Here is a 60,948-nt window from a genome sequence, read left to right as displayed (position 1 = left end):
TTAACAAGACTAAAAGAAATAAAAACACAAATATATTACAGAGCTTGCCAGAAAAAAATAATCTTTCCTTCACTGCATGGTAAACATTTCTGAATGGGTCTAAAGCAGTATTTTAGTTAAGCATTGTGTGTATATTTATTTACTTGAGTGGATTTACTCAAAATCATTACATTGAAAATTCACTATGCGTTTTATAAACTGATAAGCAAAATTGTCATTTTACTATTTATTATTATGAATAATGCCAAAAGATGAAAAAAGTTACCTACAAATGTATCTGAGTCAGAAAATATAATAGTAGGATACTATTTTTTTAATTTAAAAGAAAAAGATCATATCCTTTAATTCAGCTTATATAACTTATTATGATTCAATAGTTGTTGGTTTTTATTATCTTTGTAGAATAATCTTAAGCTTCACAAAAGGAAAGAAGTTGCTTTTTTTTTTCGTGATTCTAAGTTGTTCTGAATATAATTTTCTTATGTTGTTGCCAGGGAGTCATGAATGTCACTGCAAGTGCAATTTTTTGTTCTTATTTTGATTTCCATTGACTAAGCCTTTCCCTTTTCAGCCACTTAGTGTCACCCTATCACAACCCAAATTACAGTCTGAATTACAGAGACAAAGTGCTCCTGTCCTCAGCCACAGTGGAATGCAGACTCCATGGAGCATAAATTTTCCCTAGGGCATTCACTGGTCAATTTTTTATTTTCTTTCACGTTCCTCATTCAAGAGAATTTTTGGCAAAATTTTGTGATAGGAAAATGAATACTTGCCTTCCTTGATATTTTGGTACATTTATAGCCTAAATTGTTTTCATCATTCTGTTAAAAATCTGATCAACTATTAACATGTTTAACACCTGAATAAAAACTAAGTAAAGACATAGTTAATTATTAATAATACACTGAAGTACATGCAACTATTTTGTGAGTTTGATGTTAATAGTAGCAAGCATCACACCTGACATTTCTTCAGCTGGAATGATCTCTAGATGAGATACTAACCATGGTGTCACCTTGCTAAAACATCTAAGCAGTTTCATTTCTTGAAAGGAAAGACTCGTACAGTCTCCTTATTCCAATAATCAAAGCCTCCATGGTTTGTTTGTTCCTGCATTCCTGTTTCTAGCCTCATTGAAATTTTTTGTTGCCATTTCCCAAGTGTGTCTTACACATTCTTGGCTCTGTATCTTTGCTCATCTGTTATCTTCACCTGAGATGCTCATTACTTTCACTTTCCTTTTACGCATACTTAATGATCTATTTCTAATATTGTATCCTCCGTGAAAGTTGCTATGAAGTAGATACAAGGTTTTAAACACAAAGCATTCAGAGTCAGAAAGTTTCATCATCCTCCAGTTAATGTATTACAAGTGTGGAGAAATGTTTCTACAATCCACATTGTCCATAGTATATTTCTTCTTGTGTCTCATTATCTAACACTGGACACATCTAAACAAATACCATGCCTAAACTATTGTTAACAGGGTGAATTAATGTATAGCACAAATGTTTGAGCCTTCTAAGGGGATATAACCTAAGCTACATGGAAGAGTAGTAAATAGTTCAATAAAACCATTACTATAAGAAAAGAGGAATAGATTTTGGTTAGGCAGTCATTATTGTTTTTAGCTCTTTCCAATGCAAAACTAATTGGTGGCTCTTTAAATTCAAATTGCTTTCTCTTTACACGATTAAAGAAAACATATTCCAGTTATCTGAGTGTTTGACATGAGAAACAGACTTGAGACTTCATCTCTGTATCCCCAATGTCAGGCACACAGTGAGTATTAACAAAGGTCTGTGGAAGCAAATGCCATCAAGCGCATTCATAAGTAACAGAATGATGACTCTGTATGTACTCCACGTCTAGATACCAACACACTGCAGTTAAAGGGAGAAGAGGAGCATTTGTGTACACAAGCTGCTGGCAGGCACAGTCATTTCTTTTCCAATTCCTCTTCTCTCACTTCCTAGCTACATGAATGTTGGCAGGTATACATGTTCTATTGTTTTACCATCTCCATCTGTCCATCTGTAAAATAGAATGACTTTACATGAAAATAAGTTATGGTAAGCCTTAAGCTATCACTATTTGTAAATTGCTTAGCCCAGAGTCAGAGACTTGGTAAATAGTAGCTACAGTTAGTATGATCTGCTTAGATCAGAAAGTTGGTAGCTACTTTGGTCAGTGTGATACGTGGAAATAAAAGACGGCTCCAGGAACTTGTATTCTTTCCACAAACCAAACAGAACCTATTTTCATAGTGATGGATATGCCTAACAAGTCACATTTGTCTTTTATTTACTGTCATGGAAACAGCAAAATTGATACCTTCCAAATTCTCTCATCACCTCTTATGGATTTAAAACAACAAAACAAACAGCTCAAAAGTATTCTTGATTATTATTTTTAATATAACACTGACTTTAATATTTATGTACAAAGTGAGAAAACTTGGCAGCCCAAAATGAAAGTAGGGAGGGAGGTATGTCAAATGAGATGTAAAAGAAGAACTAAGAGTATTTATTCTTTCTGCACCCACAAAGGTTTGGGTAATACTTTGTATAGCCAATTTTGAGTTAGAATCTAAACTTTTAATATTTGACAATGAAGAAAATTCCAGTAAAAGGAGTGAAAGGAACTATGGAGCAGAGTTTAATATCTGCTACATTGTATTTAGTAGACCAGTAACTGGCCTATTAAAAGACTGCAATGTTTGTTCAATGATTTTAAAAACAAACCAGAATTTGTAATTTTTCAGGAATTCGATAATGTCAGTTAACAAAACAACTTCTACCTTTACACACATCTAACCTAAGCATACTTTGTCAATTATTACCATAAACAGTGCCACTATGGCAAATGTTTAACTCCAAGTTATGTCAAAGCACTTTTCAGACTGATATAATTTGTGTTAAATTTGCAAAGGACTACACTTAATGGTCCATTTCAGACATGGCCTCTTAGTTGCTGGTACAATCTAGTAATGAATGTAGAACAAACCAATGTCAAGTTTTTCTACTCAAAAAGTTGTAAAGACACAATTTCCCTAAGCTGGCCTTAGATTCATCTAACAACTGTGCCCATGTAGTAACATTGATTCTCTTCTTTCCTCTTCATATTTTTCTGAATAACAGTTTCTCATGTTCACATGACATTAGCTTAATCAGTAAAATTCTAGCAAAAGTGACCTAAGCAGCTTACTTTCTAGTCAGCCAGCTGTTAACGATGATTTTTAACCAGCCTCTAGGCCAGCTCACTTTAACATTATTTAGTTAATCAACTAGTTCATCTATTCATTAAATATTTATTGAGGACTTAGTATGTGAGAGGTTCTATTTGGGGTACTGAAGAACACAGTGAATAAAAGAGGCAAAATCTCCTTTCTTTATAAAGTTTTCCCATCCAAGGGATGTGGAAAAACAATAAATTTTGTGTATGTAGTATTACAAATGAGCATTTTCCAAAATTCTTTGGAAAATACAAATTACAAACACAGGATAGGGAGTGTTGGCTGGGGAGGAGATTGTGTGATATCTATTAGAGCAACTGAGGAAAAGATCACTGAGAATTTGGCATTTCGGCAAAGACCTTACAGAAGTGAGGAAGTAAGCCATATGGAAATAGTGAGAGGAGCATTTCGGACAAAGGGAAGATCAAATGGGAAAACAGGAGAATGCCTGGGAAGTTTGTAGAAAAGCAAGAAGGCCAGAGTGTCTAAAACAGACTGAGATGAGAGGAGATTAGTAGGCCAGAAAGAGAAGAGAGAACAGATCTTGTGAGGCCTTCTAAGCCATAATAAAACCCTATTTGTTCCACTTCGTGGTAAGTAAGAAGCTACTTGGGAGTTTTATGTGGAGAAGTGACAGGATCTGACATAATTAAGAACATCATGGCCAGGCTTGGTGGCTCACACCTGTAACTCCAGCACTTTGGGAGGCCAAGGCAGGTGGATCACCTGAGGTCAGGAGTTCGAGACCAGGCTGGCCAACTTGGTGAAACCCTGTCTCTACTAAAAATACAAAAATTAGCCAAGCATGGTGGTAGGGACTTGTAATTTCAGCTACTTGGGTGGCTGAGGCAGGAGAATTGCTTGAACCGGGAGGCGGTAGTTGCACTGAGCCAAGATTACACCACCGCACTCTCCAGCCTGGGTGACAGAGGGAGACTGTGCCTCAAAACAAAACAAAACAAAAACAAAAACAAAAACAAACATCATTCTGGTTGCTATACTGGGGATATATTGTAGTGGAAAAATAGAAGTCCCTGTTAAGAAACTATTGCAATAATTTTGGTAACATATGATTGTGGTTGGTGAGTCATTTAGGCAAAAAATTCTTAGTCAAGGTAGTAAAATGTGTTACGGGTCTGTATATAGTTTGAAATTTGAGACTACTGGATTTACTGATACGTTGGATATGATATATGAAAGAGAGAACTAAAATATATTTATAAGATTTCTGGACTGAAAAACCAAAAGGAAAGGGTTTTAATTTACTAATATAGGAAATATTTGGAGGGAACACAAAGGATAGAGAAGAGATGAGAAAAATGAGAGGCTAGGTTTGAGTTTATTTGCAGATGTCTAGTATATGTCCAATGATGACATGGATGTGATGTGACATGTGATTTTTTTCTTCTGCTGCTATTACAAAAATCTCCACCCCAGCCAACTGATAGTCTCCTCTCAACTCAGCCTTTTCTAGGCACTCTGGCTTCCTTGCCTTTCCACAAACTTCCCAGACATTCTCCTCTCTCAGGGGGCTTCCCACTTGATCTTCCCTTTGTCTGAAATGCACCTCTCACATTTTCCATATGGCTTACTTCCTCACTTCCTTAAGGTCTTTGCTGAAATGCCACATTCTCTGTGATGTTTTGCTCAGCTGCTATATTAAATATCATAACAATCTTCTCCCCAGCCAACTGATAAGGAGTTGACAGTTAATTATAGGAATTCAGGGGAAATATCTGGATGGAAGATACAAATTTCGGAGTTGTCAGTTTATGGATGATAACCTATGTGGATGTATATAGAAGAGAAAGAGGTCTGAGGACTGAGTCTTAGGGCATCCCCAACATGTCAGGTCTAGAGTGTTGAAAAGAAATGATCAGTAAACTGGGAAGCAAATCAAAAACCGTATTGTTCTGGAAGCCAAATGAAGAAGGTAAAGGAGCAAAAAGTAATTAACTGTTATTAAGTAATGTCATTAATTAACATCAATTAAGTAATGTCAAATGTTGTCCATTAAAGTAAGATGAGTTAATATTGACCATTGATTTAGCAATGTAATCAATATTTCCTTTCACTAAGGAGAAGAAGCAAATGGAGTAACTAAAGACTCAAAGAGCCTGCTGCCTCATTTTAAGTCCTCCTTATATTATCTCAGCTTCTACTGTTTCCATGGACCTCTGCATTAATTTTGAAATTCTTGCCTATTTTATTTTATTTTGTTGTATTTTATGCTCCAATAGTCAGCATCTTACATCTGGGCAATACCTGATTTCATGTTAATATTTTCAATGTGATCTTTAATAAAATTATCTGAGAAAGCTAAGTCAACATTATCATTATTTTAGAAAACACCGTTTGTATAAATAACTGTTTATCGTCATTCTGCTGATTATTGGTGACCAAGGCTTCCAACCTCCTACAAGCTAAACTGGTACCTTTAATTTCAATGAAGAGAGTAGCTTTAATTTCAATAAAGTAGAGGTGCTTCCTTGCTTGTTCTTTGGACCTTCCTTTATGCATGCCCACTTTTATTCATACCTTCTATTTATTCTCACTTAATTCCTTGAATCTTGGTCTTCAATCCTTTCGAACAGCTGCATGCCATGACCTTTAAAGACAAATATTGATATGACTTCAGAGCTTCAGGGAATTTTGACTTATGTCGGCCTCTAAATCCAGAGGATAGTTTTCACATTTCCTGAACTCCAGTCACTTCTGAAGGATATAGTCCTTCTTATAAAGAAAAAAGCCAGGTGAATAACCAGGACTGTGAAGTTGAATATATGTGCACCCATTCTCTTGTAACAAAGATGTAGATAAATTGTCCACCGTCCGAGTACTCGGTGAACCTTATACACGACCACAGTACAAGTTCTCTTTCTTCTCCTACAGATTCTTTTCAAGTTTTGCTTACTTCTACTCTTATAATCAAACATAAAAAGTTCCTAGAACTTTAGTGATCTAATGACCATATTGCTATGCATAGTAGTCATCCATCTGCAGCTTCACTTTCCAGTCATGACAATTCACTGGCACCAGTTCATGCACATAAGAATGCAGTTGGACAAAAAATTAATCACACATTTTAAGTGATAAGATATCATATGTACCCCATAAATATGTACAACTATTATGTACATATAAATTTTTTAAATCATGCACATGGTGGACTGTCTCTGTGCCAATTTTCTGGTTGTGATACTGTACAAAAGTTATGTAAGATGCTACCACTGGGGTAAGCTAAATGAAGAATATATGGAATTTCTGTATTAGTTCTTAAGATGGCATGTGAATTTAAAATTATCACAAAATAAGATATTTTAATATTAAGTATATATTTTTTAAATTATACAGGTAAAATTGCATTCATGGTCAGATTTTTTATTCCATGACCATCACACTGTCATGTTGCTAGGAAGGAAATGTACTAGAGGAAAAAAAATGTCTTAGGCAGAAGCTATTAGGCTGGTCTTTGGAAGTGACATGGGGAAGTCACAGAAGTAAATGATAAATGGCAATCTAGAAAGCGAAAAGTAGTAATGAATATAAATTTTGATTTTAGCACCAAATATAATAGCGGTGTTTGCAGTATTATTGTGACTATAGGCTCCATCTCCACTCAGCCGCCATACTCCTAGTAAGCCAGCTGCTGCAGAATCATGCATTTTTTTGACAAGATTTAATCCATGTATCTAGTTGGTCATTATTGCAGTTTCTGAAGCAAAACCAAATATGCTCCCTGTATTTCCATTCTATCTCTTTTCTAGTCATCTGACTTCCCCTTCCTTTCCCAGAAATTCTTAAGATCGTTGACTCCGCTGACGGAAGTCAGGCTTCTGACTGCCTAATAAATAAGTTCACCAGTGAAAAGCCTATTTTTCATTCTGTTTAATTACAGACTTCAGAGACACTCAAAATGGAGGGTGTCTTGGGGACAAATAATACTGTGGGCTTGGTTTACTTTTCTCTTATTGGCGTTGGCACCAAGCCCTTCCTCTGCTTTGAAATTCATGGCTGTGACTGTGGCTGCATACTAAACAGACCGTGGCCACCACACAGTCTGCTTCATCCATCCAGATGCAGCTCAAGTAATCTGTATACCGTGATGGCCAACTCTGTGGAGTGGTTTAGGTAACTAACATTGCTGGTTTGTTTCTAGCACAATCTATGTGTGTGATCATAAATGGGTTCATATATTACAATTTGAATTGAATTTGATGAGCTACACTGGAGCTCAAATTGAAATATTTTCATTCTGCATTGTAGATCATGACCTTCAAAATTGGCCCTTAGAAGTGACCGTATGTATAAAATAATTAGATGATATATAAATAGTGTAAAAAATATCAAAAAATATAAGAAAGCAACAGTGAAAAGTAAGTTTCCTTTCCACGCTTGTTTTCTTAGTTTCCAATTTCCCTTTTATAGAGCAACCACTGTTAGCAGTTTCACGCAGAGACATCCTATGCATATATAAACATATATGCCTAGGTTTTATGGATGGAGAAAATACTATAGCTCTACCTTCCTATGTTTTGCATGCAAAAGAAACATGATGTGCCCAATATTTTGTGTTTTTGTTCCTTTTATTCAGTAACTATTAGAGACCTCTCTATATCAGCATCTGTGATCTGTCTCCACCTTTTCAGATTCCTGGTATTCTGTTGAACATATATAACAATTTTGCACTTAGTCTTTCAAAGTTTCATGAATTTTTGCTGTTTCTAATATTTTCTTAACACCAAAAATGCTTTGATGAACATCATTGCATATAATAATTTGTGCCATATGTAAGGGTATTTGTAGGTACATTCATGTATATTACAATATTCTATCTAAGGGTATATTTACTTTTTATATTGATGTATATTGTTTTCCAAAGAAGCTGTAAAGTTTTCTCAACCACATATGAGAGTATTTGTTTCCCCGTATTTATCCTTCCTCCCTATATTATCAGTTTTTGAACTTGCCAATCTGCTTATAATTCTAAAGTATGTTTATCTAATTACAAATAAGGTTAAGCATCTTAACAATCACTTGTTACATTCTTTCCACATAACCATTCAGCTCTTCATCATTCCCTGAAAGATACTCATCTTCCCTTCAAGCTAGTTTAAAATGGCAGCTTAAATAAATTTGTTGATTTGAGTCTAACCTCTCCATTTCTGAACTCTCTATTCTTTTACGTGTATCTTACTATTTACATCTATCAGTACTAATTTTTGTACAATGTCATTGCTCAAGACACCTTAATATACAATAGTTTAGTGCTGCTTCTTTTTTTCAGAATTTCCCTAGATATTCTTGCCTTTTTGTCTGTTGTAGTGATGGAATTGTTTTATAAAATATAAACTGAAATATACCTTGTTGGAATACACATTGTATATCATAACAATGAGACAGGGAAAGATTTATGCCTACGGTTGGGTTAGATCGGGAACTGAAAATGGTGTGTAGGAGAGAACAAAGTGTACCAACAAAGGAAAGAGAATTGAATAAATGTTCCAGGTATGAGATACTATTAGAAACCCAAAAGCTCCCTGAATAAAACATGCACTTGAATGTGGAAAGTTATTTAAGTAGCCAGCTAACTCTGTAAGTCAGCATTTATAACCCCTACTTTTAAAGACCTTGACAAACAGTGCTAAAGTTCTGACCTTAAACTTAAATTCCTTGGGCTCTTAGCACCTGCAAGCATGCACCCAACATTCCTTCCCCTAGCATGCACTTCACCAGTCACAAGAAGCCATCATTAATCCATGTCCTGACAGGAAGCATAACTTATAGAGAAGCTAGTATGTTCTGAGAAAGAAGGAAGTAAACACAGGCAGCAAACCACTACCCTAAGCTGACTGTCCTTTAAATATGTCAAGATCCAGACTTTTCAGTGTCACTTCAGTGATCTCAACAATAGGGATCTTGTGTTTGCTGCTATTCCAGGTAACTATCTCTCTTTCTGGAAAAAGGTACTTTGGGTGCTTGAATTGCTAAAGATTTGTATGTGAGCAACTTAACTGTTTCTACATTTAAAAGATTTCCTTCAAGTGTTAGTAGCATCTTATGATTTATTGTATTCATTGGTCAAAGGGACAAGAAAATGTCCATTAGTCTTATTTCTCCCTTAATTAGTTCTATTGTTATTGAAATAATGTGATTGCATATTTAACCTTTGTTTAACTTTGCTATGCTGTATTACTTAAATTCAAAATGCTATTGATACAGAAAAAAATGCTATGGCTGGATTAATTTAAGATGTGTTTACTGTTGCCTGCAACCATACTTGATGCTTGACAGTTTTTCAATGCTGACTGATGTAGACAGAACCATTTTAGGATTTATTTCAGTTCCTCTGCTCCAGCATCTCTTTCTGACTCACCTGTATCTCTGTATCTGTGTTACTTCAATACAAGGTATCTGAAAGATTTAGATCTAAAGTATATTACAGCTTTGCCTACTTCTTCGTAATAACTGGAAGTTTGACAGCTAATGTGTTGGCAGTGAGGTGCTAATAATGTAAAACTGTGTACTGTTTCTAGGGTACAATGCACAGAAAAGACATGGAAGTGACTTGAAAGTGAAATGCTGGCTTTATTTGTTTATCTGTTAAGCTGAATCTCAAATGATTTCATCTACTCATAAATAAACTTTCTTTATGGACAAAATGTGAATGTTCATTTTCTTTTTACTTAGTATGCAAATCTATTTGCAGCATTCTAGCAAAAAAGAATGCAACTCATTTTCTGTGCTTATAAATTGTTCATTACCATGCTCTCTAATGGCCAATTCATGGCTCCATCTGCAACTCCACAAATCTCTTTGCCCAGATAAACTTGGTGGAGTAAATACAAGGTGCTGAAGAAGATGCATTTGGGATTAAGGGAGAGAAGACAAATCTCACACAGAATTCCCAAGTCAATCACTTAAATTGTGTAACTTCTTACTTGTAATTTTATTTGCATGTTACAGTCCAGGAAAATAAATACTTCCACTGACTCAAACTCAGTGTTTAGAGCTACAGATAATTGCCATTTGAAGACATTCTCATTGCACAAGGAAGGAGTCCTGGTTCAAAGGGTCAAGCAAGCAAACAAACAATAAAACCTTTAGAAAGAAGTGCCTTTTTCCTTGTGATTTAGGATATGAGATGCTGTAACCTATGACACTCAGCTCAGAAAACTCAGAGCATTATTTTAGAATGCTTATAGAATAGAGCTTTTCAAACAAAGCAACCATGATGATTACTTTTTTTTTCTCTTCTCTGATAAAGAGAAGACTGTAAATATCAACTGTAATGTCATGTGATCTTAAATGGACCTTAGCCTTAGATCAGGTTAAAGCCACCCTTTCATGCTTGTATTTAATACCTATTACTAATAGGATTGACTTCTGTTTCCACTTATGTACTTGGAACTTGTTTTTTGTTTTTGTTTTTGTTTTTGTTTTTTAGTGAAAATAATACTCACAAATAATGAACCTCTGTCCTCTAGCTAAAACATGAAAACAAAAAATGTATGATGAATAAAAACTCTTTAGAGAAAGCAAAATCTACTTACAGAAAAAACAGAAGTTGTCGTAAAATCCATTTATACTGGTATGTGAAAATGGAATCTGGTTCACAATATATACCTTCTGCCACTGCTGAGCTTAAGAATCCACCCAGAGATTTTTTTCAATTAAAATTCTGTGTACCGACAATAAGCTCTGCCACAAGCTTTTAATTAAAAAAGCAAACGAAATGGTATAAACGCACATTGTCTCTAGATGCTGTTTGTGTTAAAGGATTAGACTGATGAGATGTTTGGATTTTATTGTTCTAAACATGTGTTTCAGTTGGTGCTCTCGGACCTACCATGTGAAGAACATGAAATGTAAGTAAACAGTGAAATACTCCATGTTTTTATTTAGTATTTAAAAAATTCAAAGCATAAAAAAAGGCTTAAGTCATTAGCAAAGGCCCAATTGAATTTCAAATGATCATTATATTTATGTAAGAAGAAAAGTAAATAGTTTGTAAATGCAGATGACTCATTTTTTTTTTGAAAATAGAAAAGGTAATTTTCATTATGATCACTTTTGTTAAATAAATAAGGGGCCTAGCTGATTTGCATGCTGAATTTCTCTCCTGCAAGGTTTCAAGGTTACTTTTAAGTTCACAAAAGAATCACAATGTTATGTATGGTTGCATCCAAACTCAAAAGTCACAGTGACCAAGGGAGGCAGTTTTCTGTACAACTCATTTTAAAATACAAACAAACTAACCAAAATTCTAACCTGAACTGTGTGTATATTTCAAACTGCTTGTGATATGAATTATGTGAATAATTTACTTAATTTTTTTCACTTTTTATGCTATAGACTTAATGTTTCTCAGAATTCTGTTAAGGAGATAAAGAGAAGGTGTCATTAATAATTCTACTGATAATTAATAGCTGTAATTCATTGTGACTTGGTGCAAATATCAGAAAAGTACTTCCATCCAGCACTGTCTTCTCCTGGTTGCAGCACTTACTATTAGCCAGCTGTTTTCAGTTTTCTTTCTTTCCTTCCTTCCTCCCTCAATCCCTCCCCTTCTCTCTCTCTCTCTTTCTTTTTTCTTTTTCTCTCTTTCTTTTCTTTGTTTCTTTCTTTCCTTTCTTTCTTTTCTTTTCTTTCTTTCTTTCTTTCTTTCTTTCTTTCTTTCTTTCTTTCTTTCTTTTTCTTTCTTTCTTCCTTTCTTTCTCTCTTTCTTTCTTCTTTTTTTGACTGAGTTTGCTCTTGTTTCCCAGGCTGGAGTGTGATCTCAGCTCATTGCAACTTCTGCCTCCCAGATTCAAGTGATTCTTTTGCCTCAGCCTCTCGAGTAGCTGGGATTACAGGTGTACACCACCACGCCTGGCTATTTTTTGTATTTTCAGTAGAAATGGGGTTTCACCATGTTTACCAGGCTGGTCTTGAACTCCAGACCTCAGAAGATCTGCCTGCCTTGGCCTCCCAGAGTGCTGGGATTACAGGTGTTAGCCACCACACTTAGCCACTGTTTTCAGTTTTCATTGTCTGTTACCCTCAATGTCATGCTCTCTGTATAGCAGGAGGCTATGACTGTATTGTACAGCAGAGGCCATGCTAGTTGAAATGTTTTCCTACACCCTGGGAGCAGTCACCTGTTTTTGGTGAACCATCTTATGGTTAACAATCTGCTTATTAAATTTGCGCTGCTCTTTCAGCTTTTGCTTGGCTCTCCATTGTTATTTCTTTATGTTAGTTTTGGAACTGCTTTTTCACTCCGTCTTATGCTGTTTGTGATGTAACACAGATTTTGTTTGTATGCTTATCTGACTAGATTTCATGCCTGCCCTCATTTTTATCTCCTCATCTTCTGCCTTGGACCCAGAATAACAAAATAAAGAAGTTCAGAACTGGAAAGGATCTAAAACGTTGAATCCAACTCTAATCAACATAACAGAAAAATATGGTATTAAGAAAGTTTTTATGTTGACTTTAGAGCTACTGAAGCTACTGCTCTCCCTTTTAAATGAAAGAATTGAAACCTAAGACAAACAGTAAATTAGTGGTAGGATTTCAACTGGTACTTAGGTATGACATTCTTTGGCTACATCATTTTGCATCTAAGTGTCTGTAATGTTTCTCATTATTTAATACAACTGCTTTTGGGTAAAAACAAAACAAAAAACCCTCAAATGAAATGCAGACTGGCAGAAAAGGAAAAAGAGAGTGGCTGGGAATGTAGGGTGGTCGTATAAGGTAAGTAAATGTATTGAAGACGGGAGCAATATATCAAATCTTTTGTTATCACAAGACAGTGTCAGAGGGATGAATCTGTAAGGAAAGTCATGCTGTTTTCTGAGAAAGTAAAAAGCCCCCTCTAGCAAAATGCTTTCTCTAACTATATCTATACAAGGTATTTCAGTTTAGAATCACTTCTCTGATCTGAGATATTATCTCCTGTTAAAATACACTACCCAGCCAAGAGATGATATTCATTAATTTACCAGCACTGCTATAAGAGAGTAACACACAACGTATAGAGTCCAGTAAAAAGGATGATAAGGATGTTCTACTTCCAATAGCCTTTAGACATGAGAAACCCAAAAGGATGGTAACTTCTCCAAACTTCACATGCAAAATGGACACAGAAAAGGGAGGCTTGGATTAGAATGCAAGGGAGTATAAAGGCAAAACCATGAAACATGGTTTGCCTAGGTAGACGCCATGTGGAGGAAGCACTGATTAGCTAGAAATAAAAACATTTTTGTTAATAAACTTCTATGTTCCAAAAATTGTGCAAAACCATCTTCATATATTTTCCATTTAAAAAAAGGGTCACTTGGGTAAGGTGGCTCATGCCTGTAATTTCAGCACTTTCAGAAGTCAAGGTGGGTGGATCACTAGGTCAGGAGTTTGAGATCAGCAGAGCCAACTTGGTGATACCCCATCTCTGCTGAAAATACTAAAATTAGCTAGATGCATCTGTAATCCCAGCTACTTAGGAGGCTGAGGCAGGAGAATCATTTGAACCCAAGAGGTGGAGGTTGCAGTAAGCTGAGATCATGTCACTGTACTCCAGCCTGGGCAACAGGGCAAAACTCCATCTCAAAAATAAGTAAATAAAATAAATAAATAAATAAATAAATAAATAAATAAATAAACAAACAAACAAACTGGTCTATTTTTTATTCTCTATTTAAATTTGTTTTCAAAACCAGGGCATGTTTTTCTGATCCAACCCAATTATTTTTCTTTTATAACTGTATTTTTAATATGAACAAAGCATTGCTGTGCTTTGTGTAAAATTTAAATACTATAAGTAATGCATTTTATAAAGTAAAACATGACAGAGCCCCTCTCATCACACCTCTGACTTACTCCGCTTCTGACAAATAGCCAAGGATACTGATGTGCATCAATGAACAGATTAATTTATGAAACATAAATGTGACTATACATATAAAAGATTCTGTAAATTAACTGCATTGATAAATTTTCTAATGATATACCTCATCTTACGTGGCTCGATAAAGTGAAATAGTTTACTCAAGAGTAGGAAAGTAATTTAAAAGGCAGAGTTTGGATTTGGATCTGGGACTGACTCCTGAGTCCTGAATTTCAACCACAAAGCTATATCATATGTCTAACATTTAATCAATTATACATCTGGTAAAATACCTCAGGGATACTTAGTGCATTCATTCTTCGAGATACTAAACAATTTACTATCAGTTTCTGGGTGATATGATTTGAGACTCATCCCTCCCTCAAATTACTATAGCTGAATTACACTTTGGCCTATGTTGAGGCATTATTAAAAAGAAAAAGCATTCATGAAATTTGTTATTGAATTTATTCTGAGAGTACTATGGAAAACATTGTTCTTGATGGTTGACAGTGTTCTCTTTATGAGGCCTTATAGCTTGAATTTTTCTCTGGTTTCTATGCCAGGAATAGTAGTGCATCTGGTGAGTAATGCTGTTCATTTTGTTAATTTTAGAGGATACTGTATAACCAATATTCTCTCTCATTATGTTAGCTACTAGAAAGCTTAAGATCTGCAGTTCAATTTAGATTTTATATATGGTATTTACTATATTCAGTTTACAAACTGATCTCACTATTGGCCTATTCTGTTTGTCTGATACTCATCAGGCTCTCATTTCTATTTTTTTTTTCAATATTTCCTTAAAGCATTTGGAATGGAGGATGTTGGATGCGCTCAGGCAATACTACACATAGTAACATGAGGTTAGAGCTGGCTGTTACTGTTCCCAGTTGCACCATTACATGGTGGTAAGAGACATGGACTCTGCAGCCAGATCATTTCAGTTTAAAACCTACTTCTACCACTTCCAGCTATGTTACCTTGGGCAATTTACTTAATGTCTCTGTGACAGTTTTCTCAGTTGCAAAAGGAGAATTATAATAGTATGACCCTACCATACAGTGGTATAAGTTTGAGAGTCCGTTATTTCACATGAAGTCATGCAACAAGTTTTAGAAGAGTGCCTGGCCTAGATAATGCTAAGTGATGTAACAGAGAAACCAGTGGAGCAACTCTGAGTATTTCTTCCTGAATTTATTAAATTCATAAATGTATAGTTGATATAAGGTCCACAGATTCTCAGCACCTAGAAGAAGAATAAAAATCTACTCATCTAACCATTCGTATAGTACAGAAATCATCTCCATGACATCAAAGTAACAAAAGGAAGCTGTTGTTCTGATAAGAACAGAAATTATCTCCTTCAACAACCAATTCTAGATCATTCTTATTCCAAATGTCTTTCTCACATGTTATAGTCAGCTTTCATTTCTTCCTGATGATTATATATATATTTTCAGCATAATCATTCTAATTTGACCAATCCCTGAGGAATAACTTCATTTTCAAAAATATAACTTTCCTATACTGAATATCTTGGAAGTGATATTTGAGTAATTAGAATACTCTTACTTTATTAAGAACTCAAAAAGTTTCTGCTTAAAAGTTGAATTTCAGTAAGAAATAGAGATAATAATTAGGGGAGGGGAGCATATGGATCCAGAAGACACATGCTTCAGTGGAGTTCCCTAACTAGCCAATGACCTCCCTCTTCCTTTCTCCACCTCAAGTCTCAGTGGTACACTATATAAAATCTTAAGGGTGAAATAAACGATCTCAAAGGTGCCTGCAATTTGGAAATTACATGATTACTGCATTTCTCCAGCTGTTTCCTAGCCATTTTATTGCTTATCAGAAGCTCCACCAGAGGGTGCAGCAGCTCAGAAAGAAAAAGTTAAATAAGTCGGTTCGGAACATTGTTAGCCCAGGAAGAAAAAAATAGAATGCCTTAAAGATTAGATTTAAAAAACAAAACGAGGTGGTTAATATTTAGAATTGACTTCAACTATACGTATATGGGCTATTTTAAAACGGAAAAAAAAAGGGAGAAGCAGGAGTGAGATGAAATAATCCAAACTCTTGATCATCAGCTCAAATGTCACAATTGAAGAAAAAAAAACCTTGTGCTTTTTTAATTGGGCCAGGACACCGAGAGAATTTCACCACATCCGCCTCTTAGAAAACCTGTATTTTTAAGGTTTTGATATTTTTAATATAATATTTTAAAGATTTTTTAACTACAAAGTGATTCATATACACTAAGTCAAACAATATAAAAATATTAAAAGTACAGAGTTCTTCATAATGCCATCTTCAAAGAAGTGAGAACTTTACTAGTCTGGTATATATTTATGTCTAGTAGTAATTTTGGTGAAATCATTGTACTCGTGGAAAATAGTATATGCAAAGTAGGATCTATACTATTTTACTTAACAAGACTTATTTATAAACATGTTTACATTATTTTCGATGGTTGAACAATATTACCTTGCAAGTATGTTACATTAATTATTTTTCACATCTTTTATTGATGGTCATTTGTCTTAGGAGGCTTTTTAAAGTCACACTTCAGTTGCCTTTTTTCTCCCCCAGCCATTTGTACCTGTGAATTTTGCTAAACACTCTGGGTGCTCAAAAGAACAAAGAGAAAACAAACAAAAAAAACAGACAGAAAAAAAGGGAAGGAGGAGATATTTATATGTGGAGGGGGAGGAAATCATCTGTAGGCTGGGTAACTGGTTTTTGTCTTAAATGTTCGTGAAAAAATGTTTAAATTGACACTTCACATATGTTAAAAGTCATTTCTGACTGGTATGATGATGGGCATGACACACTGCTTCCTCATGGAAGCTAGAAGCAATAAATGAATTGACATTTATGAATGTCTTCAAACTGAAATGAACTGAAATATTTTAACAATGGCCGAAGAAGATATGATTAAGTATCCTGTCTTCTCAGAAGCGTATCTGACTGCGAATAACAGATTTCTACTGTTCAAGCTCAGAATACCTTAAAAGTCTATTGAGGTATGAAGAAAGTCCATCAGCAAACTTACATTTAGCGTGCCATGTTAGACATAGTGAGGGACTCTGTACACCTGCGGAGTTATACACCCCCCAAATCCACTTGTGAACTGTGTTTGTCTGTGATCTTTTAAAACTTGTCTCAGGAATGATTGAGTTGTGGCTAGACACACAAAGGACCATTCTGACTGAAGGAATCAACTTCAAACTCCTTGGTAAATGGTTGGTATGGCCACATTCATTCATTTTCCTCCTAGTCTAATTTCTTCCCTCACCAATTGTATAACAAGAGTGCAACAAGTTGTCCAATGCCTGCTATTCTCTACCAAGGTATTCTTCCCTGGAAAATCTGAGTTTCAAGTGACTATAGGTCTCTAGATGAACAGTATAATGGTTACCTGCCTAACATCTAACACCTGTGATTTGTTGTCCCTGAAGAGTTAGTCACTGCCTTTTCAATGCATACAGTATTTGTAACTCTAGAATCAAACCCATTATAGTGTAATTATCTGTTTGTGTATCAGTCGGATAGTTTCACATTTACTTGTATTCCCAGTGCCTTGAATTGAGTGGGCATAAACATTTGCATAATTGTGTTGGGTGTGGGGAGGCATGAGCTGATATGGGAATATGTAGGTGATTTTTTTTTGGAGAAACAAGTGTGATCAATACTAATTTTATTGGGTGAAAGAAATAGGCTTTGGCTATCCAGAGTTCCAGGACTAATGATCTTCCTTTATCACCAGGTGTGTAAATTATAATGATCGACACCCTAATGGCTGGTATATCTGGTAAGAATGTCCTCCGTTTGTTTTATACGACAGTTGGTGGCATATACAAACCCTTTGTTCTAAATAATATGAGATGGTACATGAAATCATACAGCCTAAGGGGTCATGCAAATCAATATAGAAATATCCCTTTCAGATTGTTGGCTAGTGTTTACTTAAACACTTCTTGTGACAAAGGGACTCACTATTTTTAAGAATAAGAGTTTATTCTAGAGTTGAAAATCTTTAACAGCAAAATAATTGTTCTTTGTCTTGAAATCTCCCTAAATGACTCTCCACTGATGTTAGTTCTGGCCTTAAAAGCCATTCCAAATAACCACTATCTCTTCTATGAGATAATCCTTCAGAAATTTTAACCTCTTACATCTTGACATTTGCATATTCTCAACTTAACATTGTCAGTTCTATCATTTAGCTGGCTAGCTCCTCAAAGGCAGAGACCCAGTGTACTTTTGAATTCTTAACCCCAATATCTAAAGTGTGTGCAGTTACTTAAATACTAACTGAATGGATGGATGGATGGATAGATGGATGGATGGAAAAAGGAAGAATGGATGAATAAATTAAGACACTATGTTTTAGAATAACCCTCCAATTCCCAAGGAGAAAATGACTACTACCACCCAGAAAGATCAACCCTCTCTGAGGCCAAAGACTAATTCTGGTTCAGTGAAAATGTATAGGTGGTGGTATGAAATTGCTTAAGGAATCCAGTGTCCCAGATTGCTTGTGGCCAGTATAGCTGAGTCCTCATCCACTTCCGGGTAGTAATGGAAGCTCTTAACTTCCCCACATGCTCTACCTCGTTCTTCCCTGGTAACTTCTGGAGTCAGGATCCTGCTGCTGGTTTTCATGGCAACTCTTCTCTGTGGAGCAGTGGTCCTCTGCCTCCAGTGCTGGCTGAGGAGACCCCGAATTGATTCTCACAGGCGCACCATGGCCGTTTTTGCTGTTGGAGACTTGGACTCCATTTATGGTGAGTTGTCTACACTTTGGACTCCTTTTAGAAACTTAGTGGTTTTGTAATGAATTTAGAAACTATTCTCCCAAAAGCAGATTTGTGAACTTGGAAAAGAATATGGCTTATTGGAGACAGAAAGCCCTGCATTGAGGAGAGTTTAAGGGAGAAAATTTCAAAAGAAAGGCACTCCCAAAAGAAAGAAAACGTGTCTGGGGAACCGACCCACGGTTGAGTATAGGGACAGCAACTAAATATCTTGTGTTCAACAAGTAGAAGAGAAGAGAAGGGCTGGACAGTCCAGGTGAATGGTAGGGTTTACGGTACCAAAAATCATCTCCGAGCTTTTATTATCAACCTATCTTAACTTGTATTTGTAATTTCATTTATTGAGCTTCCTATACTTTACTGAACTCATGTGAAGTAACACTGAACAAAACTTTCCAGATTGTCTACGGTCAATGCAGAATCTGAAATTCTATAGAATGGTCAGGAGAATGTCAATTTTCATGCCCTTTCATCTGAGCATCCTGATCCTATCAGCGCCCAACCCCTCTCCCAAAACCATGCCCTTTCCTTCATTTTCCAGTTTGCATAAGGAAATAAAAAATGGAGAAAATTAAGGGCTTAGAGTTATTTGTAGCTGCCAGCCTCAGCTGTGAGTAGAAGAAAAAAAAAAGAAAGAAAGAAACAGCAACTTACTGATTTCTAGGAGGTCATAATTGATCGGAGTTTCTTCATCTTAACTGTTGTCCCAATCAGGGATTGTTGGGAAACTTTATTCTAAGGGACTGCATTCCACACTATGGTTACTTCAAGAGTACTTAACAGAGATAATAACTAAAGCCATCTTTCAGAAACTTGAGCCACCATGACATTTTCAATAGATGGAGCAAGGTGTGCCTTGAGAAAAACTAACAGCTAGATGAAAAGTGGGGTAAAAATAAATAAAAATGTGTTAACATCAAACTCAGTTTTCTAACATAATGATTATATTCACTTTCACCTTTTTCTCTCCTTTAGAAGTTATTAGTTAAAAGAGGCAACATATTACCAGTTTGGGAAATGGCTATTTTAGAAAGGATAATTAAAGTCTCCAATAACAATAAGTTCTTTCTCCTAAAATCAAAAGCCCTTTCCACGGGGCATAGAGGGAAATAGGGTTATTGATCTTTTAACAAAATACATTAGTCAAAGGAGTCAACATGGTAACATTGGACTATTTTTCTTTATTTACCTAGAGGTATTTAATAAGTAAATGCAATTATGCTTTTTAATCTGAACTTACGTTTCTAAAAAGAAAAATGCAGCCTGGTATTTTCAGCTCTTCTCTTACTTTGAGAAAGACCTTTTATCTTGAATCTTAAAAGAATTTACTTTTAAATTTTAAGTATATTATTAAGCTAGTCAGTTTTCCTGTTATAATTTTTAAAGCAGTTTATGTGCCATGGTTATATACTTCTTTGTCTAATGTTTTTATATTTCTTGCATTGTAGTTTCCATATGAGCTCTTGAACTTGCCTGAACAGTAATGAGTATGAGAGAAGGTGTCACGGCTGATGTACTTACTGCTTTAGCAATCTGCATGTGATAGCACTGAATGATGGACAATAGACTCACATTCTCTATATTACTCTGAAATCATTCAGAACAGGCAAAAAAAAAAATCCTTGGGTATAAATAGCATTTAAAAAAATACGGTCACAATTTGTTTTACATTTGTCAAAAGCTAAGCAGTAATTTGAAAATTTTCAGATATTATCTCTAATTCCTAAATATCAACTTGGAAAGTGGCTATTTATCTTAGAGGGTGTTATTTACTTCCGTCACTCTCGACGATAAACATACATGCGTAGATGTTTACTATAAGTCAACAAATCGAGTTTAATGTCCAGAATTGGTGATAGGGAACCAGTGAAAATGTGGGCTGGTCATTCACAGCACAGCCCATCCCTAGAGGGTAAGAGGTGCTCACTATTTGAACACCTAGACGTTTCTTTAGAGCAGCTCTTCAGTGGTAGGGCTTGTGCTCCAGGATCTTCATGCTGATCCTCACTCTATCCTTTGCTCTCAATTCCGCTGATTTAACTTCCGGATCTAATTTTGCTCAAGAAACATTTAAACACTTCCATCCTTGGTTGTGTTGCAAATCTCTCCACTACTGATTCCATTAGTTGCTCCATCCTATTCATCTTTTCTTGTGCCTACACTGAATTGAGCATTCGGTTGTTCCACCTATTGCTCATCTCCCATCATGTCTTGGGGATGCTTAGGATGGCAGGACAAGCAGGGAACAGCTCTTCAGACAGTCTTTGATGGGATGCGGTGTCCAGAGCTATGCTTTTTGGCAATCCCATTTCCCCTCTCCAAAACAAAACACAAAAGAATAATTTAGGAAGAGGTGATCTTCCATCTCTAGAGACTTCTTATCTAGTAATTTCTGGAAGTAAATTTTAGACAGTCTTTTCTTTTTTTGTGAGGGGGAAGAAGTAATGGTTAACATATTTTATTGCATTTTAGGTTTTGGGGTACATGTGAAGAACATGCAAGATTGTTGCACAGGTACAGACAGTCAATATTTCAAGACAGTCTGAAGCCTGGACCCATACTAAACTTACATTCCCCAGTAGGTCCTCATTATACTTTCACTTCTCCATAGAAATGATTCTTCCTACCTAATATTTCTATAAAAAGAAGCTGCTCTCCTAAAGAAATTAGAAAACTGCTTACTTTTATGGCTACAGAAGGAGGTGAAGGTCAAAAACACAGCATCTACTTCCACAGCTCCCACAGAGTATGTGCTCACAGCTAAGGATTGAGTCCAGCTGTCCCAGGATTCATATGCCCACATCAAGGTTACCGGACTGTGCTTCTGAATTTCTCTCACAGTCCCTGTTCAGAAGAGAAAGAGAAAAATGAGAAACCTCTGGAATGACACTGGCGACATGTTAGAATATAAAATAGTTTCTGGACTCCCTGCCATTTCTTGAGCACAAAGGAGAAGGTAGGATACTCCCCGCTGAATACAGAATGTCGGAAATGGGTCATTTGAAACATTTTAATGGAGAGACTAGGTTTGAGATATTAAACTTGGGTTCCTCCCAGACTTAATTAAAAAATTTTTTTTCCAAAACTTACTTTACTTAATTATCACCATTTATTGAATATATTAATTGAAATAGGTCTGCTCTTCTGACCTGTGGGGCAGAGGTTTGACTCTCAGGATATTCTGGAAGCAGCCCTCAACTGAGAGGAACTAAGAGAAAACTTCTGACTGAAAGCTGAGGTGGACAAATTATACTATTGTTAAAATATATAAAATAGAAAATTTCTTTCAATCAAAACTGCTGACACTATTACATGGTGCAGGTTGCCAGTTATTCTGATTAGAAATACTAAACAGAGGCCAGGCACGGTGGTTTACGCCTGTAATCCCAGCACTTTGGGAGGCCAAGGTAGGTGGATCACGAGGTCAAGAGATCGAAACCGTCCTGGCCAGCATGGTGAAACCCTGTCTCTACTAAAAATACAAAAAAATTAGATGGGCGCAGTGGCACGTGCCTGTAGTCCCAGCTACTCAGGAGGCTGAGGTGGAAGAATCACTTGAACCCAGGAGGCAGAGGTTGCAGTGAGCCGAGATTGCACCACTGCAATCCACAATCCAGCCTGGCGACAGAGCAAGACTCTGTCTCGAAAACCCCCCCAAAAATAAATAAATAAATAAATAAAATAAAAAATAAAACAGAGAGAGAGAAGAAATACTAAACAGAAAATAAAACCAAACACTTGGCTTGGATCCTTATAAAAGGTTTAAGGAAGCTGTTCCCAACACCTTCCCAATGTCTGATGAGATTTCCTATCTGGGAGAGGTCCTTGGGAGCTCAGCCAAATACCACAGACCCCATTAGCATTTCCTGGGCCAATGTTCCTGTCTTTTCACAGTACTCTGCTGATTCAGTCTTCAGATAACTGGTCTTCCTTCCACTTCATAGGATCTGTGCCCCTGAATTGTGGATCCTAGACTCAGGGGCTTCTCAGAAGTTGTTGGATTTAGTAGAAGAGACCCTGGCACTTATGTGCTCAGTGATCACTCTCTATGTGCATATGTTAGGAAGCTCTTTACCCTTCCAAAAGGGAAAAACATTCCCTCTGATGCCGCCTATCGTGGTCTGAGTTGTGTCCCACCCAATTTCATATGTTTGAATTCTACCCCCGGTATCTCAGATTATGACTATATTTGAAGATAGGGTCTACAAAAAGACAGACAATGAAATTAAAATGAAGTAATTGAGATGAACCTTAATTCAATATGATTATCATTCTTATCAGAAGATATTAGCACACAGACAAGCACAAAGTAAAGACCATGTCAAAGCACAAGGAGAAGGTGACCATCTGCAGTCCAAGGAAAGAAGCCTCAGAAGAAACCTACCCTGCTGACACCCTGATCATAGATGTCTAGTCTCCAAAATTTTGAGAAAATATATTTCTGTTATTTAAGTGATCCAGTCTGTGGTACTTTGTTATGACAACTCTGGTAAACTAATACAACTCTCTCGGGATGTGAGGAGGAAGAAGAGGTATTGCCAGAGAGGGATGAAGAGAAGAAGATCAGAAGTCAAAAAGGCAGAAAAGGAGAAGATGTGGAGCAAGAGAAAGAGGAAGAAGAGAAGAAAGAGTTTAAAATCAGAGATATTTTAAGGACTACAATTTAACCTACTTACCTTAATCAAATTCTAAATTATTTTTTTTTTATCTTCAGGCCCACTTCCTCTTCCTGGTGTCAGCTCCAGAATCTCCTCATCTCCCTTATTCCCTTATTATGCTGCCCTGAACTTCACTCATTTCTGGATCCAGTTCTCCTTCACCAGCACTGCTACAACCCAGAAAGTGTCCACTCAATGCCCTTACGTCTTTTGAAATGGCATCATTCATGCTATAGTTTCTGAGACCTTCTTACTTCCTTCCCTGAACCATGAATGATAAATAATTCTAGTATTATGTGGGTGCGTTTTGTTCAGCACCTGTGTTGGGGTAATTTTTTTTTTATTTGTTTCAATGTTTTCTTATCTCGGTGTATTCGTCTATTTTTATACTGCTGATAAAGACATGCCCGAGACTGGGCAATTGACAAAAGAAAGAGTTTTAATGGACTTACAGTTCCACATGGCTGGGAAAGCCTCACAGTCATGGTGGAAGGCAAGGAGGAGCAAGTCACATCTTGGATGGCAGCAGGCAAAGAGAGAGTAAGGAAGACACAAAAGCAGAACCCCCTGATAAAACCATCAGATCTCATGAGACTTATTCACTACCACAAGAACAGTGTTGGGGGAAACCACCCTGTGATTCAATTATCTCCAACCAGGTCCATCCCACAACACGTAGGAATTGTGTGAGTACAATTCAAGGTGCGATTTGGGTGGGGACACAGCCAAACCATATCCCTCAGTATCTTACCTAATTTAATAATGCCTTCAGAATATCTCCTAAGTAATAAGGCAACTGAAAATACAGAATATTTCCTGTATTAATCCATTTTTACATTACTATAAAGAAATACCTGAGACTGGGTAATTTATATTTTTAAAAGAGGCTTAAATTGGCTTGTGGTTCTGCAGGCTGTATGGGAAACACAGTGCTGTCATCTGCTTGGCTTCTGGGGAAGCCTCAAGAAACTTACAATCATGAACGTCTTCTAAGAAAGCAACTTTGAAGATTCTATCACTAGGAACACAATATTGACAGTGGCAAAAGTAGAAATAAATTGGAGCTAGTACAAATAATAGTTGTGTCAAGTTAGTTTGGTTGAACATGTCTAAGCAGAAAGATAGTTAAGTTACTTTGTCTTTGTACTAAATATACTAGAAGCAGTTCACCAAGAAAATAGCCATCATTCAGTACAAGTATTCACAATGGAGGAAATTACTGGGTCAAGTATAGTTTACCTGTGTTGACTCTGATTGATCAAGTCCCACAGACTTATCTGACATCAATCCAAACTTACAAACTGCAAAGGGCTCTGACTCCATGATACTTTTCACTTAATAACTCTTATATTATAATTAATAATGATCATGTTTAAATCATTATTTAACCTTGAAAAGAGGATGAATTGAAAAATAATATTGTAAATGAAAGAAGATGCATGTATGTTCCTAGGATTAGTACAGTCTTGACATATTGTCATAATAATAGGAAACCCTGATGCATGACTACTGTGTGCCAGGTCTTGTTTTAAGTACATTATGCTCATTAGGCCTTGCTTTTATAGAGGTAGATACTAGTATTATATCTTAATTGCCTAAGAGAAATTTGAGGTAAAGAAGTATTATGTAATAGCCCCAAAATAGACTAATTAAATAAATAATGCTAAGAAAAGTGCTAAACCATAGGTGAGACATATATTCTAAATATCACCTCGCCCTTTACATATTTGAATTATTAGTCTTTGCTCTGTACCAATGAAACAAGAAATAAGACAAACACAAATGTATGAAAATCCATTATTGTAAATTAACTTTATTCACTTCAAAGCAATCATTCTGAGTCACCTCCATATGGATCCTAAGGAAGCAATTAATGTCTAATATGCAACTAATCTTTGAATTCTTTTGATCATTGTGGCATGTTCTTTGTAATATTTCTAATGGTATCTAGTCTTACTCCTTTAAGAAAGGTCAGCAAACTTTTTCAATGAACAGCCGGATAGAAAATATTTGGCTTTGCAAAACATAGGGTCTATGTGAGGACTATTCACCTCTGCCATGGTAGTGCACAGCAGCCATAGACAACATGTAAATGTATCGATATGATTGTGTTTCATAAATTCAGCATGTAAAATCATCCAGAGGTCAGATTTAGTTCAAGGGACTTGTTTCTTTTTAAAGACGAATTTTTGTTGGCTGCTATGGTTTTGGCAAAAAACAGTCAATATCATTTAAAGGTAGGTAAAGATCCAGGTGAATATATGTATTCTTTACATATAAGCATATGTGTGTGTGTGTGTGTGGCCATCTTTCTATATATAGCCATATATTAATATAAAGATGGTTATAAAATACCACTATTTGGGGGTCGTGTCCCAAACACAGTCTTTCAAGGAAATGCTAACAGTCAATTTCCAAAAGAGCCATTAAAATAAGTGCATAGTCTTTCAAGGTTACCAGTTAGTGGAAGAAAAGGCCAATTTCTAATATTTAATGGTCTGTATGATGCATAATCTAGAAGTCAAGAATTTTGATTTCAAAGTATTTTTTAAAAATATTTTAAAATGTATTCTCTTTATTGTGTGTGTATACTTTAAATGCACACTTTTTATCACTGAACTTAAAATTTTTACTATTTACTAGAGATAATTATTAATTTGTATTGAAATTTGTAAGCATAAATGTAAAATAATAAAATTTCAAAAGTGATATTTTAATGTTTATAATGCAATTTATATCTCCCATGATGGGAGCATTAGCTGAAATGCCATTAGAGTTTAGAGGACGCCTGTCTTGTGATCTACAAAAGGGGATATTCCTTCTAGTTTCAGCTGCTACATTGTAAATACTGCTTGATGGGTTAGATAATGATGATATCATCAGTTCATGCAACCAATTCTTTTTGTTTGTTATGTGACTAAACTTTTGCTGCAAAGAGCAAGGCGGTTGTAAATTTTTTCTTACGGATACAAATAATTTTCTGTTGCTTCAGTGATCCAAGAAATGACAGATTTTTTTCGGGCAGTTCATGTACTTATGTTTTATGCTCAATAGAAAGATTACAAATCTTCATCTTTCTCTTTCCAGGGACAGAAGCAGCTGTGAGTCCAACTGTTGGAATTCACCTTCAGACTCAAACCCCTGACCTGTATCCTGTTCCATATGAAGAAATTTTAGGCTCCCCACCTCCATATGAAGATATTATAAAAACAAGCTGATCTGAGGTCTGGATTATCAATTTAAAGTATTAACGACATCTGTAATTCCAAAACAACCAATTTAGGAATAGTTATTTCAGTTAGTGGAAATGTCCAGAAATCTATTCATATAGTCTGAGGAAGGACAAATAGACAAAAGTAAAAAAATGGGTGTCTGGAAACATTTTGATCATGGAGATGTCTAAATGGTAAATTAGTCGACTCTTGATATGTCACTGCTGTGTCATACTTTTATGCTACACCACTGAATTAATGCTTTCCACTAGAACCTAAATAAACAATAATTAGGTGCTAGAATTTGTCTCTATTACATTTAGGACTCCACCGCAGTATACATCACACCATTTTCTGCTTTAAACTCCTTCCTAGTGTGGAGTCCGTAAAATGATTGTAATTTAACAATAGCCCAAGCAGAGAACCCAACATGTCCGGAACCAGAACCAGAAAGGTAATATTTGAATTATGGTGAGTGAGGGAAGAGGGTAGGTAAAAGAAAAGTTTGGAGTTGAAGGGTATAGGATAAATGAAGAGGAAAAGAAAAGATTACAAGTCTCAGTCCAAGAAACTTTATGCCTCAACCTTAGGAGGAAGAAATTGTAGATAGAAGATGAAGGAGATTGCTGAAGACATAGAGCATGTGTAATGCTAATGGGGTGAGGATGGGGAAGAAAGTTCCCATTTTACAGGAATTAACATGGACTCCATAGCCACAGTCTTTCTCTGGAACTTCAAGGCTTGGCATTTACTGGAGCACTATGCTAAGAACCTTTGGCATAGATATCAGTATACTCATGAGGACTGCAGACATCTTCAAGTGGCATTTTGGCAGTGGCCATCAGTGGAGGAACAGAAAAAAAAAAAACATCTATTGTAGATGCTATATGAACTTCAGCTGACAAACCTGTTGAAAAAAAAACAATAAACATCAATAGATATCTAAAATTTAGCTTCACCAAACTTATTTCCTAATGTTCTTTTTCCAAATCTGTTTATCCAAACCTTCCTCATCTCAGTAAACTGCAACTGTTGCTCAGGCAAAAAAATACTTGGAGCCATAGAAGCTAAAGTAATCCTTTTAAATAAACTATTTTTAGACCAGCTTTAGGTCCACAGGAATCCTGAGCAGAAGGTACAGAAATTTCTCATATACACTCTGCTTTGACACTTACATAACCTCCCTGCTTACCAACATTCCTCACCAGAGTGGTACACTTCTTACAAGAGGTGTTGATGGGCGTATACTGACATAATTATCATCCAAGGTCCATAGTTTATATTGTGATTTACTCTTGGTGTTGTACATTCTGTAGGTATGACAAATTTAGAATGACATGTACCTACCATGATAGCGTCACACAGAGTATTCCACTGCCCCTGAAAGTCCTCTTTTCATGGCTTGATAGCTCATTTCTTTTCAGGGCTAAATAAAATCCATTGTCTGGTATACTAAAGTTTATTTATGCCTTCAACCTGCTGAAGGACGTCTTGGTGGCTTCCAAGTTTTGGCAATTCTGCATAAAGCTACGGTTAATATGCATATGCAAGGTTTTGTGGAGACATAAGTTTTTAACTCCTTTGGGTAAATTCCAAGAGCATGTTTGTTGGATTGCATGTTTAGTTTTGTAGCAAAACTACTGACCTACCTTCCAAAGTGTCTGTACCATTTTGGAGTTCTAGCAGCAGTGAATGAAGAGTTCCTGTTGCTCCACATCCTCACCAGCATTCCGTCAGTCTTCTGAATTTTGGCCATACTAATAGGTGTGCAGTTGTTTTAATTTGCAATTCCCTAATGATGTATGATGTAAAGCACCTTTTGATACGTGGAGTAATCTTTTTACAACATAAGGAGCATCAAGTACCTTAACTAAACTCTAACTGAGGGACTCCACCTCAGTAAAAAAACATATGTCAAGTTCCTTGACAATAGCTCTGTAGGATCTGTACTCCTTCACCATCTCCATTCTTGTGTTTCCCTTTTACTCATTTGCTGCAAAAACACTGTCCTCAAACCTATCAGGTACTAGCCTACCCCGACCTTGCAGTTCTTTTTGTCTGCAACATTCTTCCCCCAGATATCAACATTGCTTCATCAACTCACCTGCTTTAATTTTTCTTCAAAAGTCACCTTCCCAATGAGGCCCACACTGACTATTCCCCTTTAAATTGCAGCCTCTTCCAACTCTGACACTCCCAAACTCCTTATACTAGAAACACTTTTTATTTTTCCATGGCATTTACCATCTTCTACTATGCCAGAAAGCTGAATTGTATTGGTAGTCTGCTACGTTTCTTCCAGGGCTAGAATATAAATCCACGAGTGAAGAAAATCATTTCCTTGTATACTGATTTATACCCAAGTGACTAAAAACACCTTGCCTTGTACTAAAACTAAGTTTTGAAGTAACGTTTCCTAGTTCTGGAAACTCCCAAAAATCTGGATGAGGATTTAATGGGGGTAAGGCCTTATGAAAGTGAGGGTGAGTAGAAGCCAGAGACAGCTGAGTTACTGCTATTAACTTGTTTCCACTGATGAAAAATATCTGAAGAAGCTTTTGTTTGTGTACTGCAATAATCCCTGGTGTGTATAGAGCTTTATAGTGAATAAACTGCTTTCATATATGCTGTCAGATTTTATCCTAATAACAATTTTGTCACCTGGCTACTCCTAACTTCAAGTTAAACATGGTAGAATGAAGACATCTACTTTCTTCAGAAACCTACTAAGATTATAGTAAAGGAATTAAAATGTTTTTAATTCACAAGGACAGAGGGAAGAAGATGACGGTAAGAAGTTAATCATAAGATTTTAGTACTTGGAAAGGTGAATGAGATGAACACAGATGGTTGTCATGATTGACTGAGGTTTTAAGTTTCTCTACTTTGCTAAGTGTCAGGGAAGAAATAGAATGGTTAAGCTAATATTTGCTATGGCAATCAAGAAATGTCCAAGAATTAGAGGCAAAAGACGTGAAGAGAATTCTGAAAATGATAATGAAGTTAATCTATAAAAAGATAGTATTGTAGCACCCAAAAAGAGCCAGTTTCAATCAGAACATGATAGCAATGAGCTACAGGAAATAAGAAGAATGATTAAAGAAAAATATATAATGTAATTATAATGATAAATTAGTAGTAAGTAGAAAACAGAGGAAGTGGAAAAAACAAAACATTTATTAAATCCATGAACAACAAAAGTTGGATTAACTATAAAATGGCTAAGCTATGAAAATTTCAAATAATTAGTACTGTCAAAAATGGTTAAGCTATGAATTATGCAAATAATTAATATTATTTAAATTAATTAAAAATTTTAAATTAATAATCTTAAATGTATATTATTTATATTAACAAGACAGGCAGAGGGAAAAGGTTTGTGAAGGAAGGTGGCAGGATATGGTAAGAAACCTAAATGCTAATCTCAGATTGTGGAAATTTAATTAAAGGAAAAAACAACTGTTGCTAAAATGCATCATTTCAGAATTAGATCATAAATATTTGTTACAAAATACTGAATGAGTTGAAAATTGTTGTTTCAAGAGATTGCACATGGAGGTAATGTGTGGGCTAAGATATGGCAGAACGTACTGATTTCTATTATGATTCTATAGCACTGCTTGACTTTCAAAATTACCTTCATTTATTACTTTAGTATAAAGAAATATAAAATCAAACAGGTACATGACTTGGCAGAGGTGTAGCTTGTAATTGCAAGCCAACAAAGGAAGTCATAGTATAAAGAAGTAAAAAACGTTAAACATATTATCTTCACGGTAATGGGGCTACAGGTGATTTTATTTTTTGTATGTTTCTCGATTTTCTAATTGTTTAATGATGTGCATATATACTTTCGTAGTTGAAAAGCTCACAACCCTCTGTTTTAAGAAAAATAGACACACATGCATATATATAATTTTCTTTTTTGAGATGGAGTTTTATTTGTATATATATGTATGTATATATGTATGTATATATATGTATGTGTGTACATATATGTATGTATATATATGCATATATAATACACACATAAAACTCCATCTCAAAAAAGAAAAAAGAAAGCAGACATACATATGTGTGTATATACATATGTATATACCTACATATATATGTGTATATATATATATATATATATATATGCTCTTGTTGCCCAGGCTAGAGTGCAATGGTGCCATCTCAGCTCAACACAACCTCTGCCTCCCAAGTTAAAGCTATTCTTCTGCCTCAGCTTCCCAAGTAGGTGGGATTACAGGGATGCACCACCACATCCAACTAATTTTTGTATTTTTAGTAGAGATGGTCTTTCACCATGTTGGCCGGGCTTGTCTCGAACTCCTGACTTCAGGTGATCCATCCATCTCGGTCTCCCTGGAATTGTAGGTGGCAGCCACAGCACCCAACCAAAAATATTTATTTTTTAAATGAAGGTTGTTTTTTTCTTTTTTACTAATGAGTGTAGCAATTTCTTTGGGCATCCACCAGAGGGCATGAAAGCCAATCTATGATTCCAGCCCATTAGCTGGATTTGTTTTAATAGCTAGGTGAAACTATGAAGCTGAGTTGCTACTAATATCAAATTTTTGACAGACCCTAACAGAATGAAATAATATTGAAGTTCACATTTGCAAAAAGTTAGTTGGTTTCTTTCACAAGAAAGTTGAGCATTAGGTGAGATGCCTGGCATCAGAATGTAGAAAATTTGAAATAGATACCATCTTTCTGAGGATTAAACCTATGAGTTTGAGGTGTCTACAAAGGTAGGCTACTTTGTGCATATAATGCCCACGTGGTGTGTAATATCTACAATACTGGCCTTATAGGTCTAGCCTATATCATTTTTACCTGATAGCAAGTTCCTTTTTAATTTTCAGTTTTTTAGTTACAAATTTGTTTCATTTACATTAGGACCACAACTTTATAAGGGACAATTTTAAAATTCAATATCTTTCACAAAAATGAAATAGAGTTGGGATAGAGTTAAAATAGCATTCATGTGGACCATAAAATGAAACTCACCCAGAATATTATATTTAAGGCAAAATGTGAAATTCTTCAGAATTGTGTAAGAGAAAATGAAATAATGAAAATGTGTTGCCTATAAAACCACTCTGTTGAGAGTGATTTTAAAAAAAAGAACAAAGAAAAGGAATAGACTATACATACCAAGTGACTCTTTTACTTTCAAATTCATTTTGCTTTGTGATTTTGTACAAAATAATCCTATACAGGCATTTTTGAATGTGTAATATTGGATGCTGATAAAAAGTACCATTTTTGTTATTTTATAATTTTCTTAATTTTTGGCTGTGGATAAAGCCTATACACTAAATGTAAACACATTTCAATTTATACTTCCTAACTCTGATACTATTATGGTTATGCTTTGCATAAGCAGTGAAACTTAATAAACTATCTTTCCTTTTGCTTAGAGTATATTTAATGATGAGAATAATACATGGATTAACCCAGTATGTACCAAAATTCAATTCCTCACATACAGACTGAAAAGCTTTTCTGTTTATTTTATTTAATGTATTTTAAAGTGAAATCAGTTTTAAACTGAAATATATTTTAAGTTGAATCTTTAAATTATATTACAAATAGAAAAGTGACCTTTTTCAAGCCCATATAAAAATAAATAATGGCTATAAAATAAAAATGTCCTATGTACCACCTAAATATGTTTCAAATGCCATTGGTAGTAAGTATCTATGTCACCCTTTTAGAAGTTCATTAATATATGCTTACAAATTGGAGACACAACATAGGATGAACTAGAAACAAGAAAAATATCTTTGTAATTCCCATTTTCAGGAATACATGTCCAAACAATTAGTGAAAACAGAAAAAGTTGCTCAATTGGGTCAACTGTGCTCAATTTAATTAAATGCATATCAAAACAGCAGTATAATAGCACTGTTTATCCATAAGATTGGCAATATTAAAGATCGTTAATATCTTGTTTTGGCAAGAGCATGGGGAAACGAGCGCTTTCATACAATGTTAGTGGACGTATAACATAGTGCAGCCTTTTTACGAAGGCCAATTTGGCTATGTTACCTAAAATTTTGGTGGATACTTCCATGCTGTCAACATTTATACTTTTGGACCCAGATATTAATTCTACAGCTATAATGCTACAGAAAGGCAAAGATTTTTCTCAGTGTTACTCATTGCAACATTGTTTATAGTAGCAAAACATATAAACAGTGATGATGCTTAAAGGGACATTTTAGACAAATAATTGTACATTCATACAATGAACTATGTAGCTATTAAAAAGAGAGGTCATATGGGGAAAAAAATCAATGAATGATTATAAATTTTATTTTTGGTTTAAGGGAAGATATAGAAAATAGCATGGCATACACATTTTCAAAGAATCTAGACATACCATAGTTCATAATTTTTTTCTTTGAAAGATATAAAATATTGGCGATAGGTACACCTCTTGTGTGAGGACAAATAGGGGAACACCATAGGAGTAAATAAGATACATTGTTAAATATTTACATTTCTGTACTGTTGATTGTTTGGAAATCTTATATATGTATACTTTTTAAAGTATGCTAACAGAGACTCTCTAGATGCTGGGATAATTGATATGATTTGTTTGTTTAATTCTTTATTCTTTTCCATTTTAGACAAATACATATTATTTCAGAAAATTCTCAGAATGACTAAATCACCAATTTTCGTAATGGAAACATAGGAGAACCAATACTGGATTGTGTATAATATTATTTTCCAATTACTGCATATCAGAAGCCACCGTGATCCACTTAAGAACAAAAGCTGTGCAATCTGCTTCAGGAATGATTTTTCTACTAATTTCTAGTGTATCCACTGACTATAAGGCTGAAACTATTCTCAAGCTTGAGAATCTAGAGACAAAAAAAGAAAACGAACAAGTTTAAGTGTGAAGAACAGAGTCTGGTAAAGAGACTAAACAGAGAATCAGCCTTCTCTCTGTGATGGTGATCTCTGGTTTAATAAGACTGCTCCATCAATGATGCAGCAAATATATGGGTTGTATTTCCAGTTGCGGCATTAGGGACTTTTTAGTCCTCACCTCAATTTTGCTACCTTGGAAAGAGAGGAAAATGCTGTATTTAGGAAAGATGTCCCTTAAGAAATGATCTGTTATTGGAGATAGGAAGGATGTTCAGAGGTAAAAATCAGGAAAAGGATCAGGTGTTTAGGGATAGAGGCAAGAAAAGTATAGGGCCATCTGAAGCAAAGAAAGAAATGCAGTCTGATTGGAAGGTGATAAGTAGACAGGAGAGTGGTAAACCGAGAGGCAGTAGCAGTTTCCAGAGCTGAATTCATGGAGAGCCTGAAAATTAGTTTACAACTTTTGTTGCTTTATCCTAAAAAAAATAGGAAGACAATCTGGCTGCAGTATGAAGCATGGATTGGGGGAAGGAATATAAGAGACTGTTGCAATCATCTCAGGGAGAAGATAAAAATTTGGACTAGGATTAAGATAATAACTTGGACTAAGGGAATGACTTAGAGGGCTTTAAATTAGTTAGAATCTATAGTGTTTAGTCTTTAGCTGATCATCAAAATGTAAGTAGTGAGAGAGTTCGAAACAAATTCTAGGGTTTTCTATAAAGCCTAAGATACCTAATATCTAGCACACAGGATTACATAAATGTTTTAGAATAAAATAACAACAGATACTTTTTAAAAATTCAAATTAATAAATAAGGTGTTTATCATGCACATGATGTGTTATAGTATATGTGCATTGTGGAAAGCTTAAATATAGTTGATTATCAAATTCATTCCCTGACATATCTATCATTTTTGTGACAAGAGCACTTAACATCACTCTCTGCATGTTTCTAAGAATGCAATATATATTTCATCTTAGTTCATTTTCTGTTGCTATACCAGAATACCAAAGACTGGGTAGTTTATAAAGAAAATAAGTTTTCTTTGAGATATACAACTTTTAAGTTCAGGGATACATGTGTAGGATGTGCAGGTTTGTTACATAGATAAATGTGTGCCACGGTGATTTGCTGCACAGATTATCCTATCACACAGGTATTAAGCCCAGTGTCCATTAGCTATTTTTCGTGATTCTCTCTCTCCTCTCACCCACTGCCTTCTGACAGGCCCCAGTGTGTGTTGTTCCTCCCATGTGTCCATGTGTTTTGAATATTTAGTTTTCACTTGTAAGTGAGAACATGTGGTATTTGGTTTTCTGTTCCTGCATTACTTGGCTAAGGAAATTGGCCTCCAGCTCCAGCCATGTCACTGCAAAGAACGTGATCTCATTATTTTTTGTGGCTGCATAGTATTCCACGGTGTATATGTCCTACATTTACTTTATCCAGTCTATCGTTGATGGGTATTTAGGTTGATTCCATGTCTTTGCTATTGTGAGTAGTGCTGCAATGAACATACTTAGGCATGTGTCTTTATAAGAGATTGATTTGAATTCCTTGGTGTATAAGAGCTTCTTCACAGCAAAAGAAACTATTGACAGAGTAAACAGACAATCTACAAAATGGGAGAAAACTGTTGCAATCTATCCTTCTGACACAGGTCTAATATCCAGCATCTATAAAGAACTTAAACAAGAAAAAACAAGCAACACCGTTTAAAAATGGGCAAAGGACATGAATAGACATGTCTCAAAAGAAGGCACACATATAACCAACAAACATATGAAGAAAAGCTCAACATCACTGATTATTAGAGAAATCAGTGGGAAAAAATGTAGTTTGATTAAGAGAGACTTAAGGACTTAAAATGAAATGCAGTTCCTTTTTGGACAAAGTAGCTGAGTAATATGTTTTTAAATGTTTGAGGAAATTTAAACATAGACTAGGTATTACATATGAAAATGTATTGCTACTGTAAATCAGAGGTTAAATTTAAAAAGTAGATATGCAGCAAAATATAAAATGATCTCTTTAAAAGGAGATACATATTTATATGAATGTCTTTAAGTGTATGTGCATAAATGGAGAATATCTGAGAGTCTGTGTAGATATTCAATAAAATTTTAGGAGTAGTGATGTCCTAGGTAGAGAGAATATAGTGAGAATGGTGTGTTAGTATTTAAATAAGATATATTTTTGAATCTTTCTGATATTTATGCAAAGATTTTACAATGAACATATACAAATTTTATAATGATGAAAGCTAATTTTAATTTAAAAATTTGATTTTAGAAAATAGTTAATAAAGGGGTAAATAGCATTGTCCCATTTTTAAATTTTTCTTTCCTTACATTGCAATTAATAGGCATGCCTAAATTTTAGTACTCAGTATTTAGTGAGCTATTTTAATGTGTCAATCTAATAATCTTACTTGTATATACTTTTGGATAAATAAATAAACTATTGCTTTTTTTTCTTATGTCATGTTGCACCACAAACTGTCAATTATTACAGCTTCATCATTTAGCATTTATTTTGTTGTTCACTAGTTGCCATACAAAGCATAGTCTTCTTTATGCTCTATTTTGGGATGCTTCATTAAATTACAATGAACTAGAAATGAATATTTCAAATAAATGTTTAAAAACAAATATTGACATTCTTCCCATTATATAAAAAATGTTTTAATTGAGACAAAACTCAAAATAGTCACAAACATCAATTATCATCATGGTTCTCTGAAATATTTTCTTATACAAATAAAAAAAATTACATTTTTAAAATCTAATGAACTGTTTAATTATTTTTGTCCTGCCTTTCCCCATAAAGATTTCAAGAGACTTATTGGAATAGATAAAGCATGACAGATAATAAATTATCAAATAAAAATGAGCATAAAAGTTAAAAACCAAGATTGAGGGGGAAAAACACAAAATAATTTTTTAAATGCATAGAATAATAATCAAATAACTAGTGCATATGATTTACAAAATTTTTAATGTCAATTACACAGTTAATAGTAAAAATGAGATCAAGTTAAATCTATTGCTGTTAATTCTCCAACTGGATTGGAATTGCTTCAGAGAATACTGTTGAAGATACTGTGGGAAGTAATAAACAACATTCTCGAAATATTAATCCATGTGCTAGGAATCATAAGCTAATTTTCACATTATTCTTTGCTCTTTAAATTGGAAACATTTATTTCCACATTTTTAGAAATTCACAACTTAATTTCTATTTTTTCAAAGAACTAACTTGTAGTTCAGCAGATTGCCTTTTAAGGTAATGCGGGGGTACCTTAAAGGTATTAGTGTCATTAATGTTAATGACAAATAATTAGAAAACTGGAGATTAAATTTTATAACCTTAAAAAAAACTCTACAATTAAAAAAGTTCAAGATGAGTACATTATGAATATGAATTAAATTCCATTAGCCAGTTCTTTATATATATAACTCTGTATTCCCACATTTTATGAGGAACATTGATTTTTCAGTGGAGTTGTGAACCTTTATTTATTTAAATCAACATATATTTGTTAAATTTTGCTATATGTCTAATATATTGCTTGGTGCTGATGATTCAGTGGCGCGTAGGCACTTGAATTGGTGAATTCTAACATACTACATTACAATAGTGCTTGGATGTTTAATCAATAAATGAGTAAATTCTCTGGTTGAACTATTACTTCTGTAGTCTAATAATTTGACAATATATAGGTAATGCTAGAATAGTGATGAAATAATACACAGATCCCTTAGGTTGTTAATGAGGTAGAAATTCATCAGGAGCTCCAGTATTAATTTAGCATTTGCCTTTGGCATTTAGAGTGAGTGGGAGGAGGGATCTTGTCCTTAACTCTCACCAGTGGCTGGTATACAAAGTTATTTTCTTTTTCTGTTTAATACAGTAAGAGTAATGGTAGGCATTGATATACCAGTTTGAATTTAAAAGAACAATCTGCCTCAAATGTATCAAATAATTCACCACTTGTTAAAAATACAAAAGGTGAACCAAAAGCCAGGGAGAAAGGTAAGTTTGTACATCTTTTCAAAGATGAGGGTTCCTGGCCTCTTTTGAGATTTGCTTTCTATTTAAGTATCATTTCATTTTAATATTACCATGTCATAACCTGTAATAGCTATGTAGAAATCACAAACAAACATTTCTACATCCTAGCAGACTAACCTTAAAATATAGGGAAAGTGTGTGCATAAGGAGAAAGGTTAGCAGAGAGAATGAGGGGAAAATATGAGAGTAATAGAAAGGAAAAGTAGAGGAGATTCAAACATTTTGATTAACCAACAACTAATTTAGTTGAATATGAATTCTAAATAACTGTTCCTAGGTTGACTTTCTATTTTATCAATGTAACCATATTGATTGATCAGATCATATATAAGCACAGCGTGAGACGTACATTTTACACCCTTGTGTCTACAGCATACATTTTGGCTGTCTCTGTTCGAGGGGCTGCATATGACTTGGCCAGAGAAATACCCGTGGCTGAATAGGCTTCCCTCAAGGAATAAGGATAGTTTCTTTCAGGTCCGACATCTGTTTGAAAGAGACATAAATATAAGTAAGATTCAGTGAACTCTGGAAAATTATAAATCACCATTTCGAATGTTCTTCCTCAAAAGGAGCAAGAATATAGACAGTCAAAGTAGGTAGCATCTTGGAACTCTAAGAAGAATCCTCGAAGACAATCTAAGATTTTCATGCTGAAAGTTACTTTAGGTTTAAAATTCAGCCAAGTAGTTTTCCCTTTCTTTTCTTTTTCTTTCTTTATGATGAAGAATCAGGAGCGGTATTCCCTGAGTTTCTAAGATGATATTTTTAGAAACCCCATGTAACATGTTACGCCCTTTAACAAGAAATATTTGGCTGGCTCTTAGTGCACTTCTTCATTTAACACTAAACATACATTTATTTGAGTGGGTGAAGGGATATATATATGCGCATGTGTGTGTGCACACATGTATGTATATGTGTATATATGCATATATGTACAAATGCATTTGCAGTATGTGCCTATACACATATGTTTCTGTATACATATGTACATGTGCATATATGTAACTGTACACATATGTGCAGATGCATATATACCTATGTATGTACATACATACATAATATGTATTACTATATATAACTATATATTTATTATAATTATATATTAGGTTATATGTAATTATTAAAATATATAATTAGAATATATGTATGTTAGAATTGTACATATATGTATATTATAATTATACATATATGTGTATTAGAATTATACATATATATGAATACCATTCACTTTCCCTTGAACAATTGAAATTTTTAATGGTAATAGATAGGAATTTAAATAAATAGCGTTATTTTTTAATTTTGAAATGTGTTTTCACTGGCTTGGGAAAAAGTGGAGGCAAGAAAGTTTGCTCTCTTATTTTATTCTTACCTTTAAAAAGGTATAAGCAGCAGGTGAGAACCGCTCCAGCCAAAAAGCAACCCAGAGACCCAGCCATTCCAAGCCAACAGGACCAACCAAATTTATATTGAATACCAAGAAATATATTATGCAAAACCAGAGAAGAACGTTCCACATAAACATCAACAGCATACCACACAGAGCCAATGATTCCCGGAGCACCTGAAAGAAAGGGAGGATGCAGCAAATAATAGGGACCAATTTCTGAATTTAAACCCCAAAATGCCTGCTTACTACCCAAACTGGCTGGCATCATTCAGAGATTTAAAAACGGTAACATGGATTGATGGGCAACCCAAACTTTGGACACTTCTTCTTTCTCTTTCTGTTGCCTTCCATCTTGTAATTTTTTTTTAAATTTTATCTCAGTTTATATATACAGAAAATACAAAAAAATGGAATAATGTAGTGCTCATCTGTTTGTGTAAATCTGAACTTGTCATTATGGTTTTCTTTAACTCTCTTGTTTTTCCAATGCCATGTTAGTATTGTATAAAAGAAAATGTTAAAAACAAAACCAAGCATAACAAAAAGAATATAGTCTAACACAAATGGCATAGAGCATATGTTGATTCTATATTGATTTTCTAATTGTGAATAAATACCGTTATGATATTTATTGCTCCATATACCCTGTTTTGAAGCTATGCCAGCTACATAATCAGCACCCATGTGAAAACTGTATTTAAAGTCACTGATTTTGGTGTTTTGAGGTAAAAAACAAACAGCTGAAGTAAAAATTGTTTTTATTTTCAAATAAATATTTATCTACTACTCCAACACCATGTAAGAATGGACCAAGAAACATTATTTCCTTTAAATACATCTTCACAGATTAGCCTCTCTGACAATTAACTGGTTTGAAATGATGCCAGTAGATTCCTGTTATTTTAAAGGTATAAATTGCACAGCAAAGCCCAGATGCAAGAAAGAAAAGTGGTGAATTGGGGGACAAAACACCGTATTAAAAGAGTGTTTGTAAAATATGTCGTCTCCACACACTAAATGCCTAGCAGAAGGTAGTTAGAAGAAATCAGTAATCTATATATTGTCTAAGCCTGCTTGAGTTGGGTTTTCAGTTATTTACTTCTGAATGTATGATATCCTGAAGTTATACCAACTTTAGTTATTAAGATCAAGATCTTGCCCACCAACCCCGAAATAACTGGATCTTGCTTTCCCTTTATTTCAAAATTCTGTTACTCCATGCCAAATTAGATTCACGTGTTCACAAAGAATTTCTTCAAATTACTTTCCAGAGTTGTTTCACTATCTAATGAGATAAAATATAGATATATTTGTCTTTCCCAAATCTAAACAAAATAATAAAATAAAATATATAGTTTCCAAAAATATTTAAATTTTTTCCCTAGAGAGTCTGAGATATCTACTTAAATCACTATTTAACTTCATTCTTCTCCTAATTGTTTGATGTAAGAACTTTAAGAAGGACCAGATAATGCACATATAACCTTTAGAAAATGCAGTATAAATTGCAAAAGCTTTTCTATAATACCATTATCTGCAGTTTTCAGTTAGATAGAAATTCGTTTTCTAAAACCTCAAAACTGATTATAGACTTTAAAAAATAAATTTTATAGTACACTAATTCTGAATAATGTTTCCAAAGTTTAGGACATGCTTTGTCTGTTAATTTAGTTATTTCTTCAGTCATTCCTATCAGGATTTTTTTCTGTGACTTATTTTATTAATGTTATTTGTTTTGTTGTTTTATGTAAGACTGGTATTTACTGATTATGTCTCAAAAGTATTCTGGAACAAAACTGTATAACCATAAATAATTAGATTAAATGATGTTTAAATCTGTTAAAATACATTATATATCAAAAAGTTTTATGCTGTCAGTGGGCTAGATAATGAAATAAATGGCTTAAAGAGGGGAAGAATTCTAAATTTTTATAACTTTATAATACAATCTGAGGATTATTAGGATGTTGACTCAACATTTCTGTGTAAAAAATCAGGGAGGCCCAAGTTTTGAGCATATAAAGGGTTAGGCAGTCAGCTAAGAGTTTGCTGTGGCCACACTGAATCTTCACTATAGCAATTCAGGGTACATGTTACTACCTTAGCTTCATGCTCCTTTGCAGATCAGGAAACAGAGACATGGGTGAAGATATCACATATACATATCTCCAGGGGTTTTTAGTTCCAAACTCCGTATTGATTTACTACCCCACACTGCCTGGTCAGGCTCCCACTTATATTCGCTTTGTTAACAGACAAGATTTTTCCTGCTAACAGACAAGAAGAAGACATTATATTGTGAAAGAAGAGGACTAAGCTTTGAAGTTGAAGGTAGACCTGAATAAAGTATCAGTTTTGCTGTTTCACTAATAAATGCTACTTTAAGTGCTTTTTGATTTATTATAGCCACACTTGAAGCCTTCAGAACTTCAGTTCTTTATCTGCGTCTTAAGTGGGAATACCAATATGATATGTTTATTGTTACAATAATAAACAGATGGGTTAGCACATGGGAAAAGTTTAACATAGGCCTTGGTACGATTTTTAGTTTATTGCTAACAAGAGTTGATGGAGTTGGTAGAAGTGGGTACAGGTAAGGAGGTAGATGTTTGGGGTTACTTTAGGATTTTAACTTCAGTAACAATTACAAAATAAATTATTTTTAAAAATGAAGTTACATAACTTTCTAAATGGCTGAAACACAGTTTTAGAGCTTTTTTTCCCCCTTTTCTTTTTTCTGAGATGAAGTCTTGCTCTGTCACCCAGGCTGGAGTTCAGTGGTGCAATCTCGGCTTACTGTAACCTCCACCTCCCGGGTTCAAGCGATTCTCCTGCCTCAGCCTCCCGAGTGCCTGGGACTACAGGCATATGCCACAATTCCTGGCTTTGTATTTTTAGTAGAGACGGGGTTTCACCATGTTGGCCAGGCTAGTCTGAAACTCTTGGCCTCAAGTGATCTACCTGCCTTGACCTCCCAAAGTGCTGAGATTACGGGCGTGAATCACCGCACCTGGCCTGAGGGCTTCATACTTTGTTCTGAGATAGTAACAAAAGACGAATTACCTGACTTCAAAACTAAAGTCAGCAGTGCTGGTAGATGTGATCTTCAGTTTTTCAATCTAGAAAAGGAAGCCACGTATAATCCGAAAATGAGCAGCTTCAGAGCAACACACTCCTTTACTTCAAGTCCTTAGCGGAGTCTCCCTACCCGTATTGCTAATCCAGCCAGACCAGTACCTGCTATTAGTAGCGTGATTCCAGCAACAAAGCAGAGGCGGACTTTAATGTACGGCTCATCAGGAAGGAATTTCACGCAGTCAAGACCAAGGAGCAGGGTGAGAAATCCAAACCCAGCTAGAACGTCTGCAGTAATCATCAACGCTCGAGTTAGCACCAGCTTCACTGGAAGACCAGGGCATATGGTTAAAGCAGAGTCAGAGGAAGGAAACATATTAACTCATAGAGACATAGCAAAAAAAATCAGACAGCTAGGGAACATTAACACACACCCACTGGGAAAAGTCAGACTTTACATTTGTATGAACTTGGACATGAGTACCTCTAACGTTTTCATAAAACTAAAAACTACTCGATTATTGACATTATTGCTTGCTTAAGCACTGTTTACTACTAGTTTTGTTGGTATACTAGCAGATAGCATTCTGGTAGATAGTGGGGAATAAAGAAATGTTTTCCTTTTTGCCTTATGCTCTAGAAAATGTCTCATTCACAAATATTGTAGCTGATTGCTGAATCAAAGGTAGCATATCTGTTCTACAAAAATTTCCCAATAAATATTGAATAAATCATTATAATTGTTTTAAATTTTATTGAAAAATAATAATTAGTTAAAATTTGACACAGCATAGTAGAATAAAATATTTCAAGACTATTTTTTCTTTTGCCGATTCAGCATAGTAGAACCCATCAGGAGATCTTCAGAAGAAGGAGAGTTAGTTTGTGCTATTAAGTAGAAGGGTATTTCTGGAAATTAGATCATTTTCTCTTTCAGGGATTTAAATCATGACTCTTCTTGGCCAATATTGCATATTAAGCCTTCAACCTTGCATTGTCAAATGACCATATTTTAAAGCTACAGGCAATAAGAATATATGGTAGACAGTCCAGGAAAGAAAAGATCAGGAAGATGAAAGTAGAATAGTAGTAATTATCTTCTGCAGTAGAAGCATCTTCAACTGTGAAAGCCTCCTGAACTCTGAGTTACAGTTATGCTGAGCTCAACTTAGGGAAATTGTATCTTAAATAGAAGTTTAATTAACTGAAGTCAGAATTATTACTATTCTAGCTGACTGATGGAGAAGAGTAATAAAATTTGTTCCTTTTATGGTACAGCAATTACGTTTTATTTTCATATTGATATGGGGTTTCCTTGTATTTTAAATTCTTTTTCTCCAGTGGTAGGTAACTTTAGGGCTTAACTGGGAATATGTTGCTTGCAAAAATGCAGCCAATATTCCTTAACTTAAAATTTAAAAAAATTATGATGCATCTGAGAGAGAAAAATCAATGCATAAAATCAGCCCCTACCTCATGAATAAACATACTATTTATCATTATCTTATTAATATATATGAATATTTGTTTCTAAAACAGAATTCACAAAATCTCAAAATTTAGCATTATTACAAAAAATTTAAATGTTCCAAATCTAAAACTCATTTTTCTCAAAATTGAGGAAAGAGAAAAATACGTAACCCATTGGATAATATTACTATTTCAACATATCTTCTTGATCACTAAATAGCATACATAAGTAGGCTTCCTACTCTGTGCCCTAAGCCAAAAGGTTCTTGTTCTTTGAATGGCCTCCCTTGAAATTTTTCAAGTACCGTTTGGAACACAGTGCTACCTGGGGCCAACAATATCATCAGAATAGGGCCGTCTGAACTCATTCAAACTCTCGTGGGCCTAGGTCTTCTTCCCTTTGGAACTCTCCAACTCCTATCCCACATGTAGGGTCTCTTAAGAGCCTATGAGGTGGACCAGAGGCCCCATGGCCAGCCTGGCTCCAGGAAGGGAGTCCTAAAAGCAGATAGGTCATGCTGGTCAGTGATAAATTTCTTTTTCTGGGATCATGTGAGATTTGACTGCCAGAATAGTGTTAATATGCTGATTTGTGGGGACTCAAATTATCTACATCAGCTGGAGCCATGACAAACATATTTGTCTGGATTAAACACCTTAAGTCTGTAGGACAGTGAAAAGAGTTATCTAATTGTAGTTGTATGAAAGACAGCAAAAAGTAAAACTAAAATCCTACTTCCTCATAGGTAACATCCTAACCTAGAGGGTATAGATATGTCATTTTCCTAGGGTACATTTTCATCTCTGCTGTCTTTAAATGTGGTGGAAGTTCTTAACGAAAAGTAATGAGTCTTTAGTGTATTATTTGAAAGTACTAGGTTAAAAAAGGGAAATGTGATAGCATAGGTCAAAGATGAAAAAGGAACATATTTAAATATAAACAGTAGTTTCCTCTATGTAGTCAGCTTATGAGTTATTATATTTTATTCTTGCATAAATGTATATAACAGTATTTAAAAGTTCGAAATACTTCATCTTTCGTTTTCTTCTCAGCCTATGAATTAAAATCCATTTTAACGAAGTTTTAGAACAGGATAAATGTTCATTCCTGTTCAGCAAACAGTGTTTCTTTGTAGGTAGAACGAGGTTAGCACAGAGAGGGGAAAAGAAGAAGAACCAAGAGAATCTTTTTTTTTTTTAACAAAAATAAAACAAAGGACTTATGAATTATGTTTTAAAAGATGTTCCAGGCACCAAACTTTTAAATAGCAGACGAAGAATTTTAGAGCACTACTCTTTTTAAGTGCTTTCCGCGGGACTGAAATAGCTGTTCAGGTGAAAAGTCACATTCCAGGGTTTTAACTTTTTATTTATCTTGAGAAAAGAAGTTGGCTTATGGTACCATCACCCATCATTTGCTTTGAAAGAGACTAAAACCACTTTGCTTTCATAACAGAACTGGTGTTTTTTTCTTAAATAAAAAAAATAAAAACTATGGAGAAGGATTGAGTGAATCAACAATAAGACTTTTAAATATAAGAGATTTCATTATTCATAGCAATGTGAGCTCTGCTAACATGTAACTATGTTTTATTTTATTTTATTATTTTAAGATGGAGTCTTGCTCTGTCTCCCAGGCTAGAGTGTAGTGGTACAATCTCAGCTTACTGCAACTGCCACCTTCTGGGTTCAAGAAATTCTCCTGCCTTAGCCTCCCAACTAGCTAGATTACAGGTGCTCACTACCATGCCAAGCTAATTTTTTGGGGGTATTTTTTAGTAGGAATGGGGTTTTACCATGGTGGCCAGCTGGTTTTGAACTCCTGACCTCAAGTAATCCATCTGCCTCAGCCTCCCAAAGTGCTAGGATAACAGGTGTGAGCCACTGCACCTGGCCTTAATGATAATTTAAACCGAAAAGTAGGGAAGATAAGGGAGCTGGCTTTAATATGGCCTCTAACAGTGTGTCACATGTGTTGATGTTTTCTTCTACTGATTCCCATAGTTTATGTCTCACTCTCTGGCTGTCTACCCCTTTCTATCTCGGCCACTGTATCTTCACCTCTTTCTTTCTTAGCAAGCCTCTAATTGAAATAATTATAAACTTTTCTATTTGAACTAAGTCGTTGCTTAAAACATCTCTGAAATACATTTCACTTAACCTGTCCAGACTAATCATGAAATTACAGCAACCTAAATAATTCATTTTAATTTAAAAACCATGTACTGTAAGTCTACTGTGTATGAGGCACTATGCCTGGCCTGTTAGGGGATAGCAGAGATGAATACGTTAATATTTTTACCCTCAAGAAATTTACAAATATATGAGAAAAGAGAAAATGTGCTAAAGCATGTATTTCCATTCACATTTTAAGATGAACTCAATTTCTAATTGAACCATTTCAAACTGGACCAAGCTTTATTATAGTACAGTAGAAAACGAAGCACAAAATGGAAACCTGAACTCAGTTTTCTGTCTCTTATCCTTCCTGGCAAGCAGGGAGGGCTAAGGCATACGTACAGGGATGTTCCGCGAGTATAGAGTCGTACTCATCACAGGTGCGAATCCCATCAAAAGCATTTGTGACACATTCCCACCAGAGGCCTCGGCATTTTGTGCTCACCTAGATGTTAGAGAAGACGCCGTGTGAAACAATTCATGCAGGCGCACTTCAGCTGCCCTTGATCAAAGGGAGAAGTTGACTGTTGTGTTTGATAGCAAAGTAAGTGGTTACACAGGTGATCAGAATTTTGTTTACAACAAACAATGCATTTTAAAATATTTTCTTTTAAGTACTGACAATTAAAGCCTTTCTGGACCAGGACATGAATCTACTTCCTCATGTAGGGTGGAGGTAGATAAATAAGTCACGGCCAGAAGAGATAAAACCATAACTAAATATATTTAAGTATCTATGGCTGCTTCCAACATTGGTTATGGAAAAATATTATTTCATTTCTCTATGCTGACATTTACTCACCAAAAAAAAAACCCATATAACAATAGATAACTGTTGACATCTTGAGTCTATTAGAAATATATATTGTTTCTTTATCATGAATACTGAGTTCCATGAAGAAAAATATTATCTTTACATATGAAGTAGATAAATTTAAAATAATTAGCAAAGAAAACTACTAAATGAAAATATGCCAGTAAATAAAATATAAAGTCCCCAAGTCTTATTTCTTGCTCCATGATATATTACAGATGTTTAAGCTATGTAATGGAGGTATACAAATTGAGCATTAATTTCACACAACTCGACAACTGTAAACCGTTTTTATTTGGAAATGATGTGCAGATAACTCTAAGCATCCACTTAGAGCTAAAAGGTACCAGTGCCCTGAACCTTCTCATACTTTATCTACCAACTGTAAGTCACAATGGATTTCTTAGAATCGTAAACATGCCAACAGAAAATACTTTCAGGTGTTCCTGTTAGAGCTCAGGCATGTGGAACAGAGCTAATACAATTGTTTCCTCTGACTCAGTTATGGATTCAAATTACCTTGTCTATCTGGGAACAGTTTAGTAAAGTTTAACTATGAATTACCTTGGAAAACAAAAACTTAATTTTTCCCCAAAAAAGAATAAGTAACAGAGCAGGGTGGGAAGAGGAATGCAAAGAAAAAGGGTTAAATTCGTGTAGGGAGAAAAAAGCCATAAAAACATTTTGCTTTGCAAAATAAAATAATAGTCAGGAAGACATGCACTATGAAACTCTCTGCCCCATGCTGTTTTTTGAAGCTGTGTTATGTGACAAATAAAATTCTACTGCTAGCAACTTCATCACAATTCTGAATGTGGTACCTCTTACTACTTTATATGTAAAATACTTATAATTGGTTATAATTTTTCTAGACTGAGTCTATACCATGAAGCAGTTACTATTTAGCATATTATTATTTTGCTTATTTCTTAAGGGACCTTAAGGGATATTACTTATCATCCATTTTAAAAATGAGAAAATTGGGGCACAGGAAAGTTAAGTGATAACCCCAAGAAATCATAGTTAATGGAGGAAACAGGACTCAAACACAGCAGTATGTGTGTGCTCCTAATCACTGCAGTGTGTTTAAAACCCATTTTTTTTTTATCATCTAACAAGTCTTACTATTGGGCATTTATTCAAAGTAAAGTAAATCAGTATATCTGCACCTCTGTGCTCTTTGTGGCACTAGTTACAATAACCGAGACATGGAGTCAACCTAGATATCCAACAACAGAGCAATGGATAAATACAATGTGCCATATATACACAAAGGAATACTATTCAGCCATTAAAAATGAAATTCGTTTATTCAAGTCGGCATGGATGGAACTGAAGGACATAATGTTAAATGAAATAATCCAGGAATAGAAAGTTAAACATTGCATGTTTTCATTCATATGTGGAAACTATAAAAAGTTGACCGCATAGAAGTAAAAAGTAGGACAGAGGATACTGAAGGCTGGGAAGGGTAGGGGGCAGGCAGTAAAGAGAGATGTGCTAAGAGATACAAAATTACAACTAGATAAGGAGAATGAGGTCTAGTGTTCCATAACAGTGGCCCTCAACCTTTTTTGGCACCAGGAACCGGTTTCATGCAATACATTTTTTCCATGAAACCAAGGGGTATGGGGTTGGGGATGGTTTTGGATGAAACTGTTCCAGCTCAGATCATCATGCATTAGATGCTTATAAGGAGCATGCAACCTAGATCCCTCACATGTGCAGTTCACAGTAGGGTTTGCACTCCTATGAGAAATTAACACTGCTGCTGATCTGACAGAAGGCAGAGCTTAGATGGTAATGCTCACATGTCGACTGCTCACTTCCTCCTGTGCAACCCAGTTCCCAACAGGTCACGGACTAGTACTGATTTGTGGCCCGGGGGTTGTGGACCCCTGTTCTATAGCACTTAGGCTAACTATTGTTAACAGTGATATAATTTCAAATAGCTAGAAGAAGGATATTTAATGTTTTCAACAAAAAATATAAATGTTTGTGATGATGGGTATGCTAATTACCCTAATCTGATCACTATACATTCTCTGTATCAAAACATTTCTATGTACCCCATTAAAAATTGCATATGTGCTAAAAAATTGTTAAAACAGTTAAAAATGTTTAAAAACAATTTTTACAAAAGAATTCCAAATTCATTTTAAGATAAATCATCCAGAATTGGGCATTGGATGATAGCTTTGGGTGAAGTAAGCCCTAATTTGAACCTCATCCCAAGGCTATTATTCTGCAAAACTTCATTTTGGCATGCTCTTCCTTAGGTTTAAGCTGGAAGCAATACCTTGGACTTTCTGGAGGATTATATGACCCTGTGTGACACAGAGACCAAAAAAATCTAATGATAAACAGCTATTCTATAAAATTTAATGCATAAATTTCTAAAGAATGTGAACATCTAACTTTAACGGGCATTACATAGACATTAAATTTATATATGCATTAAATATTAAATATAGATTGACACTCTTACTATCTATTTTGCAACCTTGGACAAGATCTTACCTTTTTTGATCCTCAATCTCCTTATCTGTATACAGAAGGTAATGATAGATGGTTATAAGAATTAAAAATTATAAATATATATGCAATATAAACAATATGCTCAATAAATAAAAATAGTAGTAGTAAAGTGCTTAAACATCATAATGACTTGAGCAGTGACTATACTGGACTTTATGAACTAACCACAGTGAAGATGGAGAAAGATGGCAGCCTTCAGAAAGATACGTCCATATTCTTACCCCCAGAATATGAACTTATTTGGAAAAATGATTTTTGAAGATGTAACTGAGGACATAGAGATTAGGAGATCATATTGAGTTATCCAGGTGGGCTGTAAATTAATGACAAATTTCATTACAAGAGGTACATGCAGTAAACAGACAGAAAAGAAGGATGCAATGTGACCTCTGAGGCAGAGAGACTGGAGGGATATAGCCACAAGTCAAGGAATGCCTAGAGCCACCAGAAGCTGGAAGGGGGCTAGGAACAGATCCTTCCAGAACTTTCAGGGGGAATGCAGCCTTGCAAACTTCTTGATTGTAAGCTTCTAGCCTCCAGAACTGTGAGAGAATAAAGCTACCTTTTGTTAAGCCACCGAGTTAATGGTCATTTGTTATGGCAGCCCTAGGAAACAAGTATAATAGAGATGGTTTATACAGAACCTGCTGTAGCATAACAGAAAACAGACCTTCACAAAGCTGACTGCCCCTCCGTCTCTTAATCAACAGGAACACACTGGATCCAGTTCACTTTAACTCAAGCTAGGTGATAGGAGTTTGAAACCACTGTAAATCAGACAGCGACTGTCCACAGTTTCTTACTCTCTAAGCCAGCCACTGAAACAAGCTAGCCTACGATGGTCCTTCCTGTTATATGTGATGTTGTTTAGAAAGTGATCTGATATGCATATTCAAAAATTCTTATTTTACACTAATAAGAGTATTTCTATCTTGCCAGAATAATTCAGTAGTGGTATCACTTTCAAGGCTATTGATCATTTACCCACAATGACCACATTTAGAAAAGCAATGAGCTCATTAGAGAAAACAAGGAATCCAATTTCATTAGGTATTAATGCTCAGGGGCACACTATTAGATTGCTTGGTATTCACACTCAGTTAAGGTACGTGAGAATAGTGGCTGTAATTAACTAAACTTCTGTGTTAATATAGCACTTACTGGAGACACCCTTAAAGGTGCCTTTGTGTACAAAAGGCAAGGTTAAAATTTTTCACGTTTTTTATCAAATTTAGGAACGTTCTCTGGTATAATTTATGTTCTTCATTTACTTATTCCTCTGTGATAAAATGGCTTATTGGAAACTTGAAGGCAAGCAAGTCTAAGTTCTTGAACATTTTAAGACAGGGTTCTTAAGAAAGAGGTTGATGTTTAAAATACTACTGTTAACCTTTCTTAAAGGTTAAAAAATGCAAATATTAAGTAATAACTTTTAATCTGACAGACTTGTCTGAAATAGAGGATTTCATTTCTCCTAACATCCAATTTATATATTAATAAATAACATTAAAACAGTGCTAATCTGTATGTTGTTTCAATGAATATCTATTGTTCCTAAAAGTGAAGAGTGGGTTATTTCCTAAATGGGGAGAAGTAGGTTTATTTATTTAAGGTATGACAACAAAGCAGAAATCACAAGCTTGAGGAAAGCAAAAAAAAAAATCTCTTAATTAGTTGCCAGTAGTTAAAGTGTAGAGATGTTACAGAAAAGTTCAGATTTCAGGCTCCCCTTGGAAACTTGGTCAGTCTGGGTACCTGAACTCACCAGTCTCACAAAGCAACAATTAGCAAGAAAGGAGTGGCTGCTCCCATTTAGGAGGGGCTTGTGCTCACCAGGTTCCCCACAGATCCTACCCAATCTGCTTCTCATGAATGTTGGTACTTGGTTCCTTAAGGCATTTGAGTTTTCTCCTCCTGGTACATACTAATTATACTAATGAGAATAACTTTCCTTGCTTTCAACCTGTCAAACTTCTACTTATTATTCAAGCCCCATTTTAAAGACTTCTGATTTTTCATCAGCTTCCCCGCCACCCAAGTCTCTCTAGCTGGCATTTATCACATTCTACCCTGCAATCCCACAGGAATTTGTCCATATTATTATAGTCCTTGAAATACTGCATTATCTTTTATATGTGCATTTAGGGCATCTGTCATTCTTAAAACTATATTCATTAAATGCCTGTTACTAGTCAACATGCTGTCCATATTAATGCTGGAGATACTGCAATGATTAAGACAAATATGGCAGCTGGCTTCAAGGAGCATACAGCCTCTTAATGTTGGTACATAATAGGTGCTTAATAAATGTTTATTGAGGATAAGAAAATCTCAGTGTTTCAATCAATGCATTTAACTCTTATTGGAAATTTGGAATAGAAAGTGACTATTACATGCACAGTTGTGGCTTAATATGTGAAATTCTACTTGACTAAATCAACAAAAATAGCTAAATCCGGAAGCCAAAGCATTATGATTTAGACTGAAGAGCTTACATTGATTTAGTGTCATTCTGGACTTTGTCTACTCAACTGGCTTGGAAAGTGTTTACTACAGTACTACAAATGAGTAGGATGTCACTTAAAAGTGTTAGGAAACCATAGAGATGATGATTCTTTTTGTTTGATTTATAGTGGCATAAATGAGGTACTTGAACCTGGGTTTTCTTAGTCTGGTCTCTGTAGCAGTCTCCCATTAAGACCTCTCCATGCTAGTCTTTCCCAGTTTCTCTTAATAATCTTGAAACATAAGCAGCAACAATTTTACCTGCCTTATCTTTTTATATAACTTTTGAGAATTAGAAACACTCACAAATACGTGAGAATTAGAGACATTCAACAGTGTTTGGTATTTATTTCTTCTCCAGTAACATAGAAAATTATGTGTGTATCTATCTATCTATCTATCTATCTATCTATCTATCTATCTATCTGCCTATCTACCTATCTATCTATCATCTATCTATCTATCTATCTATCTATCTATCTATCTATCTATCTAACTGGAGAGTAAATATATGCGGTAGATTTTGTAAATGTTTATTCTTGGTTAACCACTATCAAAAAAGATTTTTCTTTGTCCATATGCATTAAGATTATAAATGTACAGAGACAACCAAAATAACCCATTAAGATATATTATTTAAAAAAAACACCTTGCATATACAAATTATAAGTATTTAAAATTTTCATACCACTTTACCATCCCTGAGCTGATATATTTTAACATTGAAGACGTAACTTTCCTACTTAGATACCTACTTAGTACTTACTTAGATATATTTATTAAGATGCAAAAGTTTTAATAACATTGTAGTAAATAATGTTTTACTACTAGAAATGGAAACATTTTCAATTTTAACATAAATGCATTTAAAATTTTTAACTAAGATTTTGAACATTTTACTTTTATGTTTTATTTTATATGTCTTAACTATTCCAGGGTCTAAATGAAGTCAATACAGGCTTTAATAAACATGAGGGAGCAAGACTAAAATAATCATAATCAGTGTTACCTTTTCTTCTTACTCTATATCCTATATTTATAAGATGTGAAAGAAAAACATGAGTTTATCTGCTAAAATTTGTTTTAACTCTGGTTATTTTGGAGTACTGGCTAAATGTATAAATCATAAGAAATTGGATAATGCAAACTTAGTAGAAAAATAAAATTTTGTGCTCTTCACAGGTATAAGACCTAAGTTATGTATCTGAACTTCCAAATATTTCTATTCTAATATTTTTAAATTGTTACATATGTTAAAATGTTTTCCTTTTAAAAGTATGACATTACAACCTTATAATGATTATTGCCCAGTTATAAAGATCACAATTTATGTTGAGTGAAATAATACAAATTATTAATTGCTTTATTCTCTAATTTTTTTGTTTATTTATCTCTTTATTTATTTATTTATTTATTTATTTATTTATTTGAGACGGAGTTTCGCTCTTGTTACCCAGGCTGGAGTGCAGTGGCGCAATCTCGGCTCACCGCAACCTCCGCCTCCTGGGTTCAGGCAATTCCCCTGCCTCAGCCTCCTGAGTAGCTGAGATTACAGGCACGTGCCACCATGCCCAGCTAATTTTTTGTATTTTTAGTAGAGACGGGGTTTCACCATGTTGACCGGGATGGTCTCGATCTCTCGACCTCGTGATCCACCCGCCTCGGCCTCCCAAAGTGCTGGGATTACAGGCTTGAGCCACCGCGCCCGGCCTGTTTATTTATCTCTTGAAAGCAACATGCAAAAGCCACATTCTCCAGTCCAGAATATACTCTTCATCAACCGTATTAGATATCCCAAGAATCAGATTTTTATTGCATTATTTTTAAAAATGAGCCAAATACATATCCTGAAAATATTTAAATTGTAGCAAGATATGAAATCTTGCTTTTTAAAAACAAGTGGTCATTTTATTACAGACATACCTCTTATTTAAGGTTCAATGTGAAATTTTCAACAATCACCTCATATTATGTTATCAATATATTCATTCTTTCAACAAGTGTGCTAAGTATGTTACTAGGTGCTCTATCAACTCATGTGAGTAAATGTATCATGAGTTCACATTACATGTACATCGGTGCTAGGTGCTTAGGAAATCATGAGATGAATAAGGAAATATGTGTAGCCTCAAAAATCTGCTGAAAGAGTTTGAAATCAATTGGAAGGTTTAAAAAAAAAGTATATAATCAAAGTTATATCCAGTTATGTCCAGCATGATGGATATAATAATTTTAATATTTACTTTGTGTCTAAAAGAATTGTAATATTGTTAATGAAAATAGAAATCCCAGGAGAGAACCTGATTACAGAGATAAAATAAATACTAATGTCAGCCGCTTTCTTTTGAGGTAATAAAGTTTTAATCATAATAGTGCTCGGCATATAGCAGGTTCTTAATAAGTAATTTAGAAAGATGAATTGAAAATAAAATCTTGTGAAAACATTTTTTCCTTTTTATATTTGAGAGGTTAATAACTGTGCGAGGAAACTATTTTTTTGGTGTAGATAATTAAGCATTACATATCTTGTAGTTAACATATTAACAATGTTATTATTTCATAATTTATTTTCCTTGTCAAATGTGAGCATTTGATAAATAACCTTTACTATTTGACTTATTGTCTGCCTTATTTCCCTGGTCAGATAAAAAGGAAGTAGATCTAAATATAAAAATGGGTGACCAGGGAGGGTGGCTCACACCTGTAATCCCATCACTTTGGGAGGCCAAGGCGAGTGGATCACCCGAGGTCAGGAGTTTGAGACCAGCCTGGCCAACATGTCAAAACCCTATCTCTACAAAAAATAAAAAAAAAAATAGCCGGACATGGTGGGAGGCGCCCATAGTCCCAGCTTCTGGAAAGGCTGAGGCAGGAGAATTGCTTGAACTCAGGAGGCGGAGGTTGCAGTGAGCCAAGAAGGCACCACTGCACTCCAGCCTGGGCAACAGAAAAAGACTCCTTCTCAAAAAACAAACAAAAAACAAAAACAAAAAAAAACCAACCAACCAACAAACAAACAAACAAAAAACCAGCTTAGAGAAGTAAACAAAATTTCTTCAAGAGAAACAATACCAAAAACAGGAATAGAATTTAAATCTTGTATTTCTCTGTTCAGTGAACATTATGCAAAATGTCATTCCCTTCTCCAGAACAAAAACAAACCAATAAAGTGCAAATAGACAATAATACATCTAACATTTTTTGGCGGATTCATTCTTGCCTGCTACTGTGGCAAATGCTTTAGATACACAAGCTCATTTAATTCTCACAAGAAACTTATGATGTGTGTATTATTATTATTCACTCATTACTGAAGAGGAAATGTGGTTTATAGCTATTTAATAGTCTGTCTAAATTCATACAGCCACTGCCTGGTAAGGTGGGATTTAACCTCAGGTCCCTCTCACATAAAGTTAAATCTGTAAAATTCTCCACTGTAAAGAACTGTGTTCCTACCTCTAACTGTTATATAATAAACTAAGCAGAAAAAAAATATAGTAGGATGGTTGACATTACTCCATAAAGATTTCTTTATAAACACTAATTTTCATTCATTTAAGCTGTTGGTTACTAACTTCACCATCCCTCCAATTGCCCCAGATCAGAAAGGCAGATTTTTACTTTGACTGTGTCTCTTCATCACCTACTTCCCCACATGCAGTCAATTACAGCTCTCATAAATTTGACATTTGTTGAGTTTCCCATATTTCTTATTTCTTCATGCTTGCTGCCACTCAAATTGAGACCACCATTGTTTCCCTTGTGGTCTATAACAAAAGTCTCCTAGTTTTTCTCCCCATACCTCATTTTACCTTGTCAGATTTCTCCCTACATATAGCCAGAACAATTAATCTTTCTAAAATAAATGCACACATTGCTTACAAACCCTTGCCTATGGTATAAGATCTGTATTTTACATGCTACGGGAAACTCTTGATGACCCAACCCCCGTATCCTTTTCTCTAAACTCAAAACTCATACTATGATGAAATATACAGAATACCACAAATATACAGTGCTCTTGTTCCTTGATCATGGTTCCTGTTATTTTCTGTACTTGGAATACTGCCTACTTCTCCTGCCTCACTCACCTGATCTTCAAGTCCTAGTTTAGATATCTCTTCTTTTAGGGAGCCTTCACTCGTTATCCAAGACCAAGTGAGTCAGCCATTTAGGGTTTTCATTATCATAGCGTCTGATACATCATGCCATAACTGTCAGTTCACCTGTTGGCCCTTTCACTACACTGGGAGCAACCTAGAGAGGCTCCTGATCTCATTCTACTTCATAACCCTGTACCCACCATCGGGCCAAGTATACAGAAGTTGTCAAGAAATATTTGTGAAATGACAAAAGGTAGAAAGAAAAGACAGAGACATGGAGGGATAAAGAGATGAAGGGGAAAGGGAAAGAAAGAAAAAGAACAAGATAGGAGGGAAAGAAAGAAGGTAAGAAAAGGGATGAAAAGAGAGAAGGGAAGTAAACAAAAGAAGACCAGAAAAAAGAAATGATGGAAAAAGAGAAAAAAGTTGGAAAGAAGGAAGGGAGAGTGTCTGAAGTTACAGAAAAATGGAGGACACGCCCATTAGATTTCCAATGGAAATGCCTGGGGAAGCACCAGACACCACCAGTCCCTTAGTGAGTATCCAACTCTATGGAGTAGCAGACAGTCAGGGAGAGAGAGAGAGAGAGAGAGAGAGAGACTGAAAAGGACTTCAGTTGAACAACTGAGTTCAACTTTATTTTATAATGGAAAAAACTGAGCCAAAGACAAGAAATGTGACTTGCGTACTAGAAGACAGTTAGTAAGGGTTAAGATGCAAAGACACGCTTGAAAAGTCTCAAAACCCAAATTCTCTTCTCCCCATCCGTCTTCTCAGACACAGATGAATCAATAATGACAAAAGCAGGATGGTAGCTGAGGGCCTCTGGTCACTGATTTACGGTTGTGTACATCGCAATTCTTTGCACCATTTTTTTTTCCTAGCATTTTTACCTAATACAAAGAACTTCATTTGAGGTAGGTAGAGTGTGGTAGGCAAAAAGAATTAGGAGCTTTTTCTGCCTCTTGCTTTGTGTTACTCACTTTGCTCCTCTAACAAGCCTCGAGCTTTTCTTCACTTTGAGCTTTTGCCACATTGTCGGCTTATCTGAAAGTCTCCTGCTGCCCTTTCTACGTTTTGAAATGCTTTACATTCTTTCAAGGCTTTGCTCTCATGCCTTTTCTTTCATAAGACCTGCTTCAGTGTCCCTGATAGGAAATAATTATTGTCTATTTTCTGCCCCAATGATACTTTGCTTATTTCTTTCTTAAAATATGAATTTATTTATGACTTTTATTATAGTTTCATGTGTATTTTTGTTTTCTCCTAATCAAATGTAAACTCCTGGAAGGCATGAACAATTTTTGCTTTATCTTTTTCTCTCCTAGGAGGAGTAGCATAATTCCCTTTACATGACATAAGTTTAGTATTTTTTATACTGAATTGAACCATAGAACTCTTCTTCTAACTCCCACGCCTACATCATCCAAAAATAGTAAAAAAAAAAAAAAAAAGAAAGAAAAAGGAAAAATATAATACTTTTTTTTTAATTTAAATTTTCCATTGGTATTCTCTCTCTCTCTCTTTTTTTTTTTTTTTCTAAAAACAAACAGCAACAAAAAACACTTGTTGTATTGTCTTTCGTACAACGATTGTTTAAAGTGAGCTGTTGTGGGGGTTCACTCCCATAATGCAAGCACTTCGGGAAGCTGAGGCAAGAGGATCACTTGAGGCCTGGAGTTGGAGATCAGCCAAGAGAGCAGAGAAAGTCCTTGTCCTTACAAAAAAATTTAAAAACTAGCCAGTTGTGGAGCATACACCTGTAGTCCTAGCTACTAGGGAGGCTGAAGTGTGAAGATCACTTGAGCCTAGAAGTTCGAGTTTACAATACTATATGATCCCACCAGTACACTCTAGCCTGAATGCAGAGTGAGACTCTATCTAGAAAAAAATAAAAATAAAAACATAAAGTTGTTATCTCCACCAAAGGTGATATATAAATGAGGATGGGAGCAAGAAAAGAGAAGAGTACTTGAGCTGGTGAGTATCAAAACCTTCAAATTTGTGGATAATGTAACTATCCTGGCCTGTTGAAGTAGCAATTATTATAAGAAATTCCTGTCTCTTTAAAAATATTAACAGCTTCCAGGAGGTGGTGGCTCATGCCTGTAATCCCAGCACTATGGGAAGCCGAAGTGGGCGGATCATGATGTCAGGAGTTCAAGACCAGCCTGACCAACATGCTGAAACCCCTGTCTCTACTAAAAATACAAAATTTAGCCAGGCATGGTGGTGCGTGCCTGTAATCCCAGCTACTCGGGAGGCTGAGGCAGGAGAATCGCTTGAATACGGAAGGCAGAGGTTGCAGCGAGCCACACCAGCCTGGGCGACCCAGCAAGACTCCATCTCAAAAAGACAAAAACAAAAACAAAATAAAACAAAACAACAACAACAACAACAACAACAACAAAAAACCCTGACAACTAAAGGCATTGTTGAAAGGCAAGGGAGCCTGATTTGTTAAAAGGTTTCTGTTCTAATGTGAAGGTTTCTTTGGGAATATTATAGCAGTGCATTTTAAGTATGAGAAATAAGAAGGTAATTAAGAAATATTAAGTATTGTTCAAGGTTAGCGAGGATTTACTTGAGGTGTGTAACCTGGACTGCTCATTCTATTCTATTTTATTCTATTCTATTTTAACTAGAAGTATTCTTTCATGGGACAGATGGCAAATTGGTCGGTTATACTAAAATGAGAGAAGAAGGCACTGTATATGCCAGGACTCTCAATCTCTCTCTCAGAAAGGTTTGACCCTTTCTAAAACTATTTCTTATCAAATGAAGTTAGTAATTATGTCAGCTTAAACAGAAGGACTTTTAAATTGTTTTAGAAAATATTTTAACAATGCCTTTAGACGAGATTTTACATTTTTTTGCTCAAGTTCAACATATTTCTGTGTTAATCTATATTAATCACCTACCACTGGCCGTCTAGATAATGGCAAACGTTTAATCTACACTTTTCTCTGAGCACTGTTCAAAGGGCATTTATTTCATTCACTGCATGTATTCATGGCCAGATAAAATGCATCACTGGGCTCACTTTTAGCAGACATCCTTTACAGTAGTTCAATTCTATCACAATTTTTTGAAATATAACTTTCTAGCATTAAAGAGGTATTCATAACTCCACTGGTTTTGAAATGCCATGTTGAAGTCAGAGGAAAATTAAAAGCAAGAAAAAGTGAACAGCAAACATAATGCACAGAAAAATAGAATGATTATTACTTTCCATTTGGACCTCCAATGTGAGAGTTTAATAAAGAAAATTAGAATAAAAAACATAGAAGCTCATTCGAGTATCTTTCCTAAACTTTATAGCGGTGACATGACAGCATTTGCTAGGGTAAATTGTTCCCTTCAGGATGTACATAAAAAAAGCAAATTGTTTTGCACTATATTCTTTTTTTTTTTTTTTGAACTCTTAAAATACTGTTTCTTTTTCTTACCTGCAGTTTCCTAAGCCTCATTAATGAATAGCAGCTAAATCTGAAGATTTGATTTTTTACTCAATTCTGCCTCTCTCAGATTCCTATAGTCACAGGTAATGTTTTTTAACTTCAAAATTACTTCTTTCTGAACTTCTCCAGTGAAAAAAATAAAATCCTTAAACGTGAACCTACTCACTTATCTCTTGCCTAGTAGTCAGTTCCTGACAGCAACTCATTTTCAAGAGAGAATTTCTTAATTCCATGTCTGTCCCCTGTACACTGGGATGCACTGCAAAGACATTTTCTCCCTCAGAATATTTTCTTTTACTTTGAAATCATTTAGGTAACATTTTTTTTTCTATTGCATGTAGTTGAGTAGGTTTTGCATGCTTTGCATTTTTCTTACTCAATGTTTTAGATTAATGTTCCTTAAAAGAGTCTGTCACACTATTCTTAATGCTGTCATCAAGAGTAACAAATTTGCCTTTGAAAAAGGGTGGTACTGAAATGTTTTTCAATTTTACATATGCAGCAATGGAAGATGTGAATTTCTGGAGGTCTCAGTAGCAGAGATCATTTAATTACCCTTGCATAAATTCATCCTTAAGAAAAAAAGAGGAACTATTTAGTAACTTCACCTGTTTAGTGGGATAACAAGACTTATCTCATAAGTTAACTATGAGGATTAAATGAGCTGATAATGTAAAGACTCAATAAATAGCCCATGTTGTCTATTTTTACTATCATCAGTCTTAGTAAAGATACTGAATGTTGTATATGGCAGTTGGGACTTAGCAAAAATTTGGACTGGCATGAGTCACTAAAAGAAGTTATCTTCTTACCTCCAGAGAGTCATCAGCATTCACCATCCAACAGTCAGTCCAGGTGGCCACAATCAAAAACCCAGTAGAGAAAAAGGCAAAGAAGCAACCGATGTATTGAAGAAGATCCCTCATTGTGGTGAGCAGCCTGTCCAGATGGCAACATGGGCAGATGCCAGCCCTGGGCCCACTCAGGTGGCGGTTGCCAGTCTTCTGTGTTTCTGGTACCTGGGGATGTGAAAATACTGGTCTTTTACTTTTTCTCACACCCCTCTGTAGGTGTCTTGAGTTGCCGTAAGAATAATACAAACAGGCTGTAACCAATAGTGGGGTCCTGGAGGTCATTATCCGAAGTGACCAGCCTCCAATCAGAAGCCAGGTCAGTGCAAGGGCTGAGTATGTTTCGGGTGGGGCAGAGAGGAGTTCTGTAACGTTTTCTGACCCAACTGTGGGCTAGTGCGAGATGGTGGTCACCAGATCAAGTGCCAGTGCCAAGATGGGGGAAGGAGGAAGGGTCCCACCCCATGCTGGAACCTGTAAACTGATCTTTCTCAGGCCCTCTAGGGAGAGTTAGCTACTCTCCTCCCCCTCAGAAGAAGGCTACACGGTTGACTGAGTGTTATTTTATTGTTAGGACTATTTTAATATTCGCTGACTACCTTAGACAGACAGGCCACTGGCGAAACTATGCTAAACAAGTGCTTGCTCAAGGGAGTTTGCATTCCAAAGTGTTGCACAGAACAGCTCCATGAAGGATTTGTAGCACCTGGGCAGTAGGGACAGCCAAGGCTCCTAACCTTTCAGCATCGAAGAATGGGAACAAATGTGCATTTTAATGCAGACAGC

General features: G+C 35.2%; 2 protein-coding genes across 3 annotated transcripts; one reads left to right on the top strand and one right to left on the bottom strand.

The window, feature by feature from the left end:
* Window positions 1-8,914: 8,914 nt before the first annotated feature.
* On the top strand, window positions 8,915-36,295 carry TMEM207 (transmembrane protein 207). Of its 2 annotated transcripts, XM_010337723.3 has the most exons (6): window positions 8,915-9,178; window positions 11,069-11,106; window positions 17,881-17,925; window positions 18,759-18,901; window positions 26,677-26,813; window positions 33,446-36,295. In XM_010337723.3, exons 1-5 carry the CDS (start codon window positions 9,104-9,106, stop codon window positions 26,805-26,807), a joined length of 432 nt encoding a protein of 143 aa, XP_010336025.1. In that variant the 5' UTR covers window positions 8,915-9,103; the 3' UTR covers window positions 26,808-26,813; window positions 33,446-36,295. The 2 variants fall into 2 exon arrangements, with proteins under 2 accessions (XP_010336025.1, XP_003927064.1); XM_003927015.3 differs by lacking the exon at window positions 33,446-36,295 and having other exon boundaries at window positions 8,916-9,178; window positions 26,677-30,137.
* Window positions 30,143-60,650, bottom strand: CLDN16 (claudin 16). Its single transcript, XM_003927014.4, has 5 exons — window positions 60,124-60,650; window positions 46,233-46,335; window positions 42,405-42,569; window positions 39,150-39,341; window positions 30,143-38,260 (listed from the first exon to the last, which is right to left on the bottom strand). Exons 1-5 carry the CDS (start codon window positions 60,445-60,447, stop codon window positions 38,127-38,129), a joined length of 918 nt encoding a protein of 305 aa, XP_003927063.1. The 5' UTR covers window positions 60,448-60,650; the 3' UTR covers window positions 30,143-38,126.
* Between the last annotated feature and the right edge of the window lie 298 nt (window positions 60,651-60,948).

Source organism: Saimiri boliviensis, chromosome 8, assembly GCF_048565385.1.
Source record: "Saimiri boliviensis isolate mSaiBol1 chromosome 8, mSaiBol1.pri, whole genome shotgun sequence".
Lineage (NCBI taxonomy): Eukaryota > Metazoa > Chordata > Mammalia > Primates > Cebidae > Saimiri > Saimiri boliviensis.
This window is presented reverse-complemented; position numbering and strand designations above follow the sequence as displayed.

Excerpts from the sequence above, each read along its gene's own strand:
- TMEM207 (XM_010337723.3), top strand. The coding sequence starts at position 9,104 with ATGTCAAGATCCAGACTTTTCAGTGTCACTTCAGTGATCTCAACAATA. Across the intron at positions 9,179-11,068 it reads TGTGTTTGCTGCTATTCCAG|TTGGTGCTCTCGGACCTACC; the intron begins GTAACTATCTCT and ends CATGTGTTTCAG. Across the intron at positions 18,902-26,676 it reads AGACTTGGACTCCATTTATG|GGACAGAAGCAGCTGTGAGT; the intron begins GTGAGTTGTCTA and ends TTCTCTTTCCAG.
- CLDN16 (XM_003927014.4), bottom strand. The coding sequence starts at position 60,447 with ATGACCTCCAGGACCCCACTATTGGTTACAGCCTGTTTGTATTATTCT. Across the intron at positions 46,336-60,123 it reads ATGCTGATGACTCTCTGGAG|GTGAGCACAAAATGCCGAGG; the intron begins GTAAGAAGATAA and ends TCTAACATCTAG. Across the intron at positions 42,570-46,232 it reads TATACTCGCGGAACATCCCT|TGAAGCTGGTGCTAACTCGA; the intron begins GTACGTATGCCT and ends CTGGTCTTCCAG.